The 72,089-nt window shown below is 40.5% G+C and overlaps 2 protein-coding genes across 7 annotated transcripts in view; both read left to right on the plus strand.

The window, feature by feature from the left end:
- Window positions 1-16,082: 16,082 nt before the first annotated feature.
- Window positions 16,083-59,916, plus strand: LOC124264883 (glycoprotein-N-acetylgalactosamine 3-beta-galactosyltransferase 1-B-like). 6 transcript variants are annotated; one of them, XM_046699657.1, is made up of 4 exons: window positions 16,083-16,243; window positions 47,335-47,869; window positions 55,170-55,828; window positions 57,771-59,916. In XM_046699657.1, exons 2-4 carry the CDS (start codon window positions 47,569-47,571, stop codon window positions 57,933-57,935), a joined length of 1,125 nt encoding a protein of 374 aa, XP_046555613.1. In that variant the 5' UTR covers window positions 16,083-16,243; window positions 47,335-47,568; the 3' UTR covers window positions 57,936-59,916. The 6 variants fall into 6 exon arrangements, with proteins under 6 accessions (XP_046555613.1, XP_046555614.1, XP_046555616.1 ...); XM_046699658.1 differs by lacking the exon at window positions 16,083-16,243 and adding an exon at window positions 29,135-29,292; XM_046699660.1 differs by lacking the exon at window positions 16,083-16,243 and adding an exon at window positions 38,939-39,070.
- A 9,260-nt stretch (window positions 59,917-69,176) lies between these two features.
- LOC124264920 (glycoprotein-N-acetylgalactosamine 3-beta-galactosyltransferase 1-B-like) overlaps window positions 69,177-72,089 on the plus strand; it is an 8,217-nt gene continuing 5,304 nt past the window's right edge. Inside the window, exon 1 of the mRNA XM_046699701.1 lies at window positions 69,177-69,363. Coding sequence (XP_046555657.1) covers window positions 69,177-69,363 — 187 coding nt within the window. The remainder of the gene's footprint in view (window positions 69,364-72,089) is intronic.

Here is a 72,089-nt window from a genome sequence, read left to right on the forward strand (position 1 = left end):
TTGTTTCCTTGTAATGGTTTTTCATGAATACAATGCCAACCAAAGGTATATATGATCTTCAAATGATATAGCTGAATCAGAAACACATAATTTTGGAAAAACTACCTTTAATTTGTAAAGTTCAACTCACATTTTCTCATCAAATGCCCTTTCTATTAAAACTGACCTTTGACCTTACCAAAATATTTTTACGATGAGCATATATGTAATATTATTGTCCACAATTTTAAATCATGGTCTGATCATTCAAAAACTATTTTGTTATGAAAATCGGTCAAACCAAACCAGAGTTATTAAATTAAACCATCCAGTTATCGGTTAAAATATTGCCATAACTGACATGACATGTTGCACCTTAAAGGGCCTCTGTACGGTAGTCACGCACGGTAGCTGATGACAACCGGCTTTAAATCAAAGCCAAATCATTCCTGATTGTGAAAATCACATTCCATTCGGTCGCCAGAACTGCACCACATTTTCACCATTTGGGGGTCTGGCTTCTAAGAGCGAACTAATGTGATCGGGTGGTCGTTCTCACTTACTTGTTTGATGCATGCCATCGTATCCCACTTGTGAAGATCGATGCTCATAGTGTCATGACCATGCTATGTGTAACTCTTTTGTGTATATCATTACATATTACTAAAACCGAGGTATGCATATTTTTATGAACGTTACAGTAGAAGCAAGATGTTTATATGAATATTGTCTAGGAATGTTTTGTTGTGAGTTGTCCACAAAACTAGGCACTTAATGTTTTGTATTTAAAGCAGTGCGTTTCTTTCGTAATATATCTTTATCAAATATTCCTCTGTTCCTCTGTGATAAGGTTGCAAATAAGTTAAGACTAAATCGTTTCCGTGGACTTTCTTCAACATATCTGTGCATGTAAACGTCAATGTACAGGAAGGAGTAGCTGCAAGAGGTTGAACCTGTTGTGTATTTCGGCATGTGGATGTGGACTTGAAACATGTTCCCGTGATCTTGACAATGTTGACATTGACTAACATGTCAACTGGGAATACACTATGACTATTAAGAACAATAAATACGAATTGATATGAAGGTAATGTTGCTTGTGTTATGATGACATGACTGCGTGTATATTTGGTGGTAAGATACCAAAACGCCTTTCTGATGAGTGTGTCATATCTTTTACAATGTATCAATGATTGCCGCAGTAAAATAAAGAAAGAAAACCAAAGTCGTAATATTTCACATTGTAAACAGAACAAATGGAACACCATAATGTCAATTGTAAACCTTCCATTAGGATGTCATATTATTATCCATCAGCTTTAAGGGTTTTTACGGCATGTCAGTGCAATACTGACACTTATCAACATATCTCCTTCTGACATCAGCTGAATTGTTGTTTCTGCTAGAATGTCAATAAACGCAAATTTGTATGATAGTTCAACAGTATCTTCGACATATTTAGTATTATTGATACTTTGTAAAGCATGGAGCTGAAATTATCTTATGTTTTGCTGATCTAAATACAAAGTACCAACCTTTATTTCCTTGTAATGGTTTTTCATGAATACAATGCCAATCAAAGGTTTATATGATCTTCAAATGATATAGCTGAATCAGAAACACATAATTTTGGAAAAACTACCTTTAATTTGTAAAGTTCAACTCACATTTTCTCATCAAATGCCCTTTCTATTAAAACTGACCTTTGACCTTACCAAAATATTTTTGCGATGAGCATATATGTAATATTATTGTCCACAATTTTAAATCATGGTCTGATCATTCAAAAACTATTTTTGTTATGAAAATCGTTCAAACCAAACCAGAGTTATTAAATTAAACCATCCAGTTATCGGTTAAAATATTGCCATAACTGACATGACATGTTGCACCTTAAAAGGGCCTCTGTACGGTAGTCACGCACGGTAGCTGATGACAACCGGCTTTAAATCAAAGCCAAATCGTTCCTGATTGTGAAAAATCACATTCCATTCGGTCGCCAGAACTGTACCACATTTTCACCATTTGGGGGGTCTGGCTTCTAGACCAGAATGGATAGTTTAAACTTAGGTGGGAGGAGTGTAATGTATTGATTTGTTTGAACTTTGGAGTGAGGATATTCATGTTATTCACGTGCATGGGCTTGCCGCATGGCTGGGTTAGAGATTACTTTAGGGTAGAGTATAAATATAAGCGAGTGCTATGTGACGTCACTCGGCGGCCATCTTCCAACCTAGTGATGTACCTCTAATGTTTCTCTTGGGGCAATTAAAGTGTGTGAAACAAGAAGATGTTGTATGGTGATATGTGAAGGTGATACACTACAAACCTGCACATGTTGGTAGATACACTTCCTGCCTTCACAAATGTATAGTTTTATTGAAAATGTATATTTTACGGTGGAATGGGAAGTAAACCATGGCTACATACCGAGAGTCCCGTAGTAAAGATACCGTCTTGTCATTAGGTGTTTCCCTTGAATCTATGTAAGAAGGTTACTTACTTCTCTTAGCCTGGGCAGGAAATGACAGTGTTTTGACTTCATTTCTTTCCTTAATTAAAATAATCGAAAATATCGAAATATTCTCTAGCGCGACGTTAAACCCAATTTCACCTCACCTCACCTTAATTAAAATATTGGGGCTCTAAATACGGTTTGCAGTTTCGATTTTCTGTTGGTTTAAATCGATGTTATGCTTTCTTTTGCTTGTTAGTTTATATTGACAGCAAAACATGACACTGATAAACATGATAGGAAATACATAACTCTCCGTACAAATTTGTGGCATATATATATGTGAAATATATACACATTAAGAGGATAAAATACCTAGTACCAATTTAGTACCAAATATATGGTGCATAGGTGACAGTGCGCATCGTCTATCTTTACTTATAGTTAAACAGCATGCATATGTCCATCTGTAAGTGATAACATACCAATAATTCTAATACATACTTATTCTAATAACTTATCAAAATATAACACATATCACTAACGTCATGACAATTCTGAAATACATGTTATGATATCTGTGGATATAATACATATGTTTTTTTATACATAAGAAATATTCTTTTTTCACATTGTTTTGGTTATGTCTGGATTTCTCAGACGGTCGGTGATAAAGTTTATTTTATAAATGAATTCAAATTAGTTGCAATCAATATGTTTGTGTTTTTTCCAGTCAGGGACGTGTGTATTAAATAACACCTCACAATATTGTATATATAGAGAATAAAAAAGTCTTTTAGTTCCTGAAAAATATTTATCGACAGTGATTAAATTTAGATGTGGATTGCTAAGATTAAAGTATAACGACGGTAGATGACAAAATAAAATGGGGCGCGGTGGGCGAGCTGGCTAATGTGCCAGGCAAGTGGTCCAGCGAACTTGAGGTGTCGGGATCGAGCCCACCTGTGACCGGGTGTAAAAACCTGGGAGTCAACATTGTGTGCAGACTCTTTCAGTGTTGTCACAACCCCTACTGTACAATACACAACCCTGTGCACTTAAAAGTACCAACGAATCCGTTGGCATATGACCAGATGGTAGCCACATAAATACGTGCAAACACCCAGTTGCAGGTACAACAACGTGCAGTAAAAACTTGGACAAAGTTCTGTGACTATGTGCCCCAGTCCACCCAGCTGTGAATGGGTACGTCGTGCGGATGAGAAAGCCGCAATTACTTGTATGCTCCCCGGGGAGTGGAGATTGATAATACGACATCTTATGATCGAGGGGAAATAACACCAGCGCCTTGAGCATGTACTAGTTGCGTGGATATGTGTGCTATATAAATATCTTATAGTAAAAATAATCAATGTAACGTGACGCAACTGTCCATTGTGCAATTTAGGAGTAGAAGATGGGTAAGAGTTCCTCCCGTTCCCCCATCCCAAATAATGTATAAATATTCTAGAATTATAAACGAAACTTAACACATCAATTACTAGAGAACTCACGAAATGATTAAAAGTCCCAAATTTAAGTTAGGGCTAGGTTTAGGGTTAGGTTTAGAGTTGGGGGAACGGAAGGAACACTTTCCAGAAGATGAGTGTGTATTTTGTGTATTTTAACATATTGTATATATTAATTAGAATTCATGTAAATAAATGCTTGAAATTTCCTTGCACAGCTTTAGTCGTCTTAATTTATCATATTACGCAGCCTGCCTTAACTATCACTCACAGCACAGGGGTTCGAATCACTGTTTGGACAATAATTTTTAAAAATAAAAAATCTAATTTTTTGCAACCGTATATTGATTTTATGTGTTATGAGTAACTTATGTTTCAAATTTGAACGAAATCGGTGAAGAAATGGATTGCAATGGATTGAAATTGCAAGACATTAACGGTTTGCAAGCGTTCGACTGTTCGAACACTGCCAGTCTCGCTCGTCGCTGTAAAAGATAGTTACGGTCTTTTGAAATTTATGCCGATGGAAAGGGGGAAAAGAATGCGGACCAAAAGAAAGCTTTATTGCTACATACGGCTGGGTTATCAGTGCAGGATATTGTTTTCACGCTTACAGAAAATGTTTTCACGCTTACAAAAAATGCACTCAATGGGTACTTCCGACCACGGGTGAATGTCCCGTATGAACCATGTGCCAGAATAACGAGACAGTTTTTCAGTTTATCACCCGTCTTTTACAACAAGCAGACAGCTGTGAATTTGGTGATATTGCACAGGTTGAAGAACGGATTCGTGACCATTGAGAAATGTCCTTCACATACATTGAGAATGAAGTTGTTAGAGAAAGGAGGTGACTTGACTTTGGATAATTAAGTAACACTTTCAAGAGCCAAAGAAGAATCAATATGTCAAGCTAAAGCTATTGAAACACGTTTGGAAGTAAATGCAATAAGGCATGCTAAACGGGAAGGGTTTTAAGAAGTTTGGACATAGAATAAATGTGATTTGACCTGTTATAGGTGTGGTAACGAGGGACATATTTCCAAAGATGACAGTTGTCCGGCAAGAAAGAAAACATGCAATAAGTGCAAAATAGTTGGACATTTTGGAAGAATGTGTCGTACAAAGATGTCAGCGGAGCATGGGAAGAAACCACGGGATGGCAGGAGAGGAACCGGTCAAGGGAAAGTCAGATAGGTGACTGACTGACTGAGTTTAGTTTTACGCCGCTTTTAGCAATATTCCAGCAATATCACGGCGGGGGACACCAGAAATGGGCTTAACACATTGTGCCCATGTGGGGAATCGAACCCTGGTCTTCGGCGTGACGAGCCAACGCTTTAACCACTAGGCTACCCCACCGCCCCAGATAGGTGACTGATGGTTGTGATGATGATAAATGTGCAAATGATGAGGGTACTGACTATGCATTTGTGGTTAGTTGGAAAAGTGCTAATGAATTACATAATGGAAAGATTGAAACACATATTGAAGGAATTTCAGTGACAGTTTTGAGTGACAGTGGGTCAACATGTAATGTGATTTGATTTCAAGATTGGAACAATTTGAAGAAGGCTGGAATTAAGTGTACTTCACAGAGGGTTACTCGTGACATTTTTCCTTATGGTAGGACTGAACCTTTTCCAGTGCTTGGGACATTTAACACTGACGTCACTACAGGGAAAGTAACTGTTAAAAGATGTGGAATTTGTAGTGGTGAAATATGATGGACCTCCACTTCTTGGTCGTATCCTTTCTCAGAAACTGGGAGTACTAGTGCTTGGACAAAATGTGAATGTTCTCCAATCTCCAGTTAACAGTACTAATTGTTGATGAGGTCACACCTGTTAGTCAGCCATTGAGAAGAATTCCTTATCATCTACAAGATAAACTGGAGAGTAAACTTGAAGAATTAGAGACAAGGGAGCCAACAAACGCTAAAGAAGTAAGCAGTTCCTTGGACCTGTCAACTTTAACAAGAGTTCACCTGCATCACAGGAAACAGAACAATATATCAGATTTGTTGCAACAGAATTTTCACCTGTAGCGCTGACGACACGAGACATCGAACAAGCGTCTGACCATGATGAAGAATTGAGCAAGTTGAGAAGTTGTTTGCTGTTAGGAAAGTGGTACATGCTTGGAAATACCAAAATATTTACCTATGAGAAATGAGCCATCTGCATTTGGAAAGGTTGTACTGAGAGGTACCAGAATTGTGATTCCATTGAATCTCAGGGACAGAGTATTACAGCTGGCACACGAAGGGCACCCTGGGATAGTCAAGATGAAACAACGTTTAAGATCCAAGGTATGGTGGCCTGGAATTGATTCGGATGTGGAAAAGTACTGCAAATCGTGTCGTGGACGCCAGGTAGTTTCCTCAGTAAACTCCCCCACCCCCACCCCCCGCCTGTGTATAGGGCGCCATTACCATCATCGCCATGGCAACATCTTGCTGCAGATTTGTTGGGACCTCTACCATCTGGTAAACATGTGTTAGTTGCAGTTGACTACTACAGTCGATATTTTGAACTTGACGTCATCCGAAGTACAACGTCAGAAACTATCATAGACTGTTTATCACTCATGTTCTTGACTCATGGATTACCACTTAGTCTGCAGACTGATAATGGACGTCATAATGGACGTTTGTGAGTGAGAAAGTTAAGGACTATCTTGAGCATAATGGAATTAAACATAGTACCAGTACACCATATTGGCCTCAAGCCAAAGGAGAAATGGAACGTCAGAACAGAACAATTCTGAAGAAAATTCGGATTGCTCAAGTAGAAGGGAAGAACTGGAAGACGGAACTGAGTCCATTCCTTATGATGTACAAGAGTACACCACATGCAACAACAGGAAAGACTCCGAGTGAATTGTTGTTCTGGAGAACAATACGGACAAAATTACCCGGAATTGATGATTTGGGTGGTGATGATGTTGAAATGCGTGACCATGACTGTGACCGAAAAGGGAGAGGGAAGGCTTATACAGACAGTAGGAGAAATGCTAAGCAGTCAACAGTTGAACCTGGTGACAAAGTTCTGGTTAAGAAGCAATTACGAGAAGACAAGTTCTCGTCAAATTTTCACAATGTACCATGTACTGTTGCGAAAAAGTATGGAAACGTTGTGGAAGTCAGTTCTGATGATGGCCTGGTCTACAAGAGACATGTGACGCATGTGAAGCGGTATATCAGTAAGTCTGGAAATGATGGTGTACCTGATGTCACCACAGGCCACAGTGATGGATCTGTGCCTGTGAATGCTGAAAACATGAACTGTTCGACGTGAAAAAACTCTGCCAAAAAGTATAAAGATTTTGTGCTTGGGTATATGCGCTGTTAAATGTTTCTTTGAGAGAAAATGAACAGTACACATAAATATTCAGTTTTTGTGGGGCTGGGAAACAGGGTAGGTCCCTAAGTATTAACAAAACAATTGTTTTGTGTTGACATCCCTGTTAGTTAATTTATTTAACATAACTCATTTTGCAATAAGAGTTAATGAGGTCACTTTGACCTAGTTCCAGAATGGGTATTTCTCTTAAACAATTATTTTCATGATAAGTGTTTATCATGTTTATGTCTGTGTTTTACAGAAAACTTATAAGTTCTGTTTATAAAGAGAAACCTTTTTCATTCTGAAATGATTTTGTACATATGTATATCATTAAATATAATTTTGGGTTTAACATTCTAAAAGTTTAGTTTGGAAATGAAAAAAAAATAACTCAAGTCTAGTAATACTAAGTGAAAACAGTTATTTCTGTGTGTAAAAAAATAGCAGGATTTCCTGGTTTCCTTATTGTAAAATGATATGTAATTCTATAGGTTCTTCCATTTTATTATTGGAGTGAGTGAGTTTGGTTTTACGCCGCTTTTAGCAATATTCCAGCAATATCACGACGGGGGACACCAGAAATGGGCTTCACACATTGCACCCATGTGGGGAATCGAACCCGGGTCTTCGGCGTGACGAGCGGACGCTTTAACCACTAGGCTACCGCACCACCACTACCTACCCCACCACCCCTTTTATTATTGGAACTTAAAAAGGGATGTAGCGTTTGTGCTATTTGTGCGTTTGTAATATTTTGTGAAATCATCCGCATTCCACATTTCGCATTGGAGTTCACATTTTGAAATGATACATGCGCAGTGACCTGTATCCAGTTGTGAAATATAACTGACAGTAGAGTGTGAACTACGAAAGTGTCCGGTTGTGTCTCTGGGTTCACAGAAACTTAAATGGGTATTGAGCACTGATGGAATTCCGAGGAAATGCGACAGTAACTGATTACACCCTGCAAGTTCGAAGACATGACAATTTCATACTATGCGTTACGAGTATTTTTAGAGTAGTGACGTGTGTAGTGTGCTTGTAGAAAATGGGATTAATTCGATAGGTCGTGTGTCGCCATTTGTATTCATGAACCCCAGCAACCGTTTCATGTTGAACATTGTTTCAAGCAGTGTTTTTAGTTCTGAATGTTGCGAGCGAATCTGGTAATATACAAATGAAGATATGGTTGCTCAGGTGCTGGAATTAGATTACGTCTATCAGTCAGAAAATGATTCCCCTTCATCAAACCACTTGACAAATCGATTTCACAGTTGGACAGGCACTGACGTTTTATGGTCTCACAAGGATTATAATAAAGCATCACAGGGGTTTGTATTGCTGAACATAATACGTCCTGGCTCTAACAGTCGTTCATAGCCATCTACATATAACAAGGTAAAGGGATGTAACGCACACAAAGTTGACAAACAACCCTCTCTCGTTTCTGGGCGAATCCTGGGTGGGAAATCATGGAATACACAGCCGGAATTCTTACAGAATTTAAGCCAGATAAATGTCCTTTCGCTCAAATCTAAAATTATCAAAATTGGACTCACTATTTACCGAGTAACATTGCTTGGAACTCGGTAATAGACAACTTTTTCATTTGTACGCCAAACACCTGCCTCAGAAAACCATCGCCTCTCACCAATAAAGAGGTGAGGTGAAATTGGGTTTTAAGGTCGTGCTTGAGAATATTTCGCTCATATGACGACGTGCATGCGTGTGTATGTGTATGTACGGCTGCTTGTACTAGCCCAGACTTAAGCCGGTTTTATAGTGCTAGCCCACTGAGACACCATGCCGCAGTGAAGCATGAATACCCCACTCAGACACATTACACTGACTCCGAGCCGACCAGTCCTTGTTGTACCCATTAATGCCGAGCGCCAGGCAGGGACCAACAAGTACCATATTTTAACGTCTTTTGGTATGACGCGGTCTCACCAATAATGTATTTATAGTGTCTCGTAGGCCCATGTATGGCTGGGCGCACTTCCTTTAAAATGTTTTATCTGATTCTGTATTTTAATTTAAATGTTGTGATGGTGACACTTTAATAAACATTTTTACTACTACTACTACTACTACTACTACTACTACTACTACTACTACTACTACTACTACTTCTACTAGCTGTCAGCACACAAAAGGCAAGCCTTTGCAAATAAATAAACTGCGAGTATAAGGGGCGGGTAAAGGTACGTAGTCATGCACGACTGCACACGCCACATTTGTATCCAGATGAAAACTTGAGGCAAACATTTCACGTCCGCGAAAGAGTTCAGTGTGAGTCCAAATGTCTGAGTGTCACAATACAAACGGAAACCTGTCAAGTATAACCAGGAGATATATCAAGACTGTTGTGAATGTTCTTTTAGAAATACATGTATACTGTGTGTACCTGCGGATTTGTATGCCGTATGGCTTATGTTTCACTAACACCAGGTAATGTTATTCTGCAGTTAAAGTGAGTGAGTGTAGTTTTACGCCGCTTTTAGCAATATTCCAGCAATATCACGGACACCAGAAATGGGCTTCACTCATCGTAACCATGTGGGGAATCGAACCCGGGTCTTCGGTGTGACGAGCGAACGCTTTAACCGCTAAGCTACCCCACCGCCCCTTGTGCAGTTAAAAGTGAAACAGATGTGTAACATGCTGCAACATATGCTTGTGTTCCGTATGTATCTGAGTATTCTCCACCGCCTCCGTGGTGTAGTGGTTAGAGCGTCCGCCCTGAGAGCGGAAGGTCGCGGGTTGGATCCCCGACCGCGTCATACCAAAAGACGTTAAAATATGGTACTTGTTGGTCCCTGCCTGGCGCTCGGCATTAATGGGTACAACAAGGACTGGTCGGCTCGGAGTCAGTATAATGTGTCTGAGTGGGGTATTCATGCTTCACTGCGGCATGGTATCTCAGTGGGCTAGCACTATAAAACCAGCTTAAGTCTGGGCTAGTACAAGCAGCCGCACATACACATACACACGCATGCACGTCGTCATATGAGCGAAACATTCTCAAGCACGACGTTAAACCCAATTTCACCTCACCTCTCCTGAGTATTCTCCATTTACAAAACCTTGTTTGTTTTGTTTGTTTGACGTTTAACGCTGCGGTCAGCAATATCCCAGCTGTATGACGACAGTCTGTAAATTACTGATGAAAATAATAATAATAATAATTGATTTATAGAGCGCCTATTTCCAAAAGATATTGTTCAATGGCGCATATTAATTAATTAAACAAATGTTCCCATGGGCACCTGATAGTTAAACAATTATTAAATGTTGTTCAGATTAGAATCATGAATGGGTTTTATTATGGGATATTTATATTGCGCACATATCCACGCAACTAGTGCATGCTTAAGGTCACAGTACTTTGTCCAAATTCGTACCGAGGTATTGTGGCTTTCCTATGCTTAAGAGGTACACATTCACATAGGGACACATAGTCACAGTACCTTGTCCAAGTTTACTGCACGTTGCCGTACCCGCAACTAGGTGTTTGCACGTATTCATGTGGCCACCATCAGGTCATACACCAACGGATTCGTGGGTTCTTTTAAGTGCACAGGGATGTGTACTGTACACCAGGGGTTGTGACAACATGGAAAGAGTCTGCACACAAAGTTGACTCCAAGGTTTTTACACCTGTTCACAGGTGGGCTCCATCCCGACACCTCAACCTCGATGGATCACCGGCGCCTTAGCCAGCTCGCCCACCGCGCCCCATATGGTCCTCCATGCAAACGCACACATCCAATCTGAGAATCATGCATACATATGCACGAGCAATCTGCGAAACACGACAAGAACACGACAATGTAGTCGAAGGAGATGTCCCCATGAACGTTGTTCGTCATTTGGATATTTTCAGAAGAAAATATTCATTGAAGTCTATTTGAGGCAAACATATTTGTTTCACCAATATACACACATACGGACACATAGCGGGACACACAGCCAAATAGACAGACAAAATCAACACAAAACACGCAGGCGCGCACGCACACGCACGCACGCACGCACATCTGCTGGGGCGCTCGTAAAATATCTAGCTGATTGCTGGGTTTTGTTCTGTTTTTTTTATGACCTTTGGTTTTCCGTAGGGTTTTAACTAAACACGTTGTACCGTCGCTAGACACCATCGTTACCTTCCCGATACATGACGAGAATCGGGCTTGTTTACTACCACTTTGTTTGAGACGCTTCGAGGAAGCATTTTCAAGAAGACTCTTTCTCTTCTTGTAAGGTTCTTCATCGAAACAATTACATGCTGCTTCCAGTAGAGTGAGTGAGTGCGTGAGTGAGTTTAGGTTTACGCCTCTTTTAGCAACATTCCAGCAATAGCACGGCAGGGGACACCATCAATGGATTCACACATTGTACCCACGTGGGGAATCGAACCTGGGTCTTCGACGTGACGAGCGAACGCTTTAAACACTATGCTACCCCACCGCCCTCCAGTCCAGGCCCGCGTTTCTCAAAAGCCTCCTTAATTTAGGAGGTCGTAGCCCCTACGACCTTGTTAACGACCCTCTTCCGACCTCCTTTACGACCGTTTCACAAAGACGTCATATCCATGTCGTACGACGCGGTCCTAAATCCATGTCGTACATTGTATAAGAGGTACTTTGTTGCATAGCAACGCATAAAGCGAGACCGAACGGGCACCTGCTTATCTTGTTATTCCCAAAGTATTTCAAAATAGAAATACAGTTTGAATAACAAAGCAAATGTTATGTTTTTAATTCAATGTACAGGTTATGTTATCGTAAAAAAATATCAATAAATGAATTATTTTGGACTCTCACTAAATTCCATTGAAAATTACACGATAAAATGTATAAATCATTTCCATTAATATTATCAGTTTTACTTATAAGGTTTGAATTAAGTCGCTGTCCATTAACTTGTTCATATGAAACTGCAATTTCAGTCCCAATGTATTGAATATTGCACACTATAAGACCTAAAGTCAATGTTGCTGTTATGGCTACGCTTGATCTACTAACACTTGTGTAAAGGTTTAAAATATGGTGTGATACTCTAAATGTGTCAATTTCTTTTGTAACTTTTCTTCAAATAATCAAAAACTTTCAAAGAATAAAAACGTATACCCTATATCCACGTATGATATGATATTGAACAAGGCTAAATGTAGGTAGAATCTACTGAAATTGTTGTCATGAAAAAAAAAAATCTGAATGATACGAAAAATATACATCATAGTACTGAAAGTGTAATCAGAAGGATAGGACGATTGTGTTTACTTTTTTTTCATCCGACCTTCACCTCAAAGATATTGCCTAATATGTAGTACTACAACAATGTTGACGTGTGACATCACAACCGATGACCGATTTCTTACAAAATGGCGGCTTCGGTGACAAGGGTACACAGGATTTTGCGAGGACTCTTCCCTTGCTTCAGGGGTCGTTTGTACATAAATATGAAATGTAAGTAATCAGAGTGACTCTGACTATCTGTGTATTGTTATATGTTTTCTTTGTAAGTAAGAGAAGAAGCCAGAAATGCTGATACTTACCGTTGTCGATCTGCGTGATTTTGCGTCTGTTATGGCCTCACGCTGCACGGAAACTTTGACAATTTCTTATACTCTTTCAATACATCTTCTTAAAGGTATTGAGTCATTGCAAGCAATGAATAGCCGGCTGCTCCGCACCTCGTTGTATCGCGGCATTCATGGTATCGCGGCAAACTTTATTTCGGGTTTTCTGCGCGAGACACGCCTCCTAGATATACTTCCGAGCACAGCGTTTGTTTTCACACCCAATATCCAGTTGGTATTGGTAACAAAGACCAACTGTGATTTGATTTTAAAATGTATGGGGAATTCAGTGATGCATTTGTCGCAGCTGACTATGAAATATACATGATTTATTACCCACGCGGTCAACGAATGGGTAGTTGCATACTAATCTCGTATGTCACATGAGTGTCGTATCGCGTTGACCTGTGTCGTAACGACTTGACCTGAGATTATAACGATTTGATTGGATAACCGATGACCTCTCAATTGGGTCACATTCTGACGTAACTATTTTTTCATTCTTAACAAACACGTGAATTCATTCATTCTACAACTTCATTGTGGGAATGTAAACATTGCGAACGTTGCCGTGTCGCTGTTTAATTGTGAGTCGAACTGAGACATTATATCCGTTGAAAAACATAAACGCAATGTTTCCACCAGTGATGTTAGCCGAATGAAGCAACTGCAAACCAAGAAACGGGGTGCTACGGAGTAGTTTACTGTAGGAGGCTGTACGAGGCGATGACAACTGACATGCATCGTGACGTCGGTTACCAAGGCAGTGACGTCATTACAGTGTGACGTCATGCAAATATTGTACTACAGTACAAAACTCTTCCGCAATCTCTTTACGAAACCGGTTTCGGTTTGAAACCACAAAATAACAAAAATACGCTATTTTGTCAATTTAATGCATGTAAGAAGTGGGTAATAAATAAAATACCACACTCGGTCTCATTACATACGAATTATACGAAACGAGTGTCCTTCCTATTGTATCTGACCTCGCGCTCGGTCAGATACCATAGGAAGGACACTCGTTTCGTATAATCCGTATGTAATGAGACCTCTTGTAGTATTCTCTATGTAATAGGCGTCTCAATACCGGCCTTTGCGAGACGTGATTTTGTAAACACTATCCAATATGTCGGAAAGTGCACTTCGGCGTTCGTGTGAGTATATTTTCGAAAACATCCAAACCGATTCTAGGTTCATCGGCAGCGTTTCAGATTCTCATTAGTGATATCATGAAAAACTGATTTCAGTTATCAGTACTCCCAGTAATTATCCGATTTTCACATTTGAAATCATACTGTCTACACTGTACAGCAAATAATGCTGTGAATCGTGATTTCGTATTGTGTATAAAATGGCGACATTTACGATGAAGCCTATTTTGAAAGGTTATTTAAGCACTTTAGCTTTGTCTGAGATTTTAGTGGATGGTATCAAGAAACAGGGAATTTCCCGCAGAATACAAAACTGTGAAGTATATTTGTGTGCGTGATATATTTAGAATTTGTTGTCGGGGTTCTTTTTTCATTCTTCTTTGTTGTTGCATTTTAAAAGGTAACATGACGAATCAGCCATATTAAGTTCATGATTTTAAGATCGTATTTCAGTTTGGAATTGCTTTTGAAAAAAAACCCTACGCCTTTGCCCATACGTGGTCCAATAATTCCAAACCGTCACAGATGTGCCTCCATACTGTTGATGTTATACTGGACTTTTCTTTTGATTGACTTTTTCGTCATAAGTTTTACTGATCATAAAAAATCATACTTTGTTTTAGCGTAGAATTTTGCGCAGTAAATGAAGATATGTTTGTGTTTGCATGCATGGATGCTTTGGTTTGTGCATTCTTGCCTGCATGTGTGTGCGGGTTTTTGTGTGCGTTCATGTTTGTGTCGTACATGAGTGTTTGGGAGCGCGTACTGGGCCCCGCTCCTCAAGGCGATCGTAGCGCTACGACAGTCGTAAGTCTATGTTAAAGTATGGGAGTTACGATCACCTTAGCGCTACGATCGCTTTGAGGAACGGGGCCCTGGTCAGCCTGTACGTACGTATATGCGTGTATCTGTCTGAATGCAAGATGAGCTAAAGCCATAACGTTCACTACTTGTTTCCTGAACAGTCAAATGCTGGACCAACTATATTTGTGTGCGTGCGCGTACGTTCGTGCGTGCGTGCGTGCGCGCGCGCGCGGACAAGTTATTTAGACATACAGTGTGAGGTAGTTATCATTCGATAACATGAATTGTCCACAAACATCTGTTGAGCACAGCCATTATTTATTACATGATACTAGTTTATAACAAGATCTTGGCTTAAATGGTCAATTTTCAAGGTATACCTGCAAACTGGAATGACGGGTTCCGCGTGATACTTGTAAGGCGCCGTGGGGTAGTGGTTAAAACGTTCGCTCGTCACGCTGAAAACCGGGGTTCGATTCCCAACATGGATATAATGTGCGAAACCTATTTCTCGTGTCCCCCGCCGTGATGTTACTGGAATATTACTAAAACCATACTCACTCACTCACTCACTGATACCTGTAAGTATCAGATTTCCAGTTTGACACGCATCCATATACATGCTCTATTAGTTCACTACATATGAGTGAGAGAGTGGGTTTAGTTTTACGCCGCACTCAGCGATATTCCAGCTATATGGCGGCGGTCTGTACATAATCGAGCCTGGAACAGACAATCCAGTGATCAACATCATAAGCATCGGTCTAAGCCATTAGGAACCGATGATATGTGTCAACCAAGTCATCGAATCTGACCACCCCATCCCGTTAAGTGGACTTTTACGACAAGCATGGGTTACTGAAGACCAATTCTAACCCGAACCTTCACGAGTAGCAACAGACCCTTACTTCTAGATGCAAGCTGTGTGAATGACAGTTAATACCAATAAGGCAGGACATACTTAACCTTTTCGCTTGATATATATATTAATATATTTTTTGTAATTCTCCCCGGCCGAGACGTTTAAAATGTAAATAATGAGCAACGGCATTATTATCGATTGGTTATGTTCTGCCACCGGTACAGACACGGCGCAGGGTATTGTTTTCAACTGTTGCATTATTAATACATAGCAAGGTATTACACTGGCAAATGTTGGAATACCAGATGCAAGCTCACAATAACACAACCTCCGTGACACAAGTAAGATCCAGCTCGCCCCGTACAACAGGTTAAGACAGAGGCACTGTCATCTATCATAGCTGTCGTGATGACGGGTTACCGAGGAATCACACGACCACATACGTCACGGCGACCTGTATTATCTTTAGACCTGTATCTGGTCGGTCTAAACCTAATACATTCACATTATCTCCAGTCGACGTGGCCACATGGCCTTGGAAGCCCTCTACACAAGCGCACAATAACACGAGGGAATAACCCAGCTACTGCAGGTAAGTATTTCCGACTGTACCTTGTTCAATGTTGAAAGAACCTATGGGTGTGAACCTCTATCATGCTAATAGAATGTGCGTTTTAAAAACGAGCAGTTTAAACAGACAGGGGAGTGTTTGGCGTGAGACGTTACATTTCATCCGATCTCCTGAATGAATTGGGCCAGTGTTTCAAGGAATGGAATTTTTCGCTTCCTTGTCACAAGGATGTGTAAGGTATATGTGTGTTTGGAGTTGATGTCGTGTGATGCGTGTTGTTTAAGACCATGCCGTTAGAAACTCGTCTTAGATGTTAGTGTGTCAATATACACTGTGGGAAAGAGACAGCGTGATCGGGGGGCGCAGGTTGACACGCACCTTGTGTTGTTCAAGCATTGCAACGTGTTGATGCCTGTGTGACGGATCGTTGTCAGAGAAGCGCATTGCAGCTACAAATAGCCAGCTAAATACTGTCAGCTGACACGTAAACAGGACTTAGTTTTCGTGAAATACAATAACACTTTCTATGAGCATTTCGCTTTCAAACCGATACACATACCATCACCATTGAACAATTTACTTTACTGTGCTCGAATCATTTCTCTTCATATATACTTCCTTTTAAAAGTTTACACTCACTAGTGTAAATATAGCCACTTACTTCAGGCAACTGTGGTAAACTACATTTTGCAAAATATTCCATACTGTTTAAAGGTATTGTTTACACATGAATTTATGTATTGTAAAACAAATTTGTAACGTTGAAAAGATTATTGTCACGAGTTCCATAAATGATAAAACTCAGTGAAAATTGGCGAATTCTTAACGAAACTTTACACAAAAAGGCAGCTGTTCCCTTGTACGATATTTGCACATGCTTTTCAGCAATTTGATGCACGATCCTCGTGCAATTCGTCTGCATAGAGTTTGCAGTTGGTTGCCCCAAGTTATTTGAGAAATCAATCTTCGATGTAACTACATATATATACATAACACATAGCGAGTGCTTTAAGTGAGTCTAAACCTTTCATGGGAAGCACATTCCAGGACACAAAATTGTCTCTGATCACTGTCTAGCTCTACATAGCTTTGTCTCTGCTCACTGTCTATCTCTACGTAGCCTTGTCTCTGATCACTGTCTAGCTCTACATACCCTTGTCTTTGATCACTATCTAGCTCTACATAGCCTTGTCTTTCATCACTGTCTGCCTCTACATAGCCTTGTCTTTCATCACTGTCTAGCTCTACATAGCCTTGTCTCTCATCACTGTCTGCCTCTACATAGCCTTGTCCCTGACCACTGTCTATCTCTACATAGCCTTGTCTCTGATCACTGTCTACCTCTACATAGCTTTGTCTCTGACCACTGTCTATCTCTACATAGCCTTGTATCTGATCACTGTTTAGCTCTACATAGCCTTGTCTTTCATCACTGTCTAGCTCTACATAGCCTTGTCTTTCATCACTGTCTATCTCTACATAGCCTTGTCTTTCATCACTGTCTAGCTCTACATAGCCTTGTCTTTTCATCACTGTCTATCTCTACATAGCCTTGTCTTTCATCACTGTCTATCTCTACATAGCCTTGTCTCTGATCACTGTCTATCTCTACATAGCCTTGTCTCTAATCACTGTCTATCTGTCTGTAGCATTGTCTCTCATCACTGTCTATCTGTCTATAGCATTGTCTCTCATCTCTGTCTATCTGTCTGTAGCATTGTCTCTCATCACTGTCTGCCCCTATATGGCATTGTCTCTCATCTCTGTCTGTCTGTCTAAAGCATTGTCTCTCATCACTGTCTATCTGTCTGAAGCATTGTCTCTCATCACTGTCTGCCTCTACATGACATTGTCTCTCATCACTGTCTATCTGTCTGAAGCATTGTCTCTCATCACTGTCTATCTGTCTGTAGCATTGTCTCTCATATCTGGGGCGGTGGGGTAGCCTAGTGGTTAAAGCGTTGGCTCGTCACGCCGAAGACCCGGGTTCGAATCCCCACATGGGTACAATTTGTGAAGGCCATTTCTGGTGTCCCCCGCCGTGATGTTGCTGGAATATTGCTTAAAGCGGCGTAAAACCAAATTCAGTCAGTCAGTCAGTCTCTCATCTCTGTCTATCTGTCTGTAGCATTGTCTCTCATCACTTGCTATCTGTCTGTAGCATTGTCTCTTATCACTGTCTTCCTCTACATGGCATTGTCTCGAGAGATCATCACTGTCTATCTGTCTAAAGCATTGCCTCTCATCACTGTCTGCCCCTACATGGCATTGTCTCTCATCACTGTCTATCTGTCTGTAGCATTGTCTCTCATCACTGTCTATCTGTCTATAGCATTGTCTCACATCACTGTCTATCTGTCTGTAGCATTCTCTCTCATCACTGTCTATCTGTCTATAGCATTGTCTCTCATCTCTGTCTATTTGTCTGTACCATGGTCTCTTATCACTGTCTATCTGTCTATAGCATTCTCTCTCATCACTGTCTATCTGTCTGTAGCATTGTGTCTCATCACTGTCTATCTGTCTATAGCATTGTCTCTCATCACTGTCTATATGTCTGTAGCATTGTCTCTCATCGCTGTCTATCTGTCTATAGCATTGTCTCTCATCTCTGTCTATCTGTCTGTAGCATTGTCTCTCATCACTGTCTATCTGTCTATAGCATTGTCTCTCATCTCTGTCTATCTGTCTATAGCATTCTCTCTCATCACTGGCTATCTGTCTGTAGCATTGTTCTCTCATCACTGGCTATCCGTCTATAGCATTCTCTCTCATCACTGTCTATCTGTCTATAGCATTGTCTTTCATCTCTGTCTATCCGTCTACATAGCCTGTCTTCATCACTGTCTATCTGTCCATATCATCTCTTCATCATCGTCTTTCATCACTGTCTATCTGTCTGTAGCATTGTCTTTCATCACTGTCTTCTCTACATGGCATTGTCTCGAGAGATCATCACTGTCTATCTGTCTAAAGCATTGCCTCTCATCACTGTCTATCTCTACATGGCATTGTCTAGAGAGACTAGCACTGTCTCTATATGAAGCATTGTCTCTCATCACTGTCTGCCTCTACATGGCATTGTCTTTCATCACTGTCTATCTGTCTGTAGCATTGTCTCATCATCACTATCTGTCTACATAGCATTGTTCTCTCATCTCTGTCTATCTGTCTGTAGCATTGTCTTTATCACTGTCTATCTGTCTGTAGCATTGTCTCTCATCACTGTCTATCTCTCTGTAGCATTGTCTTTCATCACTGTCTATCTGTCTATAGCATCCTCTTTCATCACTGTCTATCTCTCTGTAGCATTGTCTTTCATCACTGTCTCTGTCTATAGCATTGTCTTTCATCACTGTCTATCTGTCTGTAGCATTGTCTCTCATCACTGTCTATCTCTACATAGCATTGTCTCTCATCTCTGTCTATCTGTCTGTAGCATTGTCTCTTCATCACTGTCTATCTGTCTATAGCATTGTCTTTCATCACTGTCTATCTCTCTGTAGCATTGTCTCTCATCACTGTCTATCTGTCTATACATAGCATTGTCTCTCATCACTGTCTATCTGTCTATAGCATTGTCTCTCATCTCTGTCTATCTGTCTGTAGCATTGTCTCTCATCACTGTCTATCTGTCTATAGCATTGTCTCTCATCTCTGTCTATCTGTCTATAGCATTCTCTCTCATCACTGTCTATCTGTCTGTAGCATTGTCTCTCATCACTGTCTATCTGTCTATAGCATTGTCTTTCATCACTGTCGATCTGTCTATAGCATTGTCTCTTCATCTCTGTCTATCCGTCTGTAGCATTGTCTCTCATCACTGTCTATCTGTCTATAGCATTGTCTCTCATCACTGTCTATCTGTCTGTAGCATTGTGTCTCATCACTGTCTATCTGTCTATAGCATTGTCTCTCATCACTGTCTATATGTCTGTAGCATTGTCTCTCATCGCTGTCTATCTGTCTATAGCATTGTCTCTCATCTCTGTCTATCTGTCTGTAGCATTGTCTCTCATCACTGTCTATCTGTCTATAGCATTGTCTCTCATCTCTGTCTATCTGTCTATAGCATTCTCTCTCATCACTGGCTATCTGTCTGTAGCATTGTCTCTCATCACTGGCTATCCGTCTATAGCATTCTCTCTCATCACTGTCTATCTGTCTATAGCATTGTCTCGTATCTCTGTCTATCCGTCTGTAGCATTGTCTCTCATCACTGTCTATCTGTCTATAGCATTGTCTCTCATCACTGTCTATCTGTCTGTAGCATTGTCTCTGATCACTGTCTTCCTCTACATGGCATTGTCTCGAGAGATCATCACTGTCTATCTGTCTAAAGCATTGCCTCTCATCACTGTCTATCTCTACATGGCATTGTCTAGAGAGATTAGCACTGTCTATCTATATGAAGCATTGTCTCTGATCACTGTCTGCCCCTACATGGCATTGTCTCTCATCACTGTCTATCTGTCTGTAGCATTGTCTCTCATCACTGTCTATCTGTCTATAGCATTGTCTCTCATCTCTGTCTATCTGTCTGTAGCATTGTCTCTTATCACTGTCTATCTGTCTGTAGCATTCTCTCTCATCACTGTCTATCTGTCTGTAGCATTGTCTCTCATCACTGTCTATCTGTCTATAGCATCCTCTTTCATCACTGGCTATCTGTCTGTAGCATTGTCCCTTATCACTGTCTATCTGTCTATAGCATTGTCTCACATCACTGTCTATCTGTCTGTAGCATTGTCTCTCATCACTGTCTATCTGTCTATAGCATTGTCTCTCATCTCTGTCTATCTGTCTGTAGCATTGTCTCTTATCACTGTCTATCTGTCTATAGCATTCTCTCTCATCACTGTCTATCTGTCTGTAGCATTGTCTCTCATCACTGTCTATCTGTCTATAGCATTGTCTCTCATCACTGTCTATCTGTCTATAGCATTGTCTCTCATCTCTGTCTATCTGTCTGTAGCATTGTCTCTCATCACTGTCTATCTGTCTATAGCATTGTCTCTCATCTCTGTCTATCTGTCTATAGCATTCTCTCTCATCACTGGCTATCTGTCTGTAGCATTGTCTCTCATCGCTGTCTATCTGTCTATAGCATTCTCTCTCATCACTGTCGATCTGTCTATAGCATTGTCTCTCATCTCTGTCTATCCGTCTGTAGCATTGTCTCTCATCACTGTCTATCTGTCTATAGCATTGTCTCTCATCACTGTCTATCTGTCTGTAGCATTGTCTCTGATCACTGTCTGCCCCTATATTGCATTGTCTCTTATCACTGTCTGCCCCTATATGGCATTGTCTCTGATCACTGTCTGCCCCTATATGGCATTATCTTTCATCACTGTCTGCCTCTACATGACATTGTCTCTCATCACTGTCTATCGGTCTGTAGCATTGCCTCTTGTCACTATCTGTCTCACTGTAGCATTGTCTCTGATCACTGTCTGCCTCTACGTGACATTGTCTCTCATTTCTGTCTATCTGTCTGTAGCATTGTCTCTCATCACTGTCTACCTCACTGTAGCATTGTCTCTGATCACTGTCTGCCTCTACGTGACATTGTCTCTCATTTCTGTCTATCGGTCTGTAGCATTGTCTTTCATCTCTGTGTGTCTGTATCATTGTCTCTCATCACTGTCTACCTCACTGTAGCATTGTCTCTGATCACTGTCTCCCTCTACGTGACATTGTCTCTCATTTCTGTCTATCGGTCTGTAGCATTGTCTTTCATCTCTGTGTGTCTGTATCATTGTCTCTCATCACTGTCTACCTCACTGTAGCATTGTCTCTCATCACTGTCTCCCTCTACGTGACATTGTCTCTCATTTCTGTCTATCGGTATGTAGCATTGTCTTTCATCTCTGTGTGCCTGTAGCATTGTCTCTCATCACTGTCTATCTCACTGAAGCATTGCCTCTGATCACTGTCTCCCTCTACGTGACATTGTCTCTCATTTCTGTCTATCGGTCTGTAGCATTGTCTTTCATCTCTGTGTGTCTGTAGCATTGTCTCTCATCACTGTCTATCTGACTGAAGCATTGCCTCTGATCTTTATCGATCTATCCATTGCATTGTCTCTGATCGTTATCTATGTCATCATACCTTTGTTGCTTCTGCTATACTCACAACAAAGTTTTCCACGTCATTCTTGATCACAGTGTTCATTGCATTTTTAATAAATGCTGTTAAACCTTTTTTGAATTGCTTGTTAAATGTCATATTGTTCACCCTCGTTCAGTTACCTCTGATTGTTTTCAGATTTCATAAGTATATTTAACCAACCTCATGTAAGAATGTCTGATTGGTTCACGTGACCTTTAACAAATTACCATGTATGCCCAGTAAAATATATGACTGAATTTCAGCTTGTTTTAATGTTATATTTACACAAGATTTAAAGATTCGGTAAGATAAATTCGTTGTAGCATTATGATTCGGGGGTATAAGAGGTTTTACATGTATGAGTCCCTCGTTACGTCTATCCCAAAACCTAACACGGGACGCATGAAACTCCGTATTTACCCCTCATCATAATGATACGAGTTATAATGTATTCACGCATTTAAGATGCAGTCATTATTTGTGCAAGCAACTCGGGTTTGATCAAATGATGTTACGGTATGTCGTCCGTAACATCAAATAGTGACCATGAACGTGAACTTAAACATGGCCTAGGCTGAGATGTGTATTTCCCACAATACTGTTGAGTTCCGGTTGTCATGTTTTGTCGTGTTGTTATCTGACTCCGTCTGGACACATTCCATGTTACGAGTATCCAGGCAGTCAATGTCAGCGGTGAGGACCTTATCGCCGATTTTGCACATGTGTTCAGCTCCTCCTCGCTGTAACATCCGTCTGGGACCAGGCTGTTGACAAATGACATATCTCAGCCCCATGCATACAATACGATTTGTCGCACGGTGACATGGTAAGAGGTGAGGTGAAGTGAGGTTTAACGTTGAACTTGAGAATATTTCGCTCATATGACGACGTGCATGCGTATGTATGTGTGGCTGCCTGTACTAGCCCAGACTTCAGCTGGTTTTATAGAGCTAGCTCACTGAGATACCATGCCGCAGTGAAGCATGAATTATACTGACCCCGAGCCGACCAGTCCTTGTTGTACCCATTAATACCGAGCGCCAGGCAGGGAACAAGAAGTACCATATTTTAACGTCTTTTGGTATGACGCGACCGGGGATCGAACCCGCGACCTTCCGCTCTCCGGGCGGACGCTCTAACCACTACACAGTTGACAGATGACGTTTATGCAGCATTTCATAATGCACATCTTCTTCTGAATCGTCCTTGTGCAACGGGCAACGGGCAACAAGAATGAGCTTTACGTACTAGTTTTCGGCTCATGATCAGAGACATCGCCGCGACAGTATCAACCCTCGCCGACGGCAACAATTATCCATGACTGAATAGTCATAACAACGACTGCCTGTCTGCTTTCTACCCTCAGGCACTGACCGACTGTTGGGCAATATGACGTTTATGGGATGCGTCTCATTATATTATATTATTCAATACCTAAATGCTATTGATATCAGTAAGATCAACATCCATGTACTCTGCATTCTACAGGCTCCTGACATCGAAACAGCTTCCTGTTATGTAACTGAACCTTAGATGATAACGATGCATAGCCTAAATATAACTGAATTGTTCCCGTTTCGAATCATCCATGTTGTGTTGCCATCAGGTTATCATAGCTTCCTTGTGTGGGTCTATGAATATGACGAGAATTAGAGTCTGCCCGTTGTGCGTGTGCATGTTTAGAGCAGAGAACACTACCCCCTATTCCTCGCCCAAAACTTCATTTCATATTCAAATATCAAGCTGGACTTGAAAGAGCTGAGTTTCTAGCTCAGTCGAATTGCTGACGATTTTAAAAATACCCAAAACGACTTAAGTTATCTATCTACCAAAATCAAATTGTCTACTACTTTGGAGACTGATATCGATTTCAGTTGATTGCTGGAAATGTATTAAGTAAAATTTCAGATTTACGTCAAAACTCAGACTTACGATGTTTTTCATGAAATTGGGGCCAGGTGAGCCCTGTAATTGCGATTGAGGCGCTGGATACTTCAGACTGAAGCTGTCCAAAGCTGGTTGGTTGGTATGTTGTTTAACGCCGCACTCAGCAATATTCCAGCTATATGATGGCGGTTTGTAAATAATCCCAGTGATCAACATCATGAGCATCGATTGGGATACGATGACATGTGTCAACCACGTCAGCGAGCCTGACCAACCGATCCCGTCAGTTGCCTCTTACGACAAGCATGGGTTACTTAACACCAATCCTACCCGGATCTACAGTGTCAGCAAAACTTTTCTCTTGTCCTAACAATGGACAGTATGTGGCTGACAACATACCAAACACAACTCCAGCTCTATGTTTGCGTAATGGCTGTTAAGATGGAATGCGTATGCACAGACTCATTACCAATGACCTATAAACTTGAAATCGACAACAGGTTAACCACCATCCGTGTTGCAGGGGCTGTATCTTTAGAACCTAGGTAAGATTAGGAACATGTGTAGGACGATAGGGAATTGCAATTCTGTCCCCTGCACCGACCATGACTCTATCATTGACTTTATCATTGAGCCACTAGATTTTTAAAAAGAGCAAAATGATACATTCTGCAAGATTCTAGTAAGGGACGTAACTGGTTTGAGGCTGAATCTTGAGTAGCTCACTCTAAACCTCGATAATAATTGCATGCATTCCAGGGGACTTATGCGCCACTCACACGAGTCTGTCTCACAGTCCCTGAACCATATTATTTTCCCTACTGTCTCGCCCTCTCTGCAATGCTAAAGCCCTAAATGAAGCAAGTCTAGGTTTTCTCAGGCTCAGGTTCTGAATCTCTGGTCTCCCTTGAGGCTACTTTTCAATATAAATGGCTTTGTTTGTTAGTCTAAAACATGTTCGCTGACTGTAACAAATATCGACGAATCGATTATCTCTCACGCGATTCGATGTGTCGATCTTACTTACTACGCGATATTCTGTTTTCTATGGCATCAAAATGTTAATTGAGGACGTTGATATTCCATGAAACAGTCCAACGCGTTTCATAGATCAGATCGTTGGCCTCGAAGCGATCTGTTTCCTGTCTGGCAGAATAAAGTCGTATTTTCTGTGAGTGCAGACGAAGCCATGTTTAGCGTAAATAGGTATTACCTCACAACAAAACGTAATTTCAATGGCTGCTTTCTCCTTTTCGCGAAACACTGGAACAGACTCAATACACACACAACACGATCGACGCGGTTTTGAGCGGCCGATCTGTCCTCGAATTCAATTAATCACTCAGACGAATTCGATAGATATTCAGAGACAATGCCATAGTGAGATAGATAATAATCAATTTATAGACAATGCTATGGTGAGATAGATAATGATAAGAGACAATATTATGATGAGACAGATACTAATCAGAGACAATGCCATGGTGAGATAGATAATAATCAATTTATAGACAATGCTATGGTGAGATAGATAACGATGAGAGACAATATTATGATGAGACAGATACTAATCAGAGACAATGCCATGGTGAGATAGATAATAATCAATTTATAGACAATGCCATGGTGAGATAGATAATGATGAGAGACAATATTATGATGAGACAGATACTAATCAGAGACAATGCCATGGTGAGATAGATAATAATCAATTTATAGACAATGCTATGGTGAGATAGATAATGATGAGAGACAATACTAATTATGGTGAGATAGATAATAATCAATTTATAGACAATGCTTATGATGAGACAGATACTAAATCAGAGACAATGCCATGGTGAGATAGATAATAATCAATTTATAGACAATGCTATGGTGAGATAGATAACGATGAGAGACAATATTATGATGAGACAGATACTAATCAGAGACAATGCCATGGTGAGATAGATAATAATCAATTTATAGACAATGCTATGGTGAGATAGATAATGATGAGAGACAATTAATTATTTATGATGAGACAGATACTAATCAGAGACAATGCCATGGTGAGATAGATAATAATCAATTTATAGACAATGCTATGGTGAGATAGATAACGATGAGAGACAATATTATGATGAGACAGATACTAATCAGAGACAATGCCATGGTGAGATAGATAATAATCAATTTATAGACAATGCTATGGTGAGATAGATAACGATGAGAGACAATATTATGATGAGACAGATACTAATCAGAGACAATGCCATGGTGAGATAGATAATAATCAATTTATAGACAATGCTATGGTGAGATAGATAATGATGAGAGACAATTAATTATTTAATTTAATTTATTTTATGATGAGACAGATACTAATCAGAGACAATGCCATGGTGAGATAGATAATAATCAATTTATAGACAATGCCATGGTGAGATAGATAATGATGAGAGACAATATTATGATGAGACAGATACTAATCAGAGACAATGCCATGGTGAGATAGATAATAATCAATTTATAGACAATGCTATGGTGAGATAGATAACGATGAGAGACAATATTATGATGAGACAGATACTAATCAGAGACAATGCCATGGTGAGATAGATAATAATCAATTTATAGACAATGCCATGGTGAGATAGATAATAATTACAGCCAATACTAATAACCATTTAAACACTTTCCGTAAAATCCCAAACGAGAAGGATCGATATCAGCTCAATCAATGGACATCTGTTATTAAATTGCTTTGCCCTTGTGGCACTACCGTTAATAGAAAGTCAGCAGTCGGTGTATGGGCTGGAGGTTCCACTACACTAAATCAGAATCACATGCTCCCTGAGTGAGAACCGTATGTAAACATCTGAAGAGATAGAGACATATGACAGCTGTGATTGGATGAAATAGTGTAAGATTTTAATTTTTTTAAAAGCACATCAATCCAGTAATTAAAACTGACCACAATTTTAAGTATTTAGTGCTGTCATTTTTATCACCATGACTTATGCTAGCTGTTTGTAGAGATATTTTTCAGTAGGTGATATTTGGTGCGGAACTGGGGTTGATGTGTTCCGCTTCCGGTGTTCGTAAAATTAGCCGGACAAGTTTGCCGAAATTGTGTTTTATTGTAGTTTAAAGGCCAGACTGTACACATGTGTACATGGAATGGCTGTTGATAGCCCGGATCACGGCGGGGGACACCAGACATGGGCTTCAGATTGAACCCATGTGGGGAATCGAACTCGGCTTGACGAGCAAACGTTTTAACTACTAGGCTATCCCACCTCCCCTTGTTTGGCTTGAGCTGGATTCAACTTTAATTTATTTTTTTCTAGGGTCTGTGAGACACTTACAGTTCCCCATGAAACCTTCGCCAACCTGTCACCTGTTCTCCCCCTAACCTGACACATCTACTGTAGCGGGTGGTGGGGTGGCCTAGTGGTTAAAGCGTTCGCTCGTCAAGCCGAAGACCCGGGTTCGATTCCCCACATGGGTACAAAGTGTGAAGCCCATTCCTGGTGTCCCCCGCCGTGATATTGCTGGGGGCGGTGGGGTAGCCTAGACATTAAAGCGTCCGCTCCTCACGCAGAAGACCCGGATTCGATTCCTCACATGGGTACAAAGTGTGAAGCCCATTCCTGGTGACCCCCGCCGTGATATTGCTGGAATATTGCTAAAAGCGGCGTAAAACCATACTCACTCACTGATGTTGCTGGAATATTGCTAAAAGCGGCGTGAAATAAACTCACTCACTCACTTTACTCTAGCTTGGTGGTTAAAGCGTTCGCTCGTCACGCCGAAGGCCGGGTTCGATTCCCGAATTACCAACAGCCCCATTTCATACAAACCATTCGGTATGTTGGAGTACACGGGTATATAAAGACATATGTGCACACAGAGTGTCAGATATGGAGGCAATTCTGATTGTCGTTTCTTTCCTCAAAGATAAGCTTGGCAAAATATTTGAACAACAAAACATTCCAAACAAATTATTTTGATCGCTCCCGAAACGATGCTTTTTCGCGTTATATCAGCGCCCCTGTTCGCTGCGCGCCTGTGGAAGTGTGCGCCACATTGTGTCACTATTATGAGACGTGACTCAGAGATCTCAACACCTCTCAACACCCACACGACAGCTGTAGGTATACGTTTTAGAAAGCCATCTTTTGATTGGAAATACACCCAGTATTGTCCACTATCCACTAGCGTTAGGAATTGGTTCAAATCTCATAATTGATGATTGGTTCATTACTACCGATCAATCATCGAAAATAATTGATTAGCGTCATTTATGAAATTTTTTAATGCACATAAAAATAAGGAAAAAAACATGTAGTTCTTTTAGGGGTTTTTTGGCAAAATTTCACATCTTTAAAGGATGACTAGTATGTTGGGAACATAAATTTCTTGAAATCTTTCAGATAAATTCAATCATGACTTGAAACGAGATTGCAGTACTTACGAAATGTAACAGACAAAACCAACCATGTGAAAAATATTGTTAATGAAAACAAGTGTTCCAGAATTGTTTGTGTTCGATTATGAGAAATTATGATCGATTGCTTGGTCGTTTAGTCACTACGACCAATCTTCGATTATTTCAATTAATCGGACCACCACTACTATCCACACTGAGCGACAAGTCGGTAGGTGTGTACGGGGCTTCAGATATTACTGTCCGCTGCCGGAGTTACGTGTTCTGAATGGCTGACCTGCTTAAGTTTTTAAGCTAATAATTATTAGCTTAAATGATAATTTCTAGATTAAATAAACATAAAGAACAAACTGGCCTTATAAAAGATTGGCGACCTCAGACTTAGACTTCACTTTAAAGGATAGAATTACTATATAACCATGGGGTTAGCGGTCTGTATAGCCTTGTAGCAAGGCTAGCTGAATCTCTGCTTTGTGCTGGTTCTCACTCCAGCTCGTTTAACTTTCGCGGAAGAACGCAGGAAGGAAGCTGCGAGTTGCGTAGCGTCAGTTGGACAGGGTTGTATTCGGGAGGACCTAATATTTCCACCGATGAGGTCGGGACCCTGACAACGGATCTGTAGTCAGCAAGGAAGGTAGGCGACACATTTACAGTATGATAGACACAACTCGGCTTTGATAAACTTGTGGCTTTACTGGCTTGTAAGAGATAGCCCTATCCCACAGCGTGTACAGCTAGCACTGCTATAAACAGTTGGCGGGGACCCGGTCGCCTCGTCAGCGAGAGCCCCTTGACGTATCAACTGTCAGAATTGTGATTTTGTGTCCGGTAAGTATGGAATACTGTAGGGGACATTCTCGCGAACTCGCACCTCTGGCATATTTAGCTCGTTTCGAAAGGTTGTGAGATCGCGAGATATGTTCCTTGACAGTATTCCATGGGACAAAATAGTGGTTATTTTGAACCGTTGTTAACTGTAATTCTCTGTAAGAATTCGTGGTGTTTTTCATATTATGTATAGTCCGTTTGGCTCAAAAGCGGACCGATGAATTGCAACTTAACTCGAAAACTAATAAACATATAACACTGAATGAAACGCTGATCATAATCAAAACATCAGACCAACTCTGTGATTTGTGTGCAGAATTTATGTTCTAAAATTAAAAAGGTTGTTTAACAAACTATCATTAAAATATTGACACAGTTCACTATTTTGCAAGAGTGAGGAGTGCAGAGAAAGGGACAGCCAGGTGTTAGAGAAGCACCTGCAGATTAATTATTGTTACAACAGTTATTGCTAGATTTTTCAAACACGTAAATCTGAGTAGGCAAATTAATTTCTCTTTCAAATGATCACGAAGTTACCTACACAAAGTGTTTGTTTTTAAAGCCATTTATCTCGAGTAGGTTAATTACTTTATCTTTTAGAGTTTCATTAAGTTACCTCAACAGGAATCAGTTAAATAGCTAATCCATAATTAGCTGGGGTTAATCCATTCTATCAGTTAGGGGAGTAAGGTGTGTTTTCTTTGCTAAATACCTACTCCACTGTCTCACAACTGGGAGTCTCACAACTGGGAGTTCTCACAAATGGGAGTAGACCACGTGCACAAGTGCCGACAAAGTTAATGATTCATTAACATGTGCTGTGCCATCTCCATCCTTTCTCGCACATCTGGCTGTCCCTTTCTCTGCACTCCTCCCTCTTGCAAAATAGTGAACTGTGTCAATATTTTAATGATAGTTTGTTAAACAACTTTTTTAATTTTAGGACATAAATTCTGCACACAAATCACAGAGTTGGTCTAATGTTTTGATTATGATCAGCGTTTCATTTAGTATTTTATGTTTATTAGTTTTCGAGTAAGATTGCAATTCATCGGTCCGATTTTGAGCCAAACGCACTATACGTGGTTTCACTTGGATATCGACCGGTAGACGAGGTTCCCGGATAGACGGGGTTCACTGTATAGAGAACATTGAGAAGTGATGGCAGTATTTTACGGCTGGTTAGACCTCACCGATGATACGAGTTGCCTTTGTTCTACATGTTTATTAAATCAAGGATACTGCATAGTTTAGGATTTATTTTTACACGGTAACCTTTAATCTGCCGACATTCTAATGTTTATATATGCAATATACCGCATAACGGTGGTCTGTAAATGATCGAGTCATGGCAAGACAATCATGACCAGACAATCATGACCAGACAACCCGGGGGTTGACATCATGAGCATAGATAAACGCATTTGGATACCGAGCCTCCATTCCGTCAGTCACCTCTAACGACAAGCATGGGTTTCGGAAGACCAATTTCAGGGTTCGAAATACCCCATGTATTAGCGTGCCATGGCACGGTAAATATTGAAATGGCATGGTTAAAACTGTTCTCAGCGCCCTTATGGCATGCCCAATTTTTTAAAACATAACTCACCTTTAGTCATTTAATCCCCGAAACAATTATTTTTTTCGAATTGGATAACACATTTGAATGCTCAGAAACCCATTTCTTTATTTAACAATAAACTTCAAATGATCATCATCTTTGTCATTTATTCTCAAAACATGTGGACACACTTCATTTCTGAAAGGCACACCTAAGATATTTGTCTGGTGCACACAAAAAGGTATTTCTATCCCTGCCAATTCTAACTCGTATCTTCACCAGTCTATTTTTCATCTACAGTAGTTTGTGTTAGATCGTATTCAGATATCACACAGTCGCGATCCAGTCTAAGGGAATTTACGGAAGTAAAGAAAATAGAACTATCCTACTCAACTTCTGATAAGGATAATGTTCTTACCTACACGGGCGGTGCGGTAGCTTAGTGGTTAAAGCGTTCGCTCGTCATGCCGAAGACCCGGGTTCGATTCCCCACATGGGTGCAATGTGTGAAGCCCATTTCTGGTGTCCCCCGCCGTGATGTTATTGTAATATTGTTAACAGCGGGGTAAAACTCACTCACACACTCTTACCTACACGTTACGAAGGTTGGTAGACAATGTGTATAACTATTCAAATTACGCTCTTTGGGGAAATATAGCGTGCGTCAATTTCTATGACTAAATTGGATCCTAATCTTACGTCAGCATCTAATTAGCATTTACAAATTTATCCCTCCACAACGCCCCAAAAGACGCAGAATTCCCCTGGCAAATGTTGTGCGGTATGTATTGAAGTCATTGTGGATCTAACGATATACCCCTTTCAAATGTTGAATGGTATATACTGAAGTTATCGTGGAGCTTATAATATGCCGACTCAGAATATCCCTTTCAAATGTTGAGTGGTATATACTGAAGTTATCGTGGAGCTTATAATATGCCGACTCAGAATATCCCTTTCAAATGTTGAGCGGTATATATGGAAGTCATAGTGGAGCTTATAATACATAATTACACCGACGTGCTGTGTATGTAACTCAAACCGTCATTACCGCTGTGTTTAACGCATTGTGTCTGTATCTGGCCGGCTGTGGATTTAGTGTACAAATAAATGATGTGGTGTTAATACATAAATTGATAACGCATGTACCAGGTGCGAATAATTGACACACGCGATGGAAAAGTCTCATTTTCACAGCAACGGATTTGATCATCAGACCATGGAGGACAGCTAAGCTGTTCGATTTTTATATTGAATACATTGCTTTTCACATGTTTCATACATTAAACTCACAAAGGATACCTTTATGTTGAATAATTGTATGAATTGTGTGTCGCACAGATATACAAGAGACGTGAAGGCGTGCTCGTGCACAATGTATTTGTTCTTCCTTAGGCTGAATAGAGAAAATATAAGACAAGTTGAATTCGATACAGAGGCTGCCATACAGGCCGACAAATACAGATCATCCGCCTTTTCTGGTCACTCACAAAGTCGTGTCTGTGTTTTCTTCTATGGTCATGTTTTCCTCTTGTAACAAATTTCCCAGTATGCACGGGACAAACGCAGGACTTAACTCCATAGAAACAAGCAGTGAATGGGTACCCGGTGGGATAAGTCATATGACTGTTAACCTTCTAGCGCCTCACAGACAGCTTGGGCTATCCAGGTTACCAATGCGTTGGCGCTTTGAGCATGCACAAGTGCGTGGAAACAGGCGCATTCTAAACAGCCATTGTTATATCATTATTAAATATAGTTGGAAATATATGCTATGGCCTGATTTGCGTATGTTTACCGATGTTGACTCACCAACTTCTAGAATGCCGATCAAACAATTACTATAAATACTTAATCATAATTAAAGCGATGTAACATTTGAGTAAGTGAGTGAGAATGGTTTTACGCCGCTTTTAGCAATATTCCAGCAATATCACGGCGGGGGACACCAAAAAAGGGCTTCACACATTCTTCGGCGTGACGAGCGAACGCTTTAACCACTAGCTATAGGCTACCCCGACGCCCACTAACATTTGAAGAATACGGAGAACAATTTGCAAGGTAACGGGACTCCCGTCTTCATTTTCCTCACTTATGAATGGAACCATTCATCATTAATAGCCGCAAGCGCTGATGAGGCGTTTAAGCAATATTCACTCACTCACTCACTCATATATCAATGCTACAACATATGATTCACCTATCAGGTGCGTTAAATATAACAATAAATCTCTGTACGTACGATTCAGATTACAAATGAATTACTATGTAATGGCGATGGTAACAAGTTTTTGAGAAAACGTGAGCACATACTGCCTCACTGTACCCGTTACAAACACACACAAAGGGGTTATTGCACACGTACAAACTGGTCACTTCACTTGCTAGTCCTGTGATAGTCACAATGATTTCTTTGGGATAGCTTAGTGGTTAAAGCGTTCGCTTGTCAAGCCGAAGACCCGGGTTCGATTCCCCACATGGGTACAAGTGTGAAGCCCATACCTGGTGTCCCCCGCCGTGATATTGCTGGAATATGGTTTAAAGCGGCGTAAAACTAAACTCACTCACTCAGTCACAATGATTTCAGCTGCTGAAATACCCATCCCTACCGTTTAATGCACCAAGAAGCAAAAACACATACGCGCACACACACACGCATTCAAACCAGAAAAATGTGCGAGTAGTACATGTATATTGGGGCTTACAACTGTCGTCTAACATGGAAGAAAATCATAAATATCGACATGGTCTTGGCAAACCAATGAGATACTAAGTACCCAGGCATGTTTCCACCCATAATTACAGGATCCTAGCATGTTTGTCTCTGGAAATATATAATATGTATAGAAACAAATGACTACATTTGAAATGGAAAGGAGTCACAGAGAGCTTGGCGAGTCAGAACCAGAAGGAATCTATACTTGTTTCATTGAAAGGCTTGTATGTAGAAACGGTTTTGCGAAAGGAAAGTGATATGGTTCGCCTTTTTTAGAAAGGATAGGACAGAAGGGGAAAAAGTAGTTCAGGGACTGTGTGACAGATTACTGACAAGCCCCGTAAGAGAGCTGAGCAGAGCGAAAGTGGCTCGGACAAGACTGGAACCGCATTTTAAAATCCCAATATCCTTGAAATACACTATTCACACTTTGCTAAGGATTAGATCTTTGATTCAACAGAAAACTATGACGTGGGGTCTAATTTGGTTTAAATATCTAAGTTTATTGTAAGCACGGATCCATGTTTCAGTATGCCACTGCATCTTGTGGATCCCATACCTGCTATTGACAGGTGTTGTTTACTTGTCAATGACTCGTTCCAAGTGGCTGTGTGCCTAAAGAAGGGTTAACATATTATTATATTGGATATAAATTCAAATTATAAATCTATGTTTAAGTAAAATTTTAATTTTTGTGATCCTTAGCAAAGTGTGAGTGTCAGATTTTAGACAACCCCTTGCGAAAACGTGCAGCTATTTTATCATTCCATATATCTGCAAATGACTGAAAGTACATTTTCCTTTTAGAGAACTAGTGTGATGTACGTACATTGATTCAAAACTGTTGATAAAGGTTAAATACGTAAACGCTCAGTGTTCAGTATCGGTCATGTAATATAGTAAATGTGGATGTTTTCAGTGCGTGTGACATGCATGCACATATACGCCGCACAAATATACGACCAGTACTTCATCATGTGAATCACATCAGCTAGCGTAAATCAGGTCCTTAAACTCCTAACACATATGTTTTGTTAAACGTCATGTGTTATACATATATATGTCGTGCCCAATTCCCTGGGTTGATGCTAGAGCGTTGCCCAGTCCCTATGAATGGCCGGTGGCTTGTTCAGTCTCGCTGTTCAATCCCAGAGAGTGAACAGAACAGAACAAAACTCTATTGCTTTTCAGGCCGTAAGACAACGGCACATGAAGGTCACAATGATTGTATACATTTTGGTAACAGGGCTGGTATTCTGAATATATAACATATAACATACACATAATAAATAGTAGTACATGGTACTTTCATTTACACAGAGGACTTACATCTAAATGTTCACATAAATTTTACAGAAAAAAGTCACTTTATAATACACGTTCCCAGTGACTTGCACCTGTTACAAAAAATACCTAGTTTGTCGTACTTGATCAACTTTTTCATTTTGAAACAATTGACAAAATTTAACAGAGTTTGTTTTTTTTGTAAAAGTAAGGTTTAATAAATTGGTTACTAGAATCAACAATATAGGGACATTGAGCAGGGTTAACGATTTCTCATTCCTTTGGATTGGATGATAGCATACACAAGCTGACTGACTACAAATTGCATTGTAAAGATCACATGACTAAATTTTCAATTTTGAGACCTCTTAAATTCGAGAGGGCTGTAGGTGTGGCGTTTGAACTGATGGATATTTTCACATGATTTGGTGCTCAAGCCATTGCCGAAATATCAAGTGTAAATAAGCAGTAATTTTGTTTTAATTTCGGTTTTAATGTTTGATCTTTCAAGTACCTAAATGTTTTGATATATTACAATGTATCTAGATACTGTTTGTTTGAATAACCATTAGTTTATAAATGATATATTTTTGAACTTGTAACTACCTAAAGGTTTGGATGTGTTACATTGTATCAAGGTACTGTTTTGTCAGAATAGACATTAATCATGATGTCTCTCATTTGAATTAACTTTTATCCCTGTCCATTCCCAGATCGTGCAAATTGAATCATGAATTGTCCCGTTCCTGGGAATGGGACAGAGCGGTTGCCCAAACCCTGGGAATGAACAATTCCTGGCACGACATATACACACGGAAAAAAGTATCGCAACTCCCCAATATTTTCCATAGTATCAGTATGTTACCATGAACAGTAGCAAAGGAACGTATCCAATATAACTTACTCTCTTGATATGTTAACCTTCACGACTTACTTAAATGGAAAATCTAAAAACAAAAATAAACTAAAACGTGTAGTTTTTTCGTAGAAGCAAACACGGCAAAACTGACTCATTTTGTAGTGCTGATAGCTATATGGTCAAATGACGTTAACACGTGCGGTGCTTTCCAGGATTCTGGCTTACAGTCGCAGAAGTATCAATGACCAATCACTATGTGAATATCTGGTGCAACCTCCGCCAACTACAGTAACATCCCTGGCTGATCACAGCTGGTGACTTTCTAATCTCTGTTGGAACAATGCAGCTGTTCAGGCAATTCAGCGAACTGACACTTGTTTGGAAAATAGGTTTCTTTCTGACTTGTAGTCCTTTTGTCTCTTGCTCATCCCGATTTCCTTCGCCTTGGTGTGAGTTCCGTCTACTCTTCAGCGGACTTCTGGGATTAACAACTGTAGACATTCTTTAAATAAATACTGGACTCACTTTCCGTAATGATCACAAATCCAGTAAGAATGAATCATGTATGGTATCCACAGCTATCGGCCATGTTGTGTTAGCACTTTATGACTGACTGACTGACTGACTGAGTTTGGTTTTACGCCGCTTTTAGCAATATTCCAGCAACATCACGGCGGGGGACACCAGAAATGGGCTTCGCGCATTGTGCCCATGGGGGGATTCGAACCCGGGTCTTCAGCGTGACGAGCCAACGCTTCAACCATTAGGCTACCCCACCGCCCCTAGCACTTTATGAAGCTGCACACTGTCCAAAAAGGTGTTCTTGTGTCCAAAATAAACGGGTCATTCTCACTTACCCAGCACCTTTTGTTTTAGGGTCCCTGTTCACTGGAGCGAGATAATCCCCTACAACAAAAGGTGCGCTTTATATTTTGTTCCCTGTGCTATTTGGTCACCTGTGATATTTAGTCACTGTGTTGTATGATCCTGTAAACTCTGAAACCTTGTAATTTAAGGAATGACTGTGGCAGACTATTGATCGAACAAGTTTAGTTTTACATGACACATGTTAATAATTTACATCGCATTATATCCATATTATACAAATCGGTATAAGTGCAGGTCTGATGCTGTTAAAGGTTGGGATGGTGAAAAATGGAAGGTATCGGCCTCGATTGTTGACGGACCATGTCCTTCAAACTGATGACAAACTTGTCGGTGGCAATCTGTCCGTTGTCTACAATATGGTTGTGTTTGCCTCTGTAAGATGTCAGTAGGCCATCTTGGTGTTGACTGTGGCTCGGCAATCCTTCTGGCAACACTTCCAGTGGATAGAAGTTGCTCTCCTTGTCTATATCAAGTCAGCCTGAACGTTTACCATGACCACAGTGCAACATTATATACTTGTATTCAGAGAACATATTTCACTTAGAGGGATGTTACAACAAATAAAATTTAATGTCCTTCGGTGTCGGGTTGAACTGCGCTCAGCAGGCTAATTAGGTGAACCAATCCTCCAGCTTGCCGGATCATATCTCACAGGGATGAGCAGTATTTGCACAATCAAGCAAGCATAACTGTTAATCCCCCTAAGCTGCTGGGTGAACGAGAAGACCCCAAATAAACTCCGTTGATCAGCGTTCGAAATTAACGTCGCTCCTTAACGCCCGAAGCTGACTGAAAATCACTCGGGTCCACAGGTTTTATTTTCTGCAGGTTCTTATGGCCGACAGCTTTTTCATCACCAATAACTGACATATCCCTGTCTGAACATTCTGATTAAGACTTTTCAGAAGACTTGGATTTTGACATGGATGTAGATTTTGTTGTAAATAAAGACTAGTCAGTCACCTGTAATATAAGTTGTATGCTTCTCTCGAGGGTAATATGGTCTGATGTATGCCTCTTTGTAGCAGTGTCACCTGCACCGGCTCAGGTGACACTGCTACAAAGAGGCATACATCAGACCGTGTTACCCGAGGGAGAAGCATACAACTTATTTATCTTACCGCCAGGTTAAATGTACAAAATAACATTTTATTTTATTTTGAAGATGGCGACCCACTATGTGACATGTAAACAAAATGGCGTCTGCCTCTCGACTGGATTTTTATAATCAGTGAAATATATTCTGACAAGCTTAACACTGCTATAAAAATGTTTACTTGTGTTTAAGTTGAATGTGCAATCGATTTAATGTATTAAATAGTTTAAATAAAGCAGTGAAAGTCGGTAAATAAACGTGTACACAGTGAACTCAAAAACAGCCAATCGAACGGTTTTAAAACTCCGGGCACTGCATGCGTCATATTATGACATCATATGATTGTTAGCGATTCATGTTTCTCGGCAGAGAGCTTGGCGGTTACAGTGGCAGCGGGTAATATTTCCAGTTGTCACCCTCCTCGGAGTGGTGACACGGAAACTTGTTAACACTTCATTGACCAATGAAATTAAAGTATTTTACATTAAGGTAAGATAATAGGATATGTAGAAGACAAGACAGATTTGTCCCACGGAAGAATATGGCGTTCCCACATTTTCCCCCAGGCAGCATACATTACGTATGACACACTCCAGCTCTACTGACATGAGATGTCATTAGATAACAGAGTTGAGTCATCAACTAGTCCACAGTGATGTCTAGATCATGTTATTGATGAGTGAAGCTTCAGAAGCTGAATTGTATTGTGGGATGTGTCTCTTTCATATCGCCACGTATCTAGCGCCTCAAACACATATATGAGCGTTTGACTGACTGATTGTTTAATTACGTAATCATAAGTAAATATCAGCACCCCACCGGACATATCTGACCAGTCCACAAGCATCATTTTCGGCACCGACCTTTCTTCTCCCGTGAATAACAAGGTCATTCAATTCAAGTTCTTTATCTCGACAAGGCCTGAGAAGTGTTTACAACCCCCAGGCACATGCACGACCACAGGCTAAATAACAGCTATTATTAGGCGATACGATACTATTTTCTTATCGCCACCATCGAGTTCTGACTTTATCAGTGCAGGGCGGACATTATATTAGGCAATCACAACATCAGAAAAGTTATAATACACGACGCATAGGGAACATATGGTTTTCTGTCTCAGGCACACTTGCTTGAATAAACTAAAAGGACTTATAGCTCTCTCATCTCTTGTTTCAAGGTAAGCAATATTTACTTTATGTCTGCTTTGTGTTCAACTATTTCATTACTGTCGTGAAAATGTTAGAGTTGAATTCGAATTAGTATTAGGGTACTGTGTAGCTCAATCTGACTGCTGTCGAAACTTGCTTATCCAGACACTTGCATTTTTCTCTGTACCTCTGTACGAACCATGTCTCAATGACTGCCATAAATGTATCATTTACCTTATAGTACTTATATCATGCACTGCCCGAAGATATATATTATAGGCTTCTCCAGTTCCTATACATCCTTAATATACAGCTAAGCATTACTGTTTTATATCCCGATTCCCCTATACCGCTATTTATTAGGGGCGGCGGGGTAAGCTAATGGTCAAAACATCCTCTCGTCACCCTGAAGACCCGGGTTCGATTTCCCACATGGGTACAGTGTGTGAAGCCCATTCCTGGTGATATTGCTGGGATATTGCTGAAAGCGGCGTAAAACCATACTCACTAACTAACTCACTCCTATTTATTCTGTATGATTAAAGGTGCCACCTACATTATTACGGACAATCAGAGTTTTAGGTACTGAAACATGTAAGGACCGCCAAGTAGCTAGGGTATGGCCCTCCTTTAAGAACACATGAAGTGTGGCAACCAGGCTACAACCATGCCAGAATCATGCTACAACCAAGCTACAACCAGGCAAAAATCATGCTACAACCAGGCTACAATCATGCTACAACCAGGCTACAACCATGCCACAATCATGCTACAACCAGGCTACAACCATGCCACAATCATGCTACAACCAGGCTACAATCATGCTACAACCAGGCTACAACCATGCCACAATCATGCTACAACCAGGCTACAACCATGCCAAAATCATGCCACAACCAGGCTACAACCATACCTGCCTTTTTGCTACACCGTATCTGACGTACGCTAGCGTACATAATACAATTGATACGCAGAATTGATTAATAATGGTCAGTCCAAGAATCGATTTGTCCCTGATCGTGTGTAGGTAAATACGTTTTAATCTACCGGATCCCTGCTGTACATATTCCACACATGCTGCGACTGAAAGTGTCAGTTTATGACCAGTATTCACACGTTTCCATGACAACCACGTGCCACATGGCAAAGATAATATTCGCATTATTATAACTGATGTTGATTGTGCCGTTAATAAGCCATAAAACCTCTGTTTATATGAACACTTGAAAGAGGCGAATGCTTGAAACATGTTGATACGTCCAACTTGTGACATTCTTGACCGGCAATATTATCGATATATTATGCATTATTGTCCAAATGGTATATAATTGTTGATGTTAACATGTACTCTACACGAGCCTCGTGTCAAGAACTCCAGTATATTTAGTTTGCTAATACTTTAATTACTGGGGTGCAAAGAGAAAGTCAACATTTGACATACACTGAGTTAAAGAGCGTACATGTTATGGCAAATAGCAGCACTATTAGTGAATATCATCAATGTATTTCTCTAGCTTGATGTCTGGTCCAGACTGGATTATTTACAGACCGCCGCCATATAGCTGAGTGCGGCGTAAAGCTAAACTCACTCACTTACTCTTGCTTGATAATGGTGTTATTAGCTATACCGAAACGTCGCTCTTATTGATAATAAAGAAGTTGTACATTCGTTTATCCATACAACTCTCCCCGTTGTTCATCACACCAACTTCTAAATGTCTCTGTAAGAAGTAATTTATTTTTGTCACTCGTAAACATCATGATTTAATGCAATATTCACTGAAGTAATTCTGAATGAAAAATACAAGTGCACGTCCCATATGAATAAAATGCTTCCAGACCAATCAGGCAGCTTTTACGGGTAAGACATCATGTTCCCATGGAATGCGGCCGTGGGATAGCCTAATGATTAAAGCGTCCGTTCGTCACGCCGAAGACCTGGGTTCGATTCCTCATATGGGTATAATGCGTGAAGCCCATTTCTAGTGTCCCCCGACGCGATATTGCTGGAATATCGCTAAAACCCACTCACTCACTCACTCATATCCTATATTCACTCACTCACTCACTTATCCCCGAGGCTGTTATATCAAGGTTTGTAGCATAGCTTCGCATGGTGATATTTTTAACTGACTGAGTTTAGTTTTACGCCGCTTTTAGCAATATTCCAGCAACATCACGGCGGGGAACACCAGAAATGGGCTTCACACATTGTGCCCATGTGGGGATTCGAACCCGGGTCTTCGGCGTGACGAGCCAACGCTTTAACCATTAGGCTAGCCCACCGCCCCGATATTCCTAACAGTGATTGATCTTAGAAGTGGTTTAGAGGTTTAGTTGGCCATACAGACCCTGAAACAGATATACCCAATACAGCCGATGTAAGTCTAGAATGTGACAAGTCTAGATTACTACAATTTAGGATGAAGAAAATTTCCGGGCTCCTTTTTTTACATGTTATAAATGTATTTTATGCAACGTTCATTTCAGAGACTCGATGTTGGTCTATCCGAGGTTATATATGTATATTAAAAGTATTATCTGGAAAATGTATTTTTAAAGTATTACCTGGATAAAATATTTTTAACCTATCTGCAGGAAATTACGTTGTAGCTAGAAGCCATTTAAATGTGTGCTTTAGGGTATAAAACTCTGATAACAGTTTGTTTCCGGGTACTGTCTGAGGCAAATTAAGTCTGTGTTATCTGGTCAATATATTTGTACAACATGCAGGTTTAACTCTATAAATGTTACCCTTTATTCGGAAGACAATGAATGTTGTATCTTGGGGTATGACACTTGACACTCTCAACGACCACCACGAACACAGCCCTCCATTAAGCGAGAAAGTTTAGTTTTACGCCGCCTTTAACAATATTCCAGCAATATCACGACGACGGACACCCAGAAATCGGCTTCACACGTCGTCACACCATGTGGGGAATTTGGTGTGACGAGCGAACGCATTAACCACTAGGTTAGCCCAACGCCGCCACCCCACCCCACCCACCCCTTTAAAAACACTCGACCTGAAGCAAACATAATGTAACTTGCACTCTGCTACACCTTATCTGATGTACGAGAGCCTCAACTTGATATACTATCGCGATACGCTGTACACGTTCGAGTATAATTTAAGAATCACTTTGTCCCTGATCGTGTGTAGGCTCTTACATGCCAGTCGGAGCTAATTTCAACTTGTGAAATAGATAAGCTGAAGATTGTGTTGGTTTGACCATGTGCCGGACCGTACTGACCGCATGAAACTAGGTTCAACCCAGGGAGGACAGGGATAACGGGTGTATGTATGCTTGCTACTGGTCATGTGTTCTCAATTATATCCCAGCTCGCTGTTTCTGTGTCACTCCGACCTTCCAGTGTGAAAGTAGTGTCTACCACGTATGCCCTGCCTGCTGTATGACAGCGTTCAGGCTATGGGAGCCTGTGTGTGTGTCTGTATCTGTGTAAATCTGTATATGTGTGTGTCTGTATATGTGTGTGTTTGTGTGTATCTGAATCTGTGTGTCTGTATATGTGTGTGTTTGTGTATATCTGTATCTGTGTATGTCTGTATATGTGTGTATCTGAATGTGTGTCTGTATATGTGTGTCTGTGTGTATCTGTATATGTGTATATATGTATCTGTCCATAGCTGTATATGTGTGTGTGTCTGTATATGTGTGTGTCTGTACATGTGTGTGTATGTGAGTATCTGTATATGTGTGTATCTGTATATGTGTGTATCTGTATATGCATTTAACTGTATATATGTGTGTCTGTATCTGTGTGTATCTGTATCTGTGTGTATCTGTATATGTATGTTGTACTGTATATGTCTGTATCTGTATCTGTATACTGTATGTGTATAATCTGTATCTGTATCTGTGTATATCTGTATATGTTTGTATCTCTATCTGTATCTGTCTCTATCTGTGTATCTGTATATCTGTATGTGTGTATCTCTATCTCTGTATCTCTGTATGTATCTGTATATCTGTATCTCTATCTCTGTGTATCTGTATATCTGTGTATCTGTGTATTGTCTCTCTCTATATCTCTGTGTGTATCTGTATGTGTCTGTGTGTATCTCTATCTCTATCTGTTCTGTGTGTGTGTATCTGTATTTGTGTGTGTGTGTATCTCTATCTCTGTATCTGTGTGTATCTGTATATGTGTGTGTATCTCTATCTCTGTATCTGTGTGTATCTGTATATGTGTGTATCTCTATCTCTGTATCTGTGTGTATCTGTATCTGTGTGTATCTCTATCTCTGTATCTGTGTGTGTATATGTGTGTATCTCTATATCTATCTCTGTATCTGTGTATGTGTATCTGTATATGTGTGTATCTCTATCTCTGTATCTGTGTGTATCTGTATCTGTGTGTATCTCTATCTCTGTATCTGTGTGTGTATCTGTATATGTGTGTATCTCTATCTCTGTATCTGTGTGTGTATCTGTATATGTGTGTATCTCTATCTCTGTATCTGTGTGTATCTGTATCTGTGTGTGTGTCTCTATCTCTGTATCTGTGTGTATATCTGTATGTGTATATGTGTATGTGTATCTCTCTATCTCTGTCTCTGTATCTGTGTGTATCTCTATCTGTATCTGTATGTATCTGTATATGTGTGTATCTCCTATCTCTATCTCTGTGTGTATCTGTGTGTATCTGTATCTGTGTGTATCTCTATCTCTGTATCTGTGTGTGTATCTGTATGTGTGTATCTGCATCTCTATCTCTGTATCTGTCTGTGTATCTGTGTGTATCTGTATCTGTGTCTGTGTGTCTGTGTGTGTGTGTGTATCTCTATCTCTGTATCTGTGTGTGTATATGTGTGTCTCTCTATCTCTGTATCTGTGTGTATCTGTGTGTGTGTGTATCTGTATATCTGTGTGTGTATCTTGTGTGTATCTCTATCTCTATATCTGTGTGTATCTGTATATGTGTGTATCTCTATCTCTGTATCTGTGTGTATATCTGTATTTGTGTGTGTCTGTATATGTGTGTATCTCTATCTCTGTATCTGTGTGTGTATCTGTATCTGTGTATCTCTATCTGTATATGTGTGTATCTGTATATGTGTGTGCATCTCTATCTCTGTATCTGTGTATATCTATCTGTATATGTGTGTATCTCTATCTCTGTATCTGTGTGTGTATCTGTATCTGTGTGTGTATCTCTATCTCTGTGTGTGTATCTGTATATGTGTGTATCTCTATCTCTGTATCTGTGTGTATCTGTATATGTGTGTATCTCTATCTCTGTATCTGTGTGTATCTGTATATGTGTGTATCTCTATCTCTGTATCTGTGTGTATATCTGTATTTATGTGTGTCTGTATATGTGTGTATCTCTGTATCTCTGTGTGTATCTGTATCTGTGTGTATCTCTATCTCTGTATCTCTGTGTGTATCTGTATATGTGTGTATCTCTCGTGTGTGTTGTACCTGCTTATACAGTCACAAGTTTGCATCTCTTTTCATATGTAATTAAAAATTGTACCAGCTGCTGACAAAACATATCGATAACCCTCGTTTTGATCAAGTTACTAAACAACAATAATTAACAGATGTGCCATACATTTAACTTGGTATCATACAGAGACTGACACGACTGTCCAACTTAGCACAGGGTGTATCTTGATCGCAAGTGACAAGTACGCCTTTGCACGGCCAGTGCTCTAAGTTGCACGCGCAACACGACATGTTTTAGCTTGATCACGTCCTCCGTCGCTATTGATACAGTCAAAACTCTTAAGGCTCCGTTGCCAGAGCTGTCGTTGTGGGGAGCTCAGGAAGAGCGATATTTGCGGTGGGAATAGTCTTTTTGAACTCGTCTCGTTGACCAGGTGTTGGTGATACGTTGGTGAAGATCATCAATCCCTACAATATCCAGGTAGGGTTAAGCCAGTGGATTGCTTTTAGATAATTCGAAGTGCTCATTATAATTATCATTTTCATGGTTAGATCAGTCTAGAAGTAATACAACAATGACTCACTGGCTTATTCTTTCTCACCGATCGGCGGATAACATCAAGTACAAATATATATTTTCAATGGAACTGATTCCGCGTATATGTTTTTGGCGAGAATAATGACATTCATCTTCATCAGTGGCACTGGAGTGAGTGAGTGAATGTGTTTTGTTTTGTTTTATTTATTTGTTTCGTTTATTGGTTCCCGAGATTTAATATCACAGATATACAAACCCGTGATGCATACAGCTCAGAGTAATACAGAGACGTGATTGGCAGGTATGATACCAATATATTGATATATTCCTTAAACGTAATTTTTATTAATGATGTCAGGTACAAATTGATACAGTATGGAGTCATGTAAGTACCGGGGATAGAAGGCTCCATATGTGATTGAAATTATTTACTTTATTATTTTTTTGTTGATCTATGATTTTCCATAAAGAATATTTCTTTTAGAGTTGTTATTTATAAAGTTAGATTTAAAATCATATTTATAATACCGCAAGTGTAAATAAATAATGTCCCTTCGCAGCAATGATGATGTGTATTCTATTTGCATGTGGAGTACCAAACCATCTGTTTTGATAATATCAATGGATGAGAATATTAATTGTTAAGCCAAATTTGTAGGTTTATCCAAAAAGTTTGTGTCTCCTGACATTCCCAGTACACATGACACACACTCGCATTTACATTGCTGCAAAAACAACACAAACTGTTATCAACTATTTTCATTTTGACCAATTCCCTTTTTGTATAAATAATACCTTGTAGAAATCTATATTGAAAGTCTATAAGCTTTGTATCATGTAATCCCTTTCTACATACTGTAAACATATTTTTCCAATCAAAGTCAGTTTCAGGTAATAAAAGCTGCCATTTAGTACAAATGTTTGGATATTTATCATTGAATAAGATTATCATAAAAAAATCCGGTTCGTACACTCAGGCAAATCCGCCTACATGGTTTGGTATGCTCTGGCTATCGACCGATCAGAATTCGACAAATTTATCTTACGGGTAATAAATGTTTCTGCCATAGTCGGGATCGTTCAATGTCGCTGTGATATAAACTTAAACAAAGAACAAGCTTGAGTCAACTTGTACCTCATAGTTGGAGGTGCAGCAATGCGTTGTACACCCTATGTTCCTCCTTAGAGACAGACACCAGTTATTGTGGTTTCGAGAGCCGTTGTCGCATTTAATAATGTTTCCTTCTCCAAACATTCCATTTTCGTTTGTTTCACTAAAGTGGTAAATGTCTCAAGACCGGCATCATTTAGAATTTGCCGTCATATCCGTACTTTAAACTTAAAATCAGCATTAAACCACGTCTGTTTTCTGCATTTACCAAAAGCACCTGTTGTGTCACGAGAAAATAACAGACATTCCCGTGAAGAAGCTTTATCTGCCAATTTGTGAAGATCCCCGTGCAGATCCGCTTTAGAAATTGTCTTCAGCAACTCACGCTTTCATGAGGCGGGTGACGGGAGAGGGCATTATCGTGTCCTAGTTGCATAGGTAGAAGCTGTTAATGTACATTAACCACTAAAACTGTGACCATCCGTGCAGGTAGCATGTTTGTTTGTTTGTTTGTTTTACTGCGAACTCCGCACTTTTCCGCTTTGTGACTGACATCTATAAATCATCTGGCATTTGGCATCCTAACCATCGATCTACGCAAATAGGATTCGATGACATGCATCGACCAAGTCAGCGAGTCTGCCCACGTGGTCCCGTTAGTGGTCTTACCACAAGCATGGGTTGCTGATCTAACCTGGATCAACACGGGTGCTGGCGATCTGACTTCAGTCTATAATTCGATTTCCTAAGTCTCTGCGGCCACTTGAAGTAATATTTAAGAAAGAAGTCAGCTGGCGATATGACCTCATTCTGAAATTCTATGCCAGGTAGTCACAGGGCCGTTGGGTAAGGTGGTGAGGTTAAATGGGGTTTAACGTCGTGCTTGAGAATATTTCGCTTATATGACGAAGTGCATGCGTGTGTATGTGTATGTGCGGCTGCTTTACTAGCCCAGACTGAAGCTGGTTTTATAGTGCTAGCCCACTGAGATACCCTGCAGCAGTGAAGCATGATTACCCCACTCAGACACATTATACTGACTCCGTGCCGACCAGTCCTTGATGTACCCATTAATGCCGAGCGCCAGGCGGGGACCATATTTTAAAGTCTTTTGGTATGACTCGGTCGGGGGTCGAACCCGCGACCTTCCGCTCTCCGCGCGGACGCTCTAACCACTACACGACTAACACCAGTGACATGATTCTTACTTGTATTATTTCGTTGCAGTGAGGTGACCAAACTGCGCGGACGGTGAAGATTATTATAAGTTCCACTGACCACTGATGACCTGATGCTTTGAGCAAATGAGGACGCAAGCAATAGCAGTCAGATTTTGTCGTTAACAGACAAACGGATTAAGACGGATCATTCCAAATCGGATGCCATTTCATGTGTTTGTGGTGACTTTCAACAACTGCCTTTGTGATTCAGGACTGAGGTGGTGATCAGTTTTATTTCAAAATGGCGTTGCGATTGTCCGGTTTGGCGCAGGTGCAGCTGTGGATTGGCATCACCATTGGACTTGTTGTCGCCTTTCTGGTCACTAGCATTAGTCGAGTATCTCCTATCACCAGTTTCGGGTTCAGTTCGGAGCAGCTGAATCCCAGACACATCGGACAAACAGTCAACACCATGACTGCCGGGACGGCCGGTGTACCTGCTTCTGGTCCAAAGGGAGAGAATCTTCATGAAGAGTTTGAAAAACACGTTGAAAAACACAAGGCCGGGAACGTCAAATTTGAAGATAAACACGTACATCACGGTAAGTAGTAAAAGCGAGTGAATGAATGTTTTGTGTGTTTTTAACTAGTTATTTTAGCAGAACCGTTATAGTAAGTATTCCTATGGGCCGGGAAAACCAGGTGTGTCATGAACGACCAGAGTCATATCCGTGAGTCCGAGGTAGAAGTGGTCTTCACCAACCCAGGCTTGTAAGAGGCGACTAACGGGATTGGGTGGACACACTCGAGGGATAGAAATACATGTTTTTCGAAAGGTACAATTGGCTACCGACAGATATGCCCTTCTACGTGTGCCCTTGTGATAATAAGTGTGACCATCGATGTTCATGATATCAATCACTGGATCGTCATCCCCGCACTCAGACCGCCGCCATACAGCTGGAAAATTTCTGAGTGCGGCGTTAAACTATCAACCAACATACGTGAATGGATTTTATGGATTTTCTGAATTTGTACATTGCTTGGTACATTATTTTGTTCAAATCCATACTTGAGGGAGAAATAGATTTAACGAAAAAAACAAATTTGAATACTATACAAATTGATGAAATGCGATGTGTGTTTGATACGATGTGTGTTGCTGCTTAGCCAAAATGATGAGGGCAAAATATTCCGCATCAACAAATGGTTACGTCATATGATCTGATTACTTACTGAACAAAAAAGGGATCCTGAATATTTTTGAAGATGCTTGCATGAAGCCTACACCACAAACAGATTGTAAGGGATCGTAAATACATTTGGGGTTATATACCCCAAAATGGTCACGATACCTTAATTACTGGTGACCCGTGAAGATCCGGGTTAGAATTGGTCTTCAGCAACCCATGCTTGTCATGAGGCGGGTGACGGGAGAGGGCATTATCGTGTCCTAGTTGCATAGGTAGAAGCTGTTAATGTACATTAACCACTAAAACTGTGACCATCCGTGCAGGTAGCATGTTTGTTTGTTTGTTTGTTTTACTGCGAACTCCGCACTTTTCCGCTTTGTGACTGACATCTATAAATCATCTGGCATTTGGCATCCTAACCATCGATCTACGCAAATAGGATTCGATGACATGCATCGACCAAGTCAGCGAGTCTGCCCACGTGGTCCCGTTAGTGGTCTTACGACAAGCATGGGTTGCTGATCTAACCTGGATCAACACGGGTGCTGGCGATCTGACTTCAGTCTATAATTTGATTTCCTAAGTCTCTGCGGCCACTTGAAGTAATATTTAAGAAAGAAGTCAGCTGGCGATATGACCTCATTCTGAAATTCTATGCCAGGTAGTCACAGGGCCGTTGGGTAAGGTGGTGAGGTGAAATTGGGTTTAACGTCGTGCTTGAGAATATTTCGCTTATATGACGAAGTGCATGCGTGTATGTGTATGTGCGGCTGCTTTAACTAACCCAGACTGAAGCTGGTTTTATAGTGCTAGCCCACTGAGATACCCTGCAGCAGTGAAGCATGATTACCCCACTCAGACACATTATACTGACTCCGTGCCGACCAGTCCTTGATGTACCCATTAATGCCGAGCGCCAGGCGGGGACCATATTTTAAAGTCTTTTGGTATGACTCGGTCGGGGGTCGAACCCGCGACCTTCCGCTCTCCGCGCGGACGCTCTAACCACTACACGACTAACACCAGTGACATGATTCTTACTTGTATTATTTCGTTGCAGTGAGGTGACCAAACTGCGCGGACGGTGAAGATTATTATAAGTTCCACTGACCACTGATGACCTGATGCTTTGAGCAAATGAGGACGCAAGCAATAGCAGTCAGATTTTGTCGTTAACAGACAAACGGATTAAGACGGATCATTCCAAATCGGATGCCATTTCATGTGTTTGTGGTGACTTTCAACAACTGCCTTTGTGATTCAGGACTGAGGTGGTGATCAGTTTTATTTCAAAATGGCGTTGCGATTGTCCGGTTTGGCGCAGGTGCAGCTGTGGATTGGCATCACCATTGGACTTGTTGTCGCCTTTCTGGTCACTAGCATTAGTCGAGTATCTCCTATCACCAGTTTCGGGTTCAGTTCGGAGCAGCTGAATCCCAGACACATCGGACAAACAGTCAACACCATGACTGCCGGGACGGCCGGTGGGACAGAATCTTCATGAAGAGTTTGAAAACACGTTGAAAAACACAAGGCTTTTGAAGATAAACACGTACATCACGGTGGTCCAAAGGGAGAGAATCTTCATGAAGAGTTTGAAAACACGTTGAAAAAGTCACGCAAGGCCGGGAACGGATCAAATTTGAAGATAAACACGTACATCACGGTAAGTAGTAAAAGCGAGTGAATGAATGTTTTGTGTGTTTTTAACTAGTTATTTTAGCAGAACCGTTATAGTAAGTATTCCTATGGGCCGGGAAAACCAGGTGTGTCATGAACGACCAGAGTCATATCCGTGAGTCCGAGGTAGAAGTGGTCTTCACCAACCCAGGCTTGTAAGAGGCGACTAACGGGATTGGGTGGACACACTCGAGGGATAGAAATACATGTTTTTCGAAAGGTACAATTGGCTACCGACAGATATGCCCTTCTACGTGTGCCCTTGTGATAATAAGTGTGACCATCGATGTTCATGATATCAATCACTGGATCGTCATCCCCGCACTCAGACCGCCGCCATACAGCTGGAAAATTTCTGAGTGCGGCGTTAAACTATCAACCAACATACGTGAATGGATTTTATGGATTTTCTGAATTTGTACATTGCTTGGTACATTATTTTGTTCAAATCCATACTTGAGGGAGAAATAGATTTAACGAAAAAACAAATTTGAATACTATACAAATTGATGAAATGCGATGTGTGTTTTATACGATGTGTGTTGCTGCTAAGCCAAAATGATGAGGGCAAAATATTCCGCATCAACAAATGGTTACGTCATATGATCTGATTACTTACTGAACAAAAAGGGATCCTGAATATTTTGAAGATGCTTGCATGAAGCCTACACCACAACAGATTGTAAGGGATCGTAAATACATTTGGGGTTATATACCCCAAAATGGTCACGATACCTTAATTACTGGTGACCCGTGAAGATCCGGGTTAGAATTGGTCTTCAGTAACCCATGCTTGTCGTAAGAGGCGACTAACGGGATCGGGTGGACAGGCTCGCTGACTTGGTTGACACATGTCATCGGTTCCCAGTTGTCTAGATCGATGCCTATGCTGTTGATCACGGATTGTCTTGACCAGACTCGATTATTTACAAACCGCCGCCATATAGCTGGAATATTGCTGAGTGCGGCGTAAAACAACAACCAACCAATCAATCAACCCTTACTGGTTTGTTCAGGTACCCAGATTATGACCATGCCTCGTCCACACGCAACATGTCGTGTCTGAATAATGAGTCGCTTAATCGTTTCAGATGTGTCGATATACTGACACCGATAAGTTTCCTACTTTGTGACAATACTGCCTTTCCTTTGTTCCTTTGGCAGGCGGTAGTTTGCAGATGTATGGGCCTTAAGCGTATTGATAAAGGTTTGCGAAAGAACCAGTTTACACGATATATATATTGCCTGAGGAACGGCTTGATGGTAACGATTAAGTAATCTGCGGAACTTCAATACAGCGGGTTATGATGTTTCTCAGATAAATTTTAAAACAATCCAATGCTGTACTTGAGTTTCGGTAGGCCAGTCGTTGAAGGAAACGTAATTCGCTTGCCTCGCGTCATGCCAGTGACCTTGAAACTCGGTTCGTCCAGGTTATGTGTCTTGACCATGCTTGATTTCACGACGGTAAACGTCTGAGGTCTGCGTCCATTAAGTTAGCATACAATGGGGAACTGGAAGCCTGGGACAATATAATGAGCACAAAAGCTGGTATGGTGATGTCCACTCTCACTCTCTTTCTCTCCAAGTCCAGCATTTCTGCAAGCCTATGCTAACCCCTGGATCCGTTCTAATGGCTTTGCGATTGCAAATTACTCACGCCAGATTTCCGTTGCCTTATTTCACGTGCAAAGCGACTCAATTTAATACCGCCACCCTCCACTCTTTCAATCTGACTGGCCAAAATCAAAATGCCAGCCTAAATGGCCGGCTGGCGATATCGACAAACAGATAAGGATAGGGTTTGTGAGAGGTTCAACGTTATAAACTGTCTACCACGCAAAACTCCGTCAAAATCTTTTTGATGGAAATAATGCCTTTACGTCCTGCCTCAATCATTTGCTTTTTTGGGTCGGTAAAATGATAATGAAAATCAAGGGCGGGTAATTCGAGACCGCGAGAACCACGGCGTCCCGGGGTTAACATGGTTTGCCGAAATAAGAGAACTGAAGATTCAGATGATAACTCAATGTCAGATGACGAAACCCATGAAGATCCGGGAATTGGTCTTCAGAAACCCATGCTTTTCGTAAGAGGCTACTAACGGGATCGGGTGGTCAGGCTCGATGACACATGTCATCGTATCCCAATTGCGTAGATCAATACTCATGCTCTGGATCACGTGATTGTCTGGTCCAGGCTGTATTATTTACAGACCGCCGCCATACAGCTGGAATATTGCTGAGCGCGGCGTTAAAAAACCAACCAATCAGATCACGAGGCTACTTTAACCTGCCACCAAACCCTATACGGGTTGATCAAGAGTGTTATTGGGATCGAACGTCTCCTTGGTCAGGTGAAGAGGTCAAGGTCAGCGGTGAGTTGATGGTTCGGTCCCTGGCGCCATCAGACCCAAAACAGTATAAGATGGTACTTGTTCTTTTCAATCTGACGCTTGGCATTAAGGGCACAAAGTCGATATACAATGTGTGCGTTGTGTATCCGTATTGTTCTATGCTATGTCATCTCAGTGGGCTAAGTAAAACCGGATGATAAGTAGGGCTGCAACGATTCAGTTCGATTCATCGAAACTCGAATCTGACACCTTCGATAACCATCATCACTATTTCGATTCGATATTTGAGTACTATTCTGTGTTTCAACATCATATTTCATTTGTTTGAAAAAGGTTACATCGTTTACATTCCTGATTTCCTAGTCAAATCTTGGGAAAGATTTTCAGTTTCATATGGTTTTTTTTTTAATAAACTCTTAGAGTTAAATAAAATCTGATGTTTTTACTTGTATGAAGAATCGAATCGAAAATGATGGAATCGAGGGTCCAGTATCGAAAATCGAATCGAATCGAGGTCTGGGTGAATCGTTGCAGCCCTAATAATAAGTCTAGAAGAAGACACGCACGCACGCACGCACGAATGTCACTATATTAGTTCAATCATCATTTATTCACGCAGACAGAAATGTTTATTCAAGTGGGTGAGTGAGTTTAGTTTTACGCTCACTCAGCAATATCCGAGCTATATGGCGGCGGTCTGTAAATAATCGAGTCTGGACCAGACAATCCAGGGGGTCAACAGCATGAACATCGTTCTACAAAATTGGGATACGATGACATGTGCTTTATTCAAGTGACACACATAGTTACATATATTATCATATTAGTAAGTTGCATTCAGATTTAAGGAAAGCGTACATTAAGCAATATAAATTAGCTTAGGAGACCGTCAAAACCTCCAGCGGCATAGGGACGGTGGGGTAGCCTTGTGGTTAATGCGTTCGCTCGTCACGCTATATATATATATATATCGAACTCGGGTCTCTCGAACTCGGGTCTTCCATGTGTCTCGAAATCGATGTGTCTTATCATTTTCCTTACTTGGAGGGAAATACGTCGTGTCACCTGGCCTATCGGCTTCGTGAATAACTAAAATGCAACAGATAATTATTGTTTTTCACTCAAAAATGTCATTGCTTTTCAGTGATAAAGAAACGATACACATTGAGTTATGCAGTTCTTGGCAACAATCTGACCGCCAACTATAACAACTGATTATTCTGGACGCTAAATGCATTGTGAAAAATTGATAAGTGTCGAAAGCTGGCGCACCTTTGTTAATCTTTTTGTCGACTTCTTTCTTTGACGCTAGTTCGGTACAACATTTTCGCTCGAGATCATTACAGATAGGCTCCATTCTCTAATGGCTTTAGACCCGTGAAGGTCCGGGTCTATTAGAATAGCCCTTCAGCAACCCATGCTTGCTATAAAAGGCGACTATGCTTGTCGTAAAAGGCGACTAACGGGATCGGGTGGTCAGGCTCGCTGACTTGTGTATAAATCAAGGTTTGGCTTCTTTTATCCACACATATTTATTATGGATATGATCTGTAAATTGATATGTGCTATGAAATGGCGTGTCTTCGACAATCAGAATTTGATTGACAAAATGCATAGTTGTGTGTCCGTTGCCATTCAAATTGGCCCGTCGTTTGTATTCCTTAATGCATTGTGTCAAAAATGCTAACGTCGCCTTCTACTTCAATAGTGAAGTCAATAGGATTGTGCTGAGCCAGACTGCCGTATAGTAAATAATGGTCTTCGTGGCGCGTCACCTAGTCACCTCGATCATTCTATGCGATATTGTTTGCAAGTAAAATAGCTTGTCCGTAGTTAAGGAGAAGATATTTCACCTTATTTCTAATGTGACCCTGCTTCACATGAGAGGGGCCATTTAAACATCGGGGAACCATTTGTGTTATTATTGTGTGTATGTGCTACGGCACACTCCTTTTCTTGAATAAACAAGCTATCAATACTTTACACTGTTCTTTGGAGCGATGACAGTATCAACACTGCAACAGCACGCTCCTAATGTATGATTACTAATATTGGAAAATATTGGTTTGTAAAACGGGTAAGCTGATGTTCATCAATCGAAAGGGGCGGTGGGGTAGCCTAGTGGTTAAAGCGTTGGCTCGTCACGCCGAGGACCCGGGTTCGATTCCCCACATTGGCACAATGTGTTAAGCCCATTTCTGGTGTCCCCCGCCGTGATATTGCTGGAATATTGCTAAAAGCGGCGTAAAACTCAACTCAGTCAGTCAGTCAGTCATCAATCGAACTAAAGCGGCCCATATGTTAATAGCCTTCATCCAAGTCTGTACTATAGGCTAAGCTTATGGATGTACAGCAATTCTATCTTTTAAAGGGGCAAGTCTAGATAAGCGGACAGTATATAAGGACGTCAATCTCTTTGAGGGATATTATTTATTTTTTAGAAATTATCATTTAAACTATTGATTATTACCTTAGAGTCTTATGCAAGTCTAATATGTCAAGGACACCGGAATATCCTGTACAGAGTTACACCCCTTTGGTTGAGACCATCCGCCTGCGTCTGTCTCGAATATTGGTTCTGGTCGTTTATAAATTGTTAGGTTGTCTCCTGCATTAAATAATAAGTGATCACTCGTATGCCTTAAACATTTATTGTTATGTTTTTTTTCTCAGATGATGACACAATCGCCAAGTCCCTGTTTGAGAAGGAGCGCGTGCTTTGCTGGATAATGACGTCACCACAGAACCTAGAGTCAAAAGCACGTGTAGTTCGCGATACGTGGGCTAAACGTTGCAACAAGGTTATTTTCATCAGTTCCACAACAGATCCGAAGTTTCCAACAGTTGGCTTAAAGGTCGCTGAAGGCCGGGAACATCTAACAGCCAAAACAATACAAGCCTTTCGGTATATTTACGAGAAACATATAGACGACGCCGATTGGTTCATGAAGGCTGACGATGATACCTATGTTATATTAGAGAACCTCCGATACTTCTTATCGTCGCAGAAGAAGACGGATCCTGTATATTTTGGCCACCATTTTAAGACAATCGTTAAACAGGGTTACTACAGCGGCGGAGGGGGGTATGTGCTGAGTAAGGAGGCGTTGAAAAGATACGGGGAAAAAGGTCACGACCCAAAAATATGTCGACAAGATGGCGGCGCTGAGGACGCAGAGTTCGGCAAATGTATGGAGAATCTAGGGGTGAAGACAGTCAACTCTACAGACGCCCTGGGGAGGAGCAGATTCCACTGTTTCGACCCTGAGACCCACCTGTTTGGAGGCTACCCTGACTGGTATTACCAATACGACGCCAATGGGGCCCAAAAGGTATGTACATATATATTTTACCATTATCTAACATTTCGAGCATATGACTTCCTGGTTGCTACTGTCCTGGTGAGTAAACTACGGTTATGACGAACGTGTTTATTACGAACTTACTCATACAACGAACTTTTATTTGTCTGGGTGTTTTATTTTAGTGGAAATGCGTATAACGAACTATGGTTATAACGAATTGAAACAGACTCGGTTAGATCCGGGTTAGAATTGATCTTCGGTAACCCATGTTTGTCGTAAGTGGCGACTAACGGGGCTCGGTTGGTCAGGCTCGCTGACTTGATTGACACATGTCATCATATCCCATGCGGTTGATCACTGGATTGTCTGGTCCAGACTCGATTATTTAAAGCTAGAATATTGCAGTATTAAACAACAAACTAACGAATTAAATAAGTGGGTCCTTTAAGTTCGTTATAACCGTACTTGGGGAACCACGTGAAGAAATGACGGTTCTTAAGTCTTGAGACACGCCTTGATACAACAAGGGCATAAGTGGGGATTTTGAATACAGACATGCGCAGAAGGGCATAACCATGACAGGACAAGCGGACTGCAAGAATGAGTTGAAATGCAAGAATGCTTTCTTGTTACATTGTTAGTGAACGTGGATGTACGCCGCACCGCCTTAAGTGAGTGAGTACGCTTCCAGCAATATCACGGCGGGTAAAACCAGAAATGGGCTTCACACATTGTGCCCATGTGGGAATCGTACCCGGGTCTTCGGTGTGACGAGCCAACGCTTTAACCACTACCGCCCACCACCCCTGCCCTAAGCAATATTCCAGCAATATCCTGGCGGGGAAAACCGGAAACGGGCTTTACACATTGTACCCATGTGGGGAATGTATATATTTTATATTCTACACATTGCCTGATTCAACACTTCGACTGTAATACATACAGGGCGTGTACAGACAAACCCACTTCATCAAAATGCAGGTTTATGATGTATGTTTGAATAATTTACTGGTTAACAAATCAGATCTGACGTTCACGACCAATGCACTGAAGCCGGGGTCAGGTGGAATTGATCTTCAACACACGTCTTCATCAGACGTGTTGAACCTTACACCACTTCGGCGATGTCGATGTCAACTGTCGTCACAATATATGCTGTTACGGTGATGCCGCCAGCTGAGACGATGATATTGAGGTGATTCAGTGCTTGGTGGAGTAGTATGTACCTGTCGAGTGCTTCTGTGAAGAAGCCTGAAGATATTTGTCTCATAGTGAGATTCGTGGTCACGTCGACATTGATCTGTATGTTAGTTCCACGATGAAAGCACGTATCGCGAATACTCGCATCCTCGTATTCAAGTTCCAGGGGCGGTGGGGTAGCTTAGTGGTAAAAGCGTTCGCTCGTCACGCCGAAGACCCGTGTTCGATTCCCCACATGGGTGCAATATATGAAGCCCATATCTGGTGTCCCCCGCCGTGATATTGCTGGAATATTACTAAAAGCGGCGTAAAACCATACTCACTCGTTCACTCACTCACCTCACCTCACCTCACCTCACCTCACCTCACCTCACCTCACCTCACCACACCTCACCCCACCCCACCTTACCCCACCTCATGATTTCATGTGTTATTGTGAGGGAGATCACCCCACTTCACACGAACTCATGTGATTTTATGTGATCTCATTATAAGGTTGATCACCTTACCTAACCCCACCTCACGATTTTATGTGATTTCAGCGTAAGGGACTCGTGTGATTTCTTGTGATCTCATTATAAGGTTGATCACCTTACCTCACCCCACCTCACGATTTTATGTGATCTCATTGTAAGGGACTCATGTGATTTCATGTGATCTCATCCGAACTCATGAATGTCAAGAACCGTTATGTATTTCTTTTGTTGCCAATACTGGTGAAGCATTCTTGTAGCAACTGTCTCCTTCAAAGTTATGGTGTTCATTTCAGGGAACAGAGAGCATCTCCGACTACGCCATATCCTTCCACTACGTGCCCCCACAGAAGATGTACGCTCTGGAGTTTTACATCTACCACTTACGACCGTATGGCATTGTGTCCGGCACTCAAGATCTCAACAAAAAACACGTGAAACCCGGAACTCAAGCTCACTAGACATGCGTACTGGTACCCGAAAGTCAAGAGAGACATGCGTAGTGGAAAGACATTATTACTGTGATCTGTGAAATATGTTGAAATCAATAACGCTTCTCACTGTGATTTAGTCTACTGGTGCCAGAATCTGGTACATTTCTGTATTACTCGCTGGTGCTAGTGTGATGGAAGACTGGCTGCACACAGCATGTGTGAAGTAGTTTCTCCATTATACCAAACCAATGAAACTAGTCAAATGTCTGGAACTAAATGCCACTTTGTACAGCATCATGTTCAGAGAGATCTGGACACTGGAGGATGATTGGGCAACTGGTCAGTGCTGGACAGATTGACGTAAGCGTCAGTGTATTATAATTGCTGACTCGGTCAAATCCCGAGAATGGTAACTTCAAACCTCATTTCAACAATGTCACGAGAAACCCGTTCACCTCAAGTTCACTAGTCATGAGTACTGGTACTCTGAAGTCAAGAGAGACATGCGTTTCTTTGCAATTATAACCAAAAAATAACCATTTCAACAATGACCAAATATTGAATCACGGGGTCCAACATGAGGTTATTCGCTGTGTGGTCGAACCACACCCAGTGCGTAACCCTCTAACGTCATGTACGTGCCTTCTGTTCATGAAAAGAAGCCGATGTATGTATTTTCAATATTGTCTCATCGAATGCCCTTGCAAACACTTGAGGCCTTATCTGAGTCATGGCACAGCAAGTAGTTACACACGGGGTTACATCCATGTATGTGTTAACTAGAAGTTTGCTGTTTAGACAAACAATCATAATTATATATGGTATTACCGTATATCCTCTGTTAGGATGTCTGCAACTTATATTTTCGTGCAACCCGCTGACCGAACGCATATGGAGACCCAGCGACTGTTCCTTCTAAGACGCCGGAACTGTCACATAGGGCTGACAGCAACGTTATTTAAATAAATAATGTGAAAAATATTAAATGTATATGTCCGGTGATGGGGTTCACTATTTAATGGCGGAAAGAATCGTTAAAGTCGGAGTTACGGAGTCGTCTAATTTGTGAAGATAGCCACAAGTCATGATGAGCAAATACTGATGCTTAACCTGAGTTTCACAGAAATCTGGCCATGAAACTCGACGTGGGCGTAAACCAGAAGCACATACTGTTTATAATGTTAATTTATGTGTGATAAAATAAATCCTTGATGGCATATTGTCCTCACCTCTGACGTTTTACGATGTATTTTAACATCAGGACTTGAATACTTAAATTCACTGTTATTTTCGAAGGAGTGAGCGAGTTTAGTTTTACGCCGTTTTTAGCAATATTCCAGCAATAACACGGCCGGGGACACCAGAAATGGGCTTAACGCACTGTAGAAATGTGGGGAATCGATATTTTCGAAGGACAACCCCGTCAAGTCAGCAATTGCATATTATATATAGGAACTGGTTTATATACATGCAGTTTATTATATCAGATGGACTGGGTTCAACGTTGCCTTCAAGGCCTTTGCTCATGTATCGTAAAATACTTTGTTTTGTTTGATCGTTGAATGTGAGAAACAAAACACTTGTTTGTTGAATTGCATTTATTATTGCCACAATGTTATCGACATCCTATCATGATAATTGAAACAAACACGGCCATTGTATGGTGAGGGGGAAATGTATCAAGTGATGAGATAATAGTCTGAAAATTAGGAACTGTCAGTTAAATGCATACCGAACAAAACAAGTGAATGAATCATGAGTATATGCTGGGATATCACACACACTTTTCTGCTTAATCTTCGGTGCAAATATAATAACGTCCAAACTATTCAAGATCTCTAAGCTACTTTGGTTGTGTGTATGTTTCAAAGGGCACGTACTTCAGTTTGGTCGTATGAAGATATTGGTGTGATTTCTTTGTGCGAGCTACGAGATGACATTAATTGAATGAATTTACACATTGACGTAAACAGTGTATTTTTGAAATAAATCAGATAATATTTTGGCACATTTGATTTTTTGCTACCTGTGACAAATAGAGAGTGAGTGAGTTTAGTTTTACGCCGCACTCAGCAATATTCCAGCTATATGGCCGCGGTCTGTAAATAATTGAGTCGGGACCAGACAATCCAGTGATCAACAGCATGAGCATCGATCTGCGCAATTGGGATCCGATGACATGTGTCGACCAAGTCAGCGAGCCTAACCACCCGATCCCGTTAGTCGCCTTTTACGACAAGCATGGGTTACTGAAGGTTCATTCAAACCCGGACCTTCACGAGTACGATAAATTATAGAGTTACGACATGTCATAACGAATTACACATTGGTATGTACGAGCTACAATCAAATTTAGATTCTGAAGAATTTAGATGAAATTAAACATACCAAACATACACAATGAGAATTGACGTCGATGCCATGTCCGGACTTTGAGATATTATCGACGAATGTGCCCATGCTGCAACCACCGACACAGGTTTGTCACCAAAACTGCATGACACAGAAAGACTATTGACACTTGAACAGGGCAGTAGAAAATATAAGGCTTTGCTATATGGCATAGTTGAATCAAGTACTGAAAACACACAATCTTTAAAGTCAACCGTATTTTGGTTGGTTTGTTGTTTAAAGCCGCATTCAGCAATATTCCAGCTATATGGCGGCAGTCTGTAACTAATCGAGTCTGGACCAGACAAACCAGTGATCAACAGCATGAGCAACGATCTACGCAGTTGGGATACAATGGCATGTGTCAGCCAAGTCAGCGAGCCTGACCACCCTATCCCGTTAGTCGTCTCTTGAAGAAAGTGTCATGGTGTGGGCCGTGATATCCAGCACACACATATCGGATTTAGTGGTGGTTCAGGGGAATTTGACAGCAAATCGGTACATCAGTGAAGTCCTTGCACGTCACATGCTTCTCATTCTGGAGTTGTTCCAGCATGACAACGCTACTTCACATACAGCACGTGTCACGGTCCGCCACCTTGCCATTTCTAACTTCAATGTCTTGCCATGGTCTTCCCGATCACCAGATCTAAACCCGAAAGAACACCTCTGGGATGAACTCGATCGACGTGTACGTCAACGTCAAAACACGCCTTAGACACTTCCACAACTGGCCATCGCATTGCAAGAAGAATGGGGAAGAATTCCGCAAGAGCGAATTCGTCGATTTACCTCGTCTGTGCCAAGACTGTGCCGGGCAGTACTTGCTGCAAATGGTTGTCATGCAAAGTTCTGACTTTGACGCCATCGTGTGGAATTAAATAAACAGAAACACAACAAGGGCTGCTGTTTTGTTGGTGAACACTGTGCCTATAGACGTGTGAACCTTTTTACCATATAACTTACATGAAATAACTGCTCTGAAACTAAGGCAATAAATTCTTCTAAAATGGGTTATAATGTATAACCCATTTTATAATATATAACCCATTTTATAATATATAACCCATATAATATATAACCCATTTTATAATATATAACCCATTTTATAATATATAACCCATTTTATAATCCATTTTATAATGTATAACCCATTTTATAATGTATAACCCATTTTATAATGTATAACCCATTTTATAATATATAACCCATTTTATAATGTATAACCAATTTTATAATGTATAACCAATTTTAGAAGAATTTGAAGAGTATCTATCTGTCGTCTGCATCTAAATTTGAAAGCCAGACAGTGCATGCTCTTTGCTGCACAATTTCAACTGGAAGGTGATTTCTGTTGCGTTGTGGCGATGCCTTTTTAATTCTTGTTAGAAATCTCATCAAAATCAACATTTTCAGCTGAAGTCGATTTTTCACACCAGTCGATTGTATGAGAATCTAAATTCTCGCGAGAAGTGCAAGAACATCCCTCAAGCACTCGTAAAATCTACCACTCTATCCATTATGCTCAACGGTTAAAGATTGAAGCGTGTATCAGAATTCATAATATATGTAGTGAGTTTATTGAACGTCCTCTTGTGTCCAAGATTATTTCACAAGTTAAGTACATGTTACAAGATACAGGTGACTTGATAATGTGCAAGGTTATACATGTAACAATGCAAGATGCATTCTGGCTTTTGTCAACTTTTCCGCTACATTGTAGCTTTCAGCTTTTTACCGTGCAGCGTACAGAGGCTGAATTAGCTGCAATTTATGTTATTTATATTGATAGAGACACCAAACGAGGCGTTTTGAATATTTCATGTTTTTCACCATCATTTCCTAATTATGCTAAACAATATTCCTGTAGTTCCAACATTTCTAGTGTCAAGATTTCACAACTAGGTACAATAGAGCATGCTTTTTATACCAGGACTATTCTCGAAAATGGCCATTTTATCCTGGTTACAACGTTCAATGTCGTTTGCAAGCGTTGAAACAGCGTATGGTACACGCGGTCTAAAATTAACGATTCATCAACCATAATTATGCCCGATTCATTTTCTAATTAGATTTTGTCCTGGCCAACCGAATGCATACATCTGAAACACACGCAATGTCAAGTCAAGTATTCACCTGATGGAAACAGCAACGCTGTTCAAAATGTTACCATTCAAATAGCTGGGAGCATTTGATTGTCCCTGTTACCTACATGCCACAGTTTCCTGTAATCAAACACCTAAACAATAAATGTCTGGCATACCTGATGACGTCATGTGTAATGTACGTTGATCATTATTACCATCACTACCTTGAAGTTGTAGACACAGATTGAAGGTCTTAACTATCCTCAGCAACCGGTAGCCTAGTGGTTAAAGCGTTCGTTCGTCACGCCGAGGACCCGGGTTCGATTCCCCATATGGGTGCAGTGTATGAAGCCCCTTTCTAGTGTCCCCCGCCATGATATTCCTGGAAAATTGTTAAAAGTGGCGTAAAACTAAACTCACTCACTCACTCAGTAACAAATTCCGTTTGGTGTGAAACTTATGTGAATGGATCACTGAAAATCAGGGATGACACCGGGTGTTCAGGGTAAGCATGTCCTCTCTTACCGGTAGCCCAGGTCATTCACAAATTTAAAACTTGTATCGTAGGCATTTTGGAACAGGGTTTATCGGGAATATTTATTATACTCCTTGAGTTATGCGAATTGAATATCTTTCTAAATAATGACATGGCTGTCAACAGAAAGGAACTCAACGCAGCTTGACCATTGTCATCATGGCCACCAACACAGAGTCACTTGTACATTTGCTGCCTATAGTCATAGTTACACATTGGAAGGTTGGCCACTGAAGCATGCCAGTGTGGATGAGAAGCGGGCTTATGTAGGCTGACCAAAAGCGACACATGAGAGTCTGATGAGGATTCGACCCGTAGGGATAAGTAGACAATGTTTTGTGTTAGTCGGGACTTGACCCTGAGAGAACGGCTTGGCAGGTTGGATGACCATCGCTTTCCAAATGCCACATAGTCATTACCATATTACCATGTAGTTATCGAAGTTAGTCACGATTAAAGCGTTGTGAACCCACTGATGGACTTTTATAAACGAAGAGACAGTTATCCCTTCTAAACATCCCGGGATACTTGCCTAAAATTGGAACCTTTTATGAAAATCAGTCCTGCACGCAAGGGTGGCCTGTAAACAAACCAGACAATCAGGTGATCGATGAACTGGAAAATCTAGGGAATAATATGGAATTACAATCCCTGGATCTCAAAGCTGCTGAGGCGGGTTCGACTCCCCAAAAGAGAGTAAAAAACGCAAAGGCAAATCCTGGAGTTGAAACATATGGTTGAAATACTCTCTAAAGGGGCGTAAAACACTCCGTATTTACCCATTCACATTTGGGTTTTATTATCTGAAAGCTGGCTTTTCTACAAACCGAACACGTATCAGGCAGTCCGTGTTTCGAAACCCGTGAAGATCAGGGTTAAAATCGGTCCTGTTGTCAGAGGCGACTAACAGGATCGGCTGGTCAGCCTCGATGACTTGTTGACACATGTCATCGTATCCCAATTGCGTAGATCAATGCTCATGATGTTGATCACAGGAATGTCTGGTCCAGACTCGATTATTTACAGACCGCCGCCCTATATTTTGGCAGCATCGGTGGCGGTAAGATAAATACGTTGCATGCTTCTCCCTCGCCTACCGGCTCGGATAACACTGCTACAAAGAGGCGTACATCAGACCGTATTACCCTCGAGAGAAGCATAAAACTTATAGTAGAATATCAAACTTCCTTCCTATGGCAAAAATTGGTGCAAATTCTTCTAAAGGCGGTTTGAAACATAGACACTAAGTGTTGTCCGAAATTTTGTTACGAGTAACATAAACAGTAGCTTTCTACGTTTTTTATGACGCACCGATAAAATCACTGTGGGACGAAATTCTTTTATTTGGCATTCTTACACTGACTGAGTGAGTGAGTTAAATTTCACGCCGCTTTTAGCAATATTTCGGCGGGGGTACACCATAAATGTGCTACACATATTGTACCCATATTGGGAATCAAACCCGGGACTTCGGCGTGACGAGCGAACGCTTTAGGCACTAGGATACCCCACCGCCCCCTCATCTTTATGGAAAGTGTGTGGAAACAGAATACTGCTTGATATCAGAACGACATAAATGTATAACAAATGAATTTGTCTACTTATGTATAAAGTTATCCTTTGATAATACGATGTGCCGTTGAGATTGACATCCAATGGGGCGGTGGGGTAGCCTAGTGGTTAAAGCGTTGGCTCGTCACGCCGAAGACCCGGGTTCGATTCCCCACATGGGCACAATGTGTTAAGCCCATTTCTGGTGTCCCCCGCCGTGATATTGCTGGAATATTGCTAAAAGCGGCGTAAAACTAAACTCAGTCAGTCAGTCAGTCAGACATCCAATGATCTAGGAAAAAAATACCAGCGCCTTGAGCATGCAGTAGTTGCGGGGATATGTGCGCTATATAAATATCCTATAATAATGATAATAATAATAATCCTTTCAATGGTTTCCCATAAATGGCGAAAACTGATATTTTTACGTCAAACGACGACAGAGAGGTCGTGGGAGCATAACTCCGCCTAACACGAGGCCTTCTCAGGTTACTTGGGGAGAATGAGCTCTGGATAAGGACACTATATTTTCGTCAAGATGAACCAAACTATTCCAAACACAGATCCACATTGTAATCGAATACGTTTTGGTAGTATCACAAATTACAAGAAATGTTGCAATCATACAACATGTGAAATCAGGCCAAATGGATGGCCCTATCTAATACAGCAATACTCCATCAACATAAGAGCTGGGGACACCAGAATCGGCTTGTCATTTTGTAACCCTGTAGGGAATTGAAAACCTGTCTTCAGCGTGACTAGTAAATATTGATTGACCCGTGAAGATCCGGGTTAGAATATTGATCTTCAGTAACCCATGCTTGTCGTAAGAGGCGACTAACGTGATCGGGTGGTCACTCGCGGCCTTGGTTGACACATGTCATCGCATTCCAGTTGCGTAGATCGATGCTCATGCTGTTGATCACTGGATTGTCTTGTCCAGACTCGATTATTCACAGACCACCGATATATAGCTGGAGTATTGCTGCGTGTGGGAATAAACAAAAAAATAAATAAAATCAACACATAACCATAATGCACTCAGTCGTGTTGGGGACTGTATCCACACATTTGACTTTTCTTAATTTCACGTCATAATCATGTACTACCTCTCTATTTGTTTGATAGAAAACCGATTCAATGATCTGTGGCAAAGTTGATCCCCACACCATACGTTGCTAATCACCTCATTACGTAACTCACGTGACCGCTACACAACCTGAAATAAATTTTCTATTGACCCATGACCGCACATTTAGGAGCGTAGGAAAAAAAAGCATAATTCTAAACTTTGTCATTTGCGACCTCAGGTTATTTATAATCAAATCAGTGTCATCGAAGAAAAATATCATCAATTCGCACTTTGGAAAATATATGAAAACGACAGCCATATTTACACGCTTCTGACATTGCTCACAGACACGAGAATGCACTTTTATTCCATGACAACCGATATAGATGCAAAATTTGGAGACCAAATGACACATACATTGAAGTTCTAAAGGCATTTAGAAGTTGGACGAACATGAATACAATGACATATTTATATGGATAACAACTTCCTTTTATTCTTTATACGACGTTGCAGAGTTAATTCTCACTCCTTCATCGGGATACATACATTGACCATACGGACCACGACAACTACATTTCCTAATATAAATACAGTTTGGAAAAACTGCCATTTCGTGTAGTGGTAGATGACTTTTTTGTACCTCATAAGACATTATTCTGAGTGTTAGTGACATATCTCTGTACCTGTTGAACTTACGGGGATGATATTGATCTCATTTGTGCCAGTGGACCAAGTTAATGGTTAACTGAGAATTATAGTCAGTTTCTAACACTGGAGGTCTAGCTCAACAAAAGGTGCTGATTAATAACTTAGACATAAATTATAGTAAATCTCTGAACGTCTAAATACGCGACAACTTCCATTATGAAGTTTCGTGCTACTATAAATTCACATAAAGTGAAAGGTCATTTGCTTGACTTTAATGTCATTTGTAAACCTCGAAAGAAGTATATCTAGACACAGTCCTGTGTAGTACATGTGTCCTGATGACAGCCATGCATAGCAGATGATACATGAACAAATGTATGCTCAAATGTAACAAATGTTTTACTCAGGCTTACGCTTTCAAAATCGAAAAGAAATGATAATATGTGGATGTCAACGAGTTACATAATTGTCAGCACATAATGTCAACGATCTAACCCACTCAGCCACAGTTGCTTCCATAAAACATTGTGAGAGTGAGTGAGTTGGGTTTTACGCCACTTTTAGCAATATTTCAGCAATATCACGGCAGGGGACACCAGACACGGGCTTGAGACAATGTACCCATGTGGGGAATCTAATCTGGGTCTTCGACGAGACGAGCGAACGCTTTACCACTGCCCTCCATAAAACATGAAAGTTTGACAACTGGTGGTCTAATTCACGTACCTGGAGTACTAGTTTAAATTGGCACGGCCCCGTGGAAGAAAGCTGTGGATACACACTGTATTTTAGAAGTGGAACAAATGTAGTCTGATGGGTAAACTGGGCAATCATTGGAAAGTGATTATAAAGATGAATGAAACAGACACTTGGATATAGGTTTGTGAGATAATCTATCGAATCGAGTCAAAAAAAAGGTAGATTGCGGGATAGTTCGGATTTGTATGACTTGGTCTGTTTTGAGGGAGGGATCGTGGCGAACATGTTCGTGAACTGACTTTTCCCATTGAATGCTTGAACGCTGGTTTAAAATTTACAGGGTTCAAATGATCGGAAATAACGCTTCTGTATTCATTAGTGTTTGGGACTTCCAGTGTTTTCCCAAAGGATGTGAGAGAAATCCGTCAGTGTTAACGTCATTTCAAGAATAGAGACATCACATTCTGACCATGTGACCAATCATACAACTGAAGTATATTTATACATGTTATATCACATTGTAATTATTCAAGTACATTAAGCAATACATGTATTCAGAGTAATTATACTAGTATATTAAGCTATTCATGTCTTCAATACAAGTATATTAAGGTATACATGTCTTCAGAGTAATAATACAAGTAGATTAAGCTATACATATCTTCGGAGTAATAATACAAGTAGATTAAGCTATACATGTCTTCAGAGCAACATACACGTATATTAACCTATACATGTCTTCAGAGTAATTATACAGTATATTAGGCTATACATGTCCTCTGTGTAATAATACGAGTATATTAAGCTATACATGTCTTCAGAGTATTAATACAAGTATATTCACCTATGCTTGTCTTCAGAGTAGACGATTATACAACTGAAGTATAATAAGCTAATTATGCAAGTATATTAACCTAGAAATGTCCTCCCTGTAATTATAGCCAGGCATTTCTTCTGTATACAAGCATATTGAGGTTGCAATTGGTATCTCTTTTCTTTATTGTACAAAATAGAAGTTAATTATGCTTTATGTCGCGTTAGTGACATGATGCAACTATGTTAAGTTTAGTGTAAGTAAAAAGTCTCTACATCTTTCCAGGGTTATTATGCCACAACACAGACAGCCAATCACCCGTGATAACTATGCATGCACGCGCGCACGCATGCGCGCACACACACACACACAAATTGTTATGAGTGTGTTTTTGTGAAATTTTATTATCATTGGTTAAGTGGTAGTTATTTTGGGTCACAATGCTTAAAGTTTTGAGTATAGGTTTTGGCTCGCATCTCGCATCATATATGTTCAATGGCAATAGTATTTTTAGCGGCACGCCTTTTTGTTAGCGCCTCAGGGTTGCCTCCCTTGGCAAGTGGTTGACTCGTCATGCCGTGGAGTTAACCACCGCTTTCGTGAAAGTTCTGAGTGGATAATGATGCAGCCTTTCTTTACTAGAATGCTCGAGAACTATGCAAGAGCTATATTAAGGCTGGTTGTTGCGTTGTGCGGCGGGACTAACACACGGACTTATTACATGACTGGAGTTATACACATCTGTCTGCCGTCATCGAGCTGACACATCTGTCTACCGTGGTCAAGTCTATCTGTCAACATTTCAAGACCGTGCTTGACTGTTCAACTACTGTCATTGTAAACAACCTTCAATCTGTATATCTGTTATCACCGTGAATGTCAAGACTCTAGTGAGTTATTATTATATATTTCTGATCCAATATTTTAGATTTGTGATTCAATTGCATTGTACTAGATATCTGTATTGTCATTCATTGTAGCTTGCGCATTGTTTGCTCAGAACCTGCTCTTAAACCTTTTGTCACGGCAAATTTATTAACTGTAACAAAATACAAATGTTTGATCACAGTATCCACCTGACTATACTGACTATACCCACCTGACTATACTTTATCTCCTATATCTCTTCTTCAGAACACGGGGAATCCCTGAAGGCAAAACGTTTCCCTCGTCGTTACACTGTTTACATTTTTAAAACAGACTATATCTTTATCCCAAGTTTGTCTCGCTAAGCAATATGGCCAGTAGGCGTCCCTGTGACTTGCATTGAAGCAGTATCTGGAACATGCTGGTGGATTCACCCAGTTCGCTACACTGACTAGGAATATAATTTATAGATCGTGGTAGTGGCGGTCATAGGCTGATTCGTGCATTAGAAATGGTTTCGATTCTTCACATGTTTTGTGGGCGTATGCCAATGTGCATCGGTGTTACTTTGGGACTTATGGTGGGCTATTTAGTAGCCATGATCAGTCAGACAGCTCCAGGTACCCGCTTTGGGTTCCGTAGGGATCATGGCCGACAAATGTCCTGGGGTAGACACGGCATTGATGTTAATCCTGGTGGACGGGATCTGCATGATCAGTTGGGAAAGCATTTGGTCGGACATCCAGTTGATGAAGTCAAGTTTGAAGACGAACACCTGCATCACGGTAGGTCCAAACTGAGTGTTGGTCAGCTGACCACTACGTCACATGTGTAATATGTTTTCAGAAGTTTAACTGCTCGATGCCCGGACATACATGTCCCTCCTCACCAACCCTCACTTTGAAATAGATACTAATTCAACAAACACCATGTGTGTACATATACTTACACAAGTTATACTTTCACAATACAAAGTGTCTAAATGAAATCGAGCGAAATGAATTCGGTGTGAAAACGACAGCTTTCCTCGGAAGGCATCACGTTTTGAAAATGTGACCAAAGCAAAATTCAGATTTTACATTGGGTAACATTCCTCCTATTTTGAGAGATCCAATAGTCCATTCGTTTTGTAAACTGACTTAGTATTTTTAGCATATAGATGGGAAGAGTATCGTTACAGGGATTTGGGACCTGAAAAGAGTGAGTGAGTGAGTATGGTTTTACGCCGCCTTTACCAATATTCCAGCAATATCACGGCGGGAGACACCAGAAATGGGCTTCAGCCATTGTACACATGTGGGGAATCGAACCCGGCTCTTCGGCGTGACGAGCGAACGCTTTAACCACTAGGCTACCCCACCGCCCCTTTTTTACTGAGGATAGTCAAGACTGGGTATCCTTTTGCATTGACGTTCTACTTTTAACTGATGGACCAACCGCCTTCACTCTGTGTCTACAACTTCAAGGTAGTGATGATAATAATGATCAACGTAAATAACACATAACGTCATCAGGTAAGCCAGATATGTATTGTTTAGGTGTTTGATTACAGGAAAATGTGGCATACAGGTCCAAGGGAAAATCAAATGCTCTCAGCTATTTCAATGGGCAACATTTTGAATAGTGTTCTGCTTCCTTCAGGTGAATACTTGACTTGACATTGCGTGTGTTTGAGATGGATGTCTTCGGTTGGGCAGGACAATCCAAATCGGAAAATGCATTTTTTTGGATGATGAATCGTTAATTTCAGAACACGTGTACTATACACATTGTAACAAATACGTATCGCTATATGTTTATGACGTACCGGTAAACCGCCAAAATTTTATTTGTTCAATTTTAACCCAACACCGTTCATAAGACTTCCGCCGGTATACCTCCTAAATTTTAATGGTGAGGAATAAGATATAAGTGTATATTCAGGTAATATGGGTGGTGGTGGTGGGTGGGGATTGGGCGGAAGTCTTTCCATATGATTGGCAACGGGTCCACTTACAAAATTGTCAAAGAGCAAACTTTAAGTATGGACGTTTCGAGGAAATCATAAAATTGAATAAACTAATGAATAAACTCAACGGTTTTCATAAAAGTTGTCAAACGTACATCTAAGTTACTATTTCCATCTTTTTATGTTTTATAAGTTAAGTGACATCTCGGCTTTCGTCACCTCCTTCTTCATGCTCCGACACGATGTTCAATGAGAACCATTTGCGAAATATGGCGATTTGTAGCTTAATACGTTCAGAATAGCATTATTGTACCCAAAGCTTTTGTCTAAAAGTTTTCGTTTATGAGGACGGTATCCATTGCTGTAATATGATTGAATTACGAGCATGGTTTTTAACAATCACGAAGCTTAAAGCAGACTGTGGCGAAAAAGCGTCATTAGAAACAAATCTTTAACAAAGGAAAATCGCTTCTTACAACTGCTAAAATACCCCTGGCAAGGTTACTGTGATATTATTGATGATTAGAGCTTTGGAATAATACCTGCCATCAAATGAATCTTTTTAAGTTTTGTTCATACGGAGCTTCGAAAACGGAGGCATTTCCCAATGTTGTGTCATGTTACCGGGTGAAAGGCCACGGTTATCGGGAAATAGTAGACCATGCATATTATTTAAATTATCTTTATATAATAATTTTCTGATTACGTAAAAATGAAAACATAAAAGAAATAGGTAACAGGATATTATGGCATCTAACAAATGGATTAAAATAGCGGGAGTTTCGTCTCTTTCGTGATTTATATGGACATTTTAAGTGTGTACATTTTTATTACTATTAGAAATTTTATTTATCTTGAAGTTGTATTATTTGAATAATATGATAAACATACCTTTGGTATTTATCAACAGTTGGATTAGACCTAAAAAAAATAAATGGTGTATGCCATAGCATTAATGTTTAACGAGCTGATATTTTCCTTGATAAACGTAGGCTTCTATCTTATTATAAGGTTATGTTTCTCATGTTTCCTTTTTTCATTATTCTATTTAGTCTAAAGAAAGTGTACTTTACCTGATACAGAGTGACTTTTGCCCATCGTGAGTGTTTTGTTAAATCAATTGTTTATGTGAATGTGTACCAAACGTCATTCATGAAATAGGTAATGTTAATAATACTTTTATTCAAAGACAAAGGTGCATAAATCATCGTTTTGATTAGAATGTGCACTTCAAGATCATGTCACATGATTGTGACTTCAATTAATTTTTTTCTTGAGTAATACAGATGTGTACAGTAAATTCTATAACTCTTTAAATTATTTGAAATTCAACATCCTTTGCTGTTTAAAGACGTTAAAGTTTAAAATGGTATGGGTGGGCCGATGGAGGACATGGTGTAAGCTAGTTTCAGTTGAATTTGTCATATATGTATATGAAATGAGAAATCAATTGTTTATCTGCATAAACTTTTACAGTTAAACAGTTACAATTAAAAGAAAGACTTGTTGAAAGTTTTTTTCATAGTAAAGCGCAGGGCTAGTAATGTTTGGAAAGGACTAGTG

The sequence above is a fragment of the Haliotis rubra genome, unplaced genomic scaffold (genome assembly GCF_003918875.1).
Source record: "Haliotis rubra isolate DU_JTF1 unplaced genomic scaffold, ASM391887v1 Scf95, whole genome shotgun sequence".
Taxonomy (NCBI): domain Eukaryota; kingdom Metazoa; phylum Mollusca; class Gastropoda; order Lepetellida; family Haliotidae; genus Haliotis; species Haliotis rubra.

What these genes read in the sequence shown, in the direction of transcription:
- LOC124264883 (XM_046699657.1), top strand. Translation starts at nt 47,569, where the DNA reads ATGGCGTTGCGATTGTCCGGTTTGGCGCAGGTGCAGCTGTGGATTGGC. An exon ending in AGATAAACACGTACATCACG is followed by an intron (nt 47,870 to 55,169) that starts GTAAGTAGTAAA and finishes TTTTTTTCTCAG; the next exon opens with ATGATGACACAATCGCCAAG. An exon ending in ACGCCAATGGGGCCCAAAAG is followed by an intron (nt 55,829 to 57,770) that starts GTATGTACATAT and finishes TGTTCATTTCAG; the next exon opens with GGAACAGAGAGCATCTCCGA.